This window comes from Trachemys scripta, chromosome 9, assembly GCF_013100865.1.
Source record: "Trachemys scripta elegans isolate TJP31775 chromosome 9, CAS_Tse_1.0, whole genome shotgun sequence".
Taxonomy (NCBI): domain Eukaryota; kingdom Metazoa; phylum Chordata; order Testudines; family Emydidae; genus Trachemys; species Trachemys scripta.
In genome coordinates this window covers 23,030,710-23,093,417 of record NC_048306.1, presented here as the reverse complement: position 1 = coordinate 23,093,417, position 62,708 = coordinate 23,030,710, and the positions used below count along the sequence as shown (strand labels likewise).

General features: G+C 45.2%; 1 protein-coding gene and 1 long non-coding RNA gene across 6 annotated transcripts in view; one reads left to right on the top strand and one right to left on the bottom strand.

Annotated features, from left to right (window-relative positions):
* Positions 1-7,367, top strand: part of LOC117883093 (V-set and immunoglobulin domain-containing protein 4-like) — a 40,780-nt gene extending 33,413 nt beyond the window's left edge. For all 5 annotated transcript variants that reach the window (XM_034782080.1, XM_034782077.1, XM_034782075.1 and 2 more), the window contains 3 exons: positions 2,589-2,702; positions 4,178-4,199; positions 5,949-7,367. In XM_034782080.1, the coding sequence (XP_034637971.1) occupies positions 2,589-2,702; positions 4,178-4,199; positions 5,949-6,162 (350 nt within the window). In that variant the 3' untranslated portion in view covers positions 6,163-7,367. The remainder of the gene's footprint in view (positions 1-2,588; positions 2,703-4,177; positions 4,200-5,948) is intronic.
* A 6,820-nt stretch (positions 7,368-14,187) lies between these two features.
* On the bottom strand, positions 14,188-23,081 carry LOC117883363. The gene is made up of 3 exons (XR_004647243.1): positions 22,907-23,081; positions 21,903-21,982; positions 14,188-15,355 (listed from the first exon to the last, which is right to left on the bottom strand). It is a non-coding gene; the product is annotated as an uncharacterized LOC117883363 (long non-coding RNA).
* Between the last annotated feature and the right edge of the window lie 39,627 nt (positions 23,082-62,708).

Here is a 62,708-nt window from a genome sequence, read left to right as displayed (position 1 = left end):
GACTACAGCCCACTGCATCCGAAGAAGTGGGCTGTAGTCCACGAAAGCTTATGCTCTAATAAATTTGTTAGTCTCTAAGGTGCCACAAGTACTCCTGTTCTTCTTTTTGAGATACAAAAGGAGCACTTAAAGACGATAAAGTCATTGCAGAGAAACTAAATGAATTCTTTGCTTCAGTCTTCACAGTGGAGGATGTTAGGGAGATTCGCAAATCTGAGCTGTCCTTTGTAGGTGACAAATCTGAGGAATTGTCACAGATTGAAGTGTCACTAGAGGAGGTTTTGGAATTAATTGATAAACTTAGCAGTAACAAGTCACTGGGACCAGATGGTATTTACCCAAGAGTTCTGAAAGAACTCAAATGTGAAATTGTGGCACTATTAACTATGGTTTGTAACCTGTCCTTTAAATCAGCTTCTGTACCCATTGACTGGAAGATAGCTAATGTAACACCAATATTTAAAAAGGTCTCTAGAGGTGATCCTGGCAATTACAGACCGGTAAGTCTAATGTCAGTACCGGGCAAATTAATTGAAACAATAGTAAAGAATAAAATTGTCAGACACATAGAAGAACATAAATTGTTAGGGAAAAGTCACTATGGTTTCTGTAAAGGGAAATCATGTTTTACTAATCTATTAGAGTTCTTTAAGGGGTCAAAAAATGTGGACAAGGGGGATCCAGTGGACATCGTGTACTTAGATTTCCAGAAAGCCTTTGACAAGGTCCCTCACCAAAAGCTCTTACATAAATTAAGTTGTCATGGGATAAGAGGGAAGATCCTTTCATGGATTGAGAACTGGTTAAAAGACAGGGAACAAAGGGTAGGAATAAATGGTAAATTTTCAGAATGGAGAGGGGTAACTAGTAGTGTTCCCCAAGGGTCAGTCCTAGGACCAATCCTATTCAACTTATTCATAAATGATCTGGAGAAAGGGGTAAACAGTGAGGTGGAAAAGTTTGCAAATGATACTAAACTGCTCAAGATAGTTAAGATCAAAGCAGACTGTGAAGAACTTTTAAAAGATCTCACAAAACAAAGTGATTGGGCAACAAAATGGCAAATGAAATTTAATGTGCATAAATGTAAAGTAATGCACATTGGAAAAAATAACCCCAACTATACATACAATATGATGGGGGCTAATTTAGCTACAACTAATCAGGAAAGAGATCTTGGAGTCATCATGGATAGTTCTCTGAAGACGTCCAGGCAGTGTGCAGTGGCAGTCAAAAAAGCAAACAGGATGTTAGGAATCATTAAAAAGGGGATAGAGAATAAGACAGAGAATATCTTATTGCCCTTATATAAATCCATGCTACGCCCACATCTTGAATACTGCATACAGATGTGGTCTCCTCATCTCAAAGAAGATATACTGGCATTAGAAAAGGTTCAGAGAAGGGCAACTAAAATGATTAGGGGTTTGGAACGGATCCCATATGAGGAGAGATTAAAGAGGCTAGGACTTTTCAGCTTGGAAAAGAGTAGATTAAGGGGGAATATGATAGAGGTATATAAAATCATGAGTGGTGTGGAGAAAGTGAATAAGGAAAAGTTATTTACTTGTTCCCATAATATAAGAAGTAGGGGCCACCAAATGAAATTAATGGGCAGCAGGTTTAAAACAAATAAAAGGAAGTTCTTCACAGAGCACACAGTCAACCCGTGGAACTCCTTCCCTGAGGAGGTTGTGAAGGCTAGGACTATAACAGGGTTTAAAAGAGAACTAGATAAATTTATGGAGGTTAAATCCATTAATGGCTATTAGCCAGGATGGGTAAGGAATGGTGTCCCTAGCCTCTGTTTGTCAGAGGATAGAGATGGATGGCAGGAGAGAGATCACTTGATCATTACCTGTTAGGTTCACTCCCTCTGGGGCACCTGGCATTGGTCACTGTCGTTAGACAGGATGCTGGGCTGGATGGACCTTTGGTCTGACCCAGTATGGCCATTCTTATGTTCACCTCCTTCCCAGCTTCCAGTCCATGTGGGTTTGTCCAAATCCTGATGTTTGCTTTGAGTTTCAGGATTCAAATATACTGAAAATCTCAACTGTCATGATTTGCCTAGTTTTTCAGTGAAACAATAGATATCACGTGATTTTTGAGACAAAACCCAGCATGTCTCAAAATATCTGTGAACCGTGGTGACACTTTGGATGAGATGAGCTGAAACTAGAGTTTTAATGAGGCCCCAAACCAGATGAGTTTCATATGGTTTGATGTTTGGATGTGAACGTTTTGCACAGCTCTGCTCTGCACAGCTCCTACTTTCTCAGTCAGCAGGGGCTTCCTTTCATCTCTGAGTGGAGATGCTGACCATGAACCACAATATCACAGCAGGAGGCAAGTGCAGGAACTCCAGCTGTGAGACAATAGATTGGACTGAACCACTACCCCTTTGGCCCAGCTGGCTGACTCAGTATGAGGAAGGGACACAAACATAAACCACATAACCCAGGCCTCAGTCAGTACATTCAGCTCCCAAGGGAAAGGTCCATCATCGTGGTTGTGGCTGTTTTTATTAATTACAAAGCAGAACTGCTTCCTTGCTTGAAACCTCAGTTTGTGCTGTTTTGATCCAGCCCTGCGGAAGACCAGCCTGCCCCTCTATCTCCTCATCCTGATCGTTGTGCTCTGTGCGGCTGTGGTTTTTGTTGTCGTCGCTGTCGTCTTGTGCAGGAGAAAGAGCAAGGAGGGTGAGTGATTAGGTGTAACTCACTCCAGATAGTTGGGGTCTTCCCAGCAGGCCAGTAGTCACATTGCACTCCCACAGACTACTCACTGGCCTAGCTTACATACATGGACATTCAGTAAGAATAAATAATATTCTAAGCAGCTTCCCTCATTCCAGCATATAGACTGGAAGGAATGAGCTGGCCCCAAATTAGAATACTGATGCAATACAACGAAAGGAAAATGAGTCACTTCTCATATTTGAACACAAGGGGGCAGGCATGTTCTATCAAGGAAGGGAATGGACAGGGTAATCATAATCACAGTACCTGCCTTCCTAGATTTCCTATGAGCACTGAACTGAGGGTACTCTGTCTATCCATTGCAGGACTGTGAATGCACATCTTGCAAGTGTGTACCCCAGAGATGGTTGCTAGGAAATCAGCATGGTTCCATTCTCTAAAAGCAGCCTCCAGTTGACACCAATCCTCAGCATATCTCCTACTGACTGTAGAACTTGAGTAGGTAATTCCTAGCTGAGACCAGCTCAACATGGATCATACTAAAAAAAGAACAGGAGTACTTGTGGCACCTTAGAGACTACTGGTGAATCAGGGGGTAACCACTTCCTCTTGCCTCACTTGATGGAGCCATTGCCTGCATACAAGAGAGGTCATGTGCAGGAGACAGAGAATCTGGGCCCCAGACAGGGCCGGCGCTTCCACTAGGGCGGCAGGATTTGAGGGGCGGCATTTTGCCGCCCTCGGTGGAAATTCGGTGGCAGGGGGTCCTTTCACTCTGGGTCTTCGGCAGAAATTCGGTGGCAGGGGGTCCTTCCGCTCCGGGACTTCGGCGGAAATTTAGCAGCTGGTCCTTCACTCGCTCCGGGACCCGGCATCGAAGTGCCCTGAAGATGCGGAGCAGAAGGACCCCCGCCGCCGAATGCTCAGAGGAGGAGTACTGTTGCCTAGGGCGGCAAAAACCCTGGCGCCGCTCCTGGCCCCAGATAACCAGTCACCAGAGGCTAAATCCATTTAGTGTCTGCTCCTTAGCTGGGCAGGCACAATACATTCAGTCCCAATCGTAAGAGCTTTCTAGTGTTCATTTCAGAAATGGCAATTTTTTTTCAATAATTGTTGTACAGAAATATCAATCAGGGTGGGGCAGCGAGATGTAATGGACTGAACACAAGGCTGGGAGGTGAGACCTCCTGGTTTCTAATCCCAGCTCAGCTGTGACTTTCAGCTGGTCATTAACCACTCTGTGCCTCCATTTTCCCACCTGTAAAATGGTAACAAAAAACGTACTTAGCAGGGTGCTTGAGTGGATTTATTAATGTCTGTATAGTACTATGAAAACTTTAAACAGTGCTATGTAAGTGCCATTTATCATTATTAAATCTTCTTTCAATGAGCACATTTTTAAAATAAAACTGATTTTCTCTGTGGGGTAATAAAAATGCAAAATTTTCACATTTGTGTTTTTTTCTTTTTTTCAGATAATCCGTATGAAGTAACATAGTGAGTAAGATTCATCACCTGTCATGCTGAGAGAACTTCTGGGGTTGTAATATTGATTTCTGTGGCAGGAAAACTATTTGCCAAGTGAAGAATGAATGTCCTCTTTGGTTATACAGGAGAAGAGGTTTGAATAGCTTAATGGTGTATGTGATTGACAGCATGAAGGTTTAGTTATTCACACAGGGGACAGCGATAGAAATGTTCTTGAATGATATCTTAGAATCACACCAAAATTAGAGTTGGAAAAGACCTATTGGATTCTCTGTTCCTTCACCAAAGAGACCAGTGCATGATTTTCCTCTGTAGTGAATTCACAGTGTTTTGTCCAGAATCTAAAGAACAGGAATTTCTAGCTCTTCCCTTGGGATAATATCCCAGTTGAATGGGTCTCCCTGTTGAGAACCATTTCCTAATGTTCATCCAAACTGTCCTTTGCTGAACCTCATTCCATTACTCCCTGGTATTTCTTCCTGGACCATCCTAATCCTAAATTTGAATCCCTGTGTCCTACTCTTCCATTTACTGACACCCATACACAAGATAAGCTGCCACTTTAAAGGCCCCGACAATAAAAACAATACGTAATGTGGGAACTACTTATCCAGATGCCAATGAAAGTGATCATATGAGTGTATGTTGCAGTGTGATATTCTGCCAATGAAATTTGTCCAGGTGCTATTCTATCAGTGAAGTTTGTACAGCAGTATGTTAAAATAAGGTCTAACTCTGACCAATATTGTGCACTGCATTCTGGGACTGCTCTTCGCTGGTTGCACCTTCACTATAAAGAAGTGGCCAGAGAACTTTATCAGCTGCATTTGGTCCATGTGTTGCAATTTGTCCACTATTTGTTCTATCGTTTATTCTCCAACAGCCAAATTCCCCATGGGTGTAGCCCCATTGAGGTCAGTATGGTAATATCAGCTAACGTTGGAGCCAAATTCTCTGCTGATTGTTCTTGGTTGCCACTTTTTTGTATGTGACTCTCTCATCATTGTTGCATGTCTCTTTAAACCAACTTGCACAGCATCCCATAACGTCCCTGGATTAGTATCAGGAGCAGGGCCGGCTCTGGCTTTTTTGCCGCCCCAGGCAAAAAAGCTGCCGGCCGCCCCCCACCCCCTGCGGGGGCGGGGGGGAGGGCAGCCGGAGCCCCAGGGGGAGGGCGGTGAGCCCCGGCGGGGGCTCCGCTCTCCCCCCGGCGGCCGGGGGGAGGGCGCCGGGGGGGGAGGGCGGCCGGAGCCCTGGGAGGAGGGCGGTGAGCCCTGGCGGGGGCTCCGCTCTCCCCCTGGCGGCCGGAGCCCTGAGAGGAGGGCGGCAAGCCCCGGCCGGGGCTCCGCTCTCCCCCCGGCGGCCAGAGCGCAGGGGGCAGGGCGGCGAGAGGGCGGCCGGGGGGAAGGCGCCGGGGGGGAGGGCGGCGAGCCCGGCCGTGGCCCCGCTCTCCCCGGGGGCCGGAGCGCCGCACCGCCCCCCTCCAGGTGCCGCTCCAAGCACAAGTTTGGTGGGCTGGTGCCTGGAGCTGGCCCTGATCAGGAGTCTTGTTATTCCACAGCTAATATTCCTCTGTCATTCAAAAGCAGAGGCCCAGAGCCTGATCTCAAATACCACACTGCAAATCCAGAGTCACTCCACAGAAGTTAGTGGAATGACTCTAGATTTACCCTGCTCTGATTTAAATGAGATTAGAATCTGAAGATGTCGAGTCTCCCCTGGCTCCTTCCTCCCATTAACGTTGGACTTTTGTTTCAGTCAAAACACGAGGAATGACGCGAGAAGACAGACTTGTTCAGGAGTCAATGGCAGGTGCATGTATGAGGAGGGAAAACCCACGGTCAAAAACAACTACACGACACAGCCTGTGAAAGAGAATGAATATGAGACAATAAGCATAAAGGAAAACATTGAATACAAGATTCTTGTGAATGCAATGGAATCTGAATATGAAGTGGGGGATGTTCAGTAGGGAACCGGCATTTTCATGCAAGCAGGAGTGCAGAAGATAGAGCTGGACAGCTTCAACGGTGACCCTTCACCAAGGGAAACCCTCCTTCCCGTCTGTCTTCTCCTCTGATAAATATTCTAAACTCATTCCTTTATTTGCTCAAGGGGAACTGTGTCACCTTCTGCTTCTTTAGCAAATTGAGCTCTGGCCTTTGTTGCAGAAACCCTCAGCAAAGCAGTTATCTAACTGATTTATGCAGTGATTAATTTGTGAGCATCCTGAAGGATGGGGATCAGGGCTAAAGGGGCTCCACAAAAGTCTTGAAGCTGCAGATCAAGGTAAATAGTGGATTGTAACATACCTAACAAATGATAATAAAAACAATAAAAAGATCTATAATGATAAGTGTACATTCCCTGGCTAGAAAGTTACTGAATGCTTAGGGCCAGGGAACTTTGTTAAAAGGAGGAAAGTTCTCTGGCTTCCTCCACTACATTAAACCACTGATTTTACATCTTATTTGCACTCAGGTCTTCTCCCCAAGATTTGGGGCGGGGTGGTAAAGGGACCATAAGGGTTTGGTTGATGTCCAGGATGTGTCAGATTGGAGCTGATTGTTTGCTAGAAGAAAGAATGGCATCTTTCTTTCCTGCCTCTCTTCTGGAAAATCAGAGCGGACGTTGGGGAAAATACTACAGCTTGACTTTAGGGTGGGGGGAATAGGAACACAATATAATAGGAATGTTACAGGACTTTGTCATCCTGAGTCAGAGTTTAGAGGGGAAAGAAACGGGTGGTCTAGTGATATGAGCCAAGGGTTTGGGAACCAGAATCTCCTGAGTTTTAATATAGGCTCTGACCGGCTCACTGTGTGGCCTTAGATTGAGACACATGCCAATCAGCTTCAGTTATTTATCTGTGTAATGGAGATATTAATACTGACCTATCTCACAGGGATGTTGTGAGGCTTTCATGTTTGTAATGTGCCTTGAACATAGCAAGTGCTTGATAAGTGCTGAGTATTTTAATATTCTCCCATGGTAATTGCAAAGGGGTCTCAAGGAGTCTATTGAATCTTGACTCTGACCACTTTGGTCTTTCATCATACAATGCACGCTCATTCTGTTTCCTGCAATTTATTCCCCTTGCTCTCTTGTCTGATGTAACTCTGCAGAGTGATTTGGGGCACAGCGTGCCCTATTCAAAATAAAGTGTTTTCACAGTCACTGGTACAGTCTCTTCACACAAGTTTTCACAGACATGCAGCTTGCCTGCCATTGTAGTGACAGCACAAGAGGATGTGAGAGTTTGGGTCCTAAAGGTTAGCTCACAGCTACTTACTCTAATGACACAAATAAAGTTTTACTATTTTGTGTTGCTGTCAGACCTGCTGAGCCAGGGTCAGATCTGCTCTTAATTATACCATTGCAACTCCACTGAGAATGCATTGCAGCTGTGCACACAGAAATGGTACTGTGCAAAGACAGGGCAATGCTGGCTGCCCCACACCACTGCTTCCACCTGCTGACCAGGAGCAGCTGGAGCACAAAAGGGAGGATGATTTTTCTCCTGAGCTGTAAAGCAAAACCAGCTGACCACCAATCCAGTAACCATCGTTTAGTAGCCCCAGTGGAGTAGGTTAAAAAAGACAAGAATAGTTCTTTCACACACACACACACACACACACACACACAAATTAAAAGAAATGAATGTTTTGCTTCAGTTGAAATTTGTAGTGGTAATGTATTGTTTTCTTAATGAAAAATGTTGCAAACATTTTCAATTTAAAAAAAAATTAAAAGATTGTTTCATTTTGTGGGGAAAACCTACTTTCTCTCACTTTATTACTTTTTCTACTAATAAAAGAAGGGGAAAATGAATGAAAAGAGGCCACTGGAAAAACTGTGGAAAAAGTAAAATAAAATGGAATTTTTGTTCTAATTTTTAATTTTTTCTCATTCCCCACCCACACTCCTCCTGCTTTCCAATGGAAAAAAGTCAGAAAGTGAGAGAAAATGACTATTTCCCCTCAAAAGAAAAACTTTTTTTTAAAAAGAAAAATTTTAAATATTTTCTTTCTAATTTTTTCATTAGAAAACAACCAAAAAATAACCCAACCTGAATGAAAAAATAATGCAAATATTTTTGTTTCCCCTGAAAAAAACTTTGATGGAGAATTTTCAACTAGGTGAGAAGCCCAAGGCTTATCTCCAGTAACATCCTCCACCTCACCTCCCTTCCCCTTTCCTTTCCAAATCAATTATGTCTCACCCATTCTGAATGGGGTTTCTTCCATAAGACAAATGGAGGGTGTTCTACATGTCAGTGGAGGTCATCGCTCTTATTTTAGTAACCCTTGATTTGAATCCTACCTGGTCCTGATTTACACCAGTCAGGTAGATAGAACCTGGGTGGATCTTGAAATCTCAGAGCGTGAGAGGAGAGAGAGGGAGGAAAAGTGGGGGCAGATAGGACTTGGAAGAGACTTTATCTTATTTCTCCCTGCTGTAACCTTTTCTTGTTCAGGCCACTAGGAGTCCCTGTTTAGCCACACAACTACTCTTGACCTGGAAGCCTGAACAATTGCCTCCTTCATCACCCTTATAAAAATGACGTTAAAGGGGGATGAGTGATGCAGGGAATTGGCAGTGCAAGTAAAGAACTTTTCACTTCAAGGACACCAGTTCAAATCCAGGGGGACATCACAAAATCCATCAACACAACTGACAATCTCAAGAGCAATGGATGAAGTAGGGAGCAGAGGAAAAATACACTGGGAAGTGTTACATCAACTTAACTAAATTATGTGAATGCCACCCAGATAATACGGTGATCAGTGCCTTAGAAATGAATATGGTAAATAAATGAATTGACAGGGTCAGCAGAAAGGCCAAGGAATGATAGAACATCATCTATCATCCCTAAAGAGGGTAAGAGGCTCTGTAGGCGGGAGCTTATAATGACATTACCTGAGCTGTACCCAGTCTTCAGATCAGCAGGGGCCTTCATCAAGCCCAAATGTAGCTGTCTAATTGGGGGCAGTCACACAGTCCTCTGTTTCTCAATCAGAACTCCCAATGGGCATTGCTATCGGCAGACAGAAGTGCGACTACTGCCAAAGGAGGCGGCCTGTTCATGTTGCTTTTATTATTCAAAACCTAAGTATGTTACGTAATCACAACAGACCACTACCAAACACATGTCAAAGTGTCTGAGTGGGATATAGAGTCTTTCTCTCCTAGGGAAGTAGCTCAAATATACATTTATGTGGCTCGAATAAAGACTCCACTTTAATTTGATTGACTTATTTCAACTTCAGTCAATGTACAATGTGCTCCTCATTCAAGTCCCAAGGCCTCTTTGCACTCCAAAGACTCTGTGAGTGAGAAGAGCCCTCTAAAAATGTGCTAGGATCCAATTGCCCTGTGTGTGCAATTACTATGCTTGAACCTTAGATGCTGTAACCAAACTGTGCCAGCAGGTGGTGATTCTGCAAAGCTGCTCCTTGCTTATGTTTGATTTGCTGTATCCCACTATATTACCAACCCCAAGCATTCAACAATCATGAGTCAGTTCCCAAAAATCAAACCATCTTCAAAACATGAGATTTTTAAAAAATAATATATCTTGAGTTCCTTTTATGTGTCATCTGCCTTTTGAAGCTTTAGGGTTCAAGTGTTCAAGGTTTCTCTGTAACCATGAGGACTAGAAACTTACTCTTTTTAAAAAAATGAAAGCTGAGATTCTCATGCAATCACTTGACTCCAGAAACTGGAGCTTTAAGAAAGACACCAATGAGAATCATGAGAGTTGGTAACAGTGTATCCCCAAGAGTCTCACCTATTTACTACATCTGCTTCCAGCTCCTCTGGGTCATCCCTATGATGCCTTAGTGCTTCCTGCAACAAACAGGCCCTACTGGTCTGCCTGCTTTCATGGGTTGGTCAATTAGCTGCGAGGTCACTTGTGGGGGATACAGAGTGGAGACATTAAGCTATGGATGGCACTGGTGCGTTGCTAGACTGCATCACTACTTAGCAAAGCTTCCTCTGTCCCAAAGCAATGTCTTTCCCTCTTGGGCTGCTGTTCTCCCCCATTACACAACTGCTAGGACCTTTTCCCCACTAGTTCCCCAGCCTGACTATAGAAATGCCCATGGAAGCAATTAGCTCTCAGTACAGCTGAACTAGAACACCAAATCCAACCTGCCCACCCCAACTTTTGTCACAAATTTATGGACAATTCAGATCCTTTGTGTCCCAGGCCCATCCCTGCAGCTGGCCAACTCAGAACCCCAATTCTGCACACCCCAGAGCTCACTGGGGATCTTCCACTTCTGATTGGATTGTGGAGCTGATCTACACAACTTGGCTTATCTGTCATTTGTGGGGTACATACCTGGGAAATGGGCAATTTTCTAAAGGTTCATAAAAAGACCTGGATCATCAGTCGGTCTGCCTCACCTACTCAGACAGGGAAGGGGTTAAAAGCTGCAGGAGGGTTGGGCTGCAATCAACTGCATCTGGGTTTGGTGGGGTGTGGCCATAAAAGATGAGGCAAGGCAGGGAGTAAGTTTTGCAGGACAGATTGAGTAAGAGGAGGTTTTCAGAGAAAAGACTAGAGCCTTTTGCTAGCCTCTGATAGGAAAAGAAGAGGAAGCTCAGAGAGGGAAATGAGGTCCTCTGAAGCAAAAATTCAAACAGATTTCTCTCCACTCGTCTTTGAGGTTCTGTCAGGCCCTGAAACCATGGGGGTAGAGTAGACACTGACCCTTGTCATGGAAGTAGTCAGGGCTGTTCATGACAGGCCTATGAGAAAGGAACAGGTTTAGTAAGTTATGAAGGAAAGGTCTTAGGTTATTAGCCTAAAGCCAAGCTACTCTGCTTATTTCTTATGGAGAAGCAAGAACACCCTTCCACCTGCCCATCCTGCCCTGAGAGTTTAGGGGCCTGTTTGTTCTAGTCCTTCCTGATGGGTTTATTGTTTTAAATAAACCTGCTGGATCCTTGAGACTGGAGATGTTTGAGCCACTTTGCCAGCACCTCATATGCCCTAGCAGTACTGCCAGCTTGAAGCATCAAAAAATCACGAGATGGGCTTAAAAAAGGGATTTTTATTTTTATTTTTTACAAATAGTTAATGTTGGGTTCTTTTTATCTGCCTTCTGGTTTCTGAGCATTCAGGGTGCCCTCACTTCATGTTTGCAAGCTTTTCTCCATGACCAGGAGGGCTAAAACTTACTTTTGTTAATGAAAGCAGAATTTCTTGATTCCAGGAGCTGGGGTTCTAAGAAATGGGGTTCAAAAATTCATGAGCGTTGGCAACATGTGTTGTGTAATGTATAAATGGACTGCCTCCCTTATCTGCAGTTACTCCTTTAATCTGCCCCAGTGAGTTTAAAGATCTCTGGCAAAAACCAAATGGGAGGAACATTCCTTCCTGGAAGGGTGTGTGAAGCCCTGTTCTTAGCTCCCTGTCATAGCTGTATGTGCTGCTTCCTGCATTATGCTCTTGACTCAATCGCTTTGTCTCTGTCTCTTTGTTTCTTCCCTACTGCTTGTTTACTCGGGTTTACATGCTGAGCTGCTCACCAGCAATCTGCCTGAGTACATGAAGGTGCTTCAGACTCTGCCCCCTTCCCTCCTGCCTCCCACACTAGCCTGTGGCTTGACATTACTTATGTGCTACTCTTATGTTATGGGGAGGGATAGCTCAGTGGTTTGAGCATTGGCCTGCTAAACCCAGGGTTGTGAGTTCAATCCTTGAGGGGGCCACTTAGGGATCTGGGGCAAAATCAGTACTTGGTCCTGCTATTGAAGGCAGGGGGCTGGACTTGATGACCTTTCAAGGTCCCTTCCAGTTCTAGGAGATGGGATATCTCCATTAATTTATTTAATTTATGTGAAACAAGTGCCTTAGATGCTTTTATAGCTAACAATAGCATCTGCGGTGGTGATAGCAAGTGCAACGTTTCTGGGGCTGTCAGTCCTCATATGACCGGGCATTAATTGATCAACAGGCAGGGACAGGAAGAAATATCTTTTCTCCCACTTTCCCTGGAACAGTACTGTATAATGAGGGGATCTGTGGGGGCTAACACCGCCTTTAAAGTTTCTGGCCACTATTAGAGACAGAGTAACGGACTAAACATCTCACGGTTCTGTTCCAGTAGGGCAGTTTTCATATCCTTTCTGAGGGTTGAAGCAATTGTAAATTGATTCCATTTAAACAGTATTGCTTGCTGTGCTGGGGTGTAGTTCTGTGCCACTCGCTGAGAAATAATGTTTAATAGCTCTCAGGGTCTGTCCATGCTTCCTTGGTAACCACTGGAGAAGCTTTGTATCAACAAGTGACACAGAGGAGCTGTGCACCACTGGAAATAAAGAGAAGCGAATGTTCCTGAGAGGCATCTGGAGGAAATTCACCGCTGCACCCGTGGCTACTTTGCACCAGCTGGTGCATGGAGGCTGCTAAGGGGCCATGCAGCCCACAATTTTGATTCCCCCCAGGAAAGAGCATCAGCTCTGTGCTGCCCCTGCAGAAGCCATGGTGCAAAGGAAGGGGTGGGAGCAGAGTGGAGGAAGAAGCTGAAGAGGGGCTGAGACAGGTTCAGAGCAGGCATGGCTGGAGTGGATCTTTGCTCTGATTGTCCCTGACTGCCACATGTTCTGGCAGCCCCAGGGGTGCCCTTACCTATGCTTTGGTCCCCCAAAGCACAAAGCAGCTTCCTTTCTGGCCCTGCACTGTTGCTTCCCTCTACGCCGTGGGCACGTGATTTCTGGGAGGGAGAAATCAGCCAGAACAGGACATTTTCCCTTGAAAGTCAAAAGGGTTTGCAGGGGTGGCCAGGGGGAGGGTTATATCTCCAGATAACCGGGGAACTTCTCCTTTCTTTGCACTGGTCACTCACCTGATGATCTGACTAATACAATCAACTCCAGAATCTGAGCCAAAGCAGAGAGAAAAACCGCAGCTTCCTCTGTGAAACTGCTCTGTGTACAAGACGCACAATACTTGGCAGTTAAAGTGTCATGAACCAAATTCTGCCCTTGGTTGCATCTGGGCAACACCATTGACTTGATATCAGTGCCACTGCAAGGGTGGGATTCAGGGCAGATACTATTCATGGGTCTGTCAGAGAACTATGAGGCAAAGTGGGGTTGTGATGCGGACATTTAAGCCAGTATTTTCAGAGGGGGTTTGCTAATTTGGGGTGCATTGGTTTTTTTGTGTCTGTCCTGATCCTGATTTTCAGAGGTGGTGAGAAGCCACAGATCTTGATGGGAATTGAAAGAAAAGATGCCCCAGAAACAGCAGGATTTGTCCCACCAAAATGTCAAAGATGGAGAGATTAACCTTGCTTCCTCCCTGGGCCTGGAAGAAACTGAAGGATCTGCTCCTAGACATTTCAGAAGAGGATGGGAGATACAAAGTAGTAAGAATAAAGACTGAGGTAAACTGCTGGAAAAGAAGACGCAAGGGACTTAAAATGGACCCTGAGATGTGTCTTCAGCTGGTGTCAAAAGGTGTAGCTCCATTGATGTGGTTGGAGCCGGGCCCATTTACAAGCTGAGGATCTGACCCAATGGCTTCTGACCAGAGACAGAAAGGGTTTAGGGATAATGTATGCTTCAGTTACACTATGGATTATCAGAGATGGAAAGTCAGACAGAACAATGGACCTTGTACTTTTTAAAAACTGAATGCACAGATAAAAATCATAATAAAGATGAGAGTACTGTCTATGAAACATCTTTAGGGACTCTTTAGGGAAAGAAAACTCAGGAGGGACAGTTTGAGTCAGAATGACTACAGCCATGTTTGCTCATATAGGTGCACACTGCAGTTCTATTATGTAGATGATCAGAAGCATGCTATTCACTTGGAAAGTCAAAACCATTTATTTACAGATAGCATTCTTCATACAAAGCTCAGCATCTCCAAAACATTTTACAATAAGTGGTTGTAATCTAAAGAAAAAAGGAGAGTTAAGGATGAAATACCATATATATATATATATATATATATATATATATATATATATATATATATATAAAAACTTAATTGCACAATTGGCTGCTGATACTGCTCCAGTAACAGTGAGAAGGGTTGTTTTCTGACAAGCCCTTTACCACTAGCAAAGTAACAACGGCCTCAGTTTTTGAGTGTCCAACTTGAGACACCATAAGGGACTTGATTTTCTAAATATGTTGAGCACCCCAACCTCTGAAAATCAGACCTCTTTATGATGTCTCACCCAAAATCACAAGTCACTTTTGAAAATGTAGGCCAATAAATAGGTCTTTTTCATCTGAGCTGGCTTAGTATAGCTTCAATACAATGGCAGAGGTACAGCAAATATAATAGGCAACACTGCTAGGAGATCTTACCGGGAGTAACTGGCTGAAGAGAAGGAGACTTCTCCTAAACATGAGATTTATTTTACTAGGACTTCCAAGCAAAGTGATGAAAGCTCCTTCACATGAGTCATTTAAAATTGGACTAAACAAACCACAGGAGAATTCACTGCAGGGAATAATCTTGTATTGGCTGGTGGAGAAGAGGGAAAATGAAATAACGGCCCTATAAGTCTATTTCCTCTCCATCTTCTATGATTATACAAAAATATTTCAACACATCTGATGAAGAAATTCTCTGTTATTGGCAATGCTGTTGTAAATGAAATCACAACTGCCTTAACCTTTAGCTTAGTTGAATATACTAAACCATTGTCACACAACAACTCAACATCACCTCCTAGTTGCCACCATTACTTCAGTTACTAGCATTGTCTTTGGCTACAGACTGAAGAAATAAGTAATTCTGGGCAAAATTCTCTGCTTGTGTAACTCAATGGAAGTGTGCCAGCAAAAATTTGGCGCTATTTCTGTAGAAACTCACCATTCAAATGTGTGTTCAAACAGATGCTTCTGAATTTGGGGCACTAAGGAAATCTGCTAGCACGGGAAGCAAAGCATAGTATGCAGTTATTAGATAGCTCTTTGTATTTTCAGCGGAGAGAAAATATTAAACAGATGCAATAATCAATCTTCTCTGGTGCTGATGTGTGTTGCTAAGCAAATGCTTCACTTGGGGTATTTGACAAACTGACACTCTGCCACATTGAGTGTCAAACTCAGCTTGTCAAATACACGGAGCGCAGCACTGCGGGACTTGGGCGTACCACCTGGGAAACCTTCAGTGACGTGATGTCCTAGAGGGGAAGAAAAAGAAAGGTTGAGTTTCTGTCAATGACAGGTAAGGAAAATCCCTCCCTTTAATTGGTCAGGAGGGGAGCCAAATAAGCAAGTGTTGACTTCTGCTGAGTTCACATCAGCTATATTGATCTGTGAGCTGAAGCTGGATATGAGGAACTGTGATCAATGCCCAGAGATAGAAGCTAATCTGAGTGCCTTGCTAGCTCACGGGGCTTGAAATATTTACTGCGTTGCCCACACAAGGACCATCCACAAACACAGAAGTGGAGTTTGGATGCATTGTCAGGAAGGCTGATCTCTTTCTGGGTATACAAGGGCCTTTTTAAAAAGTACTAGTCTAGACAAAGGCCCGGAGCATATACCCTAGGGAGCATTTCTGCACCAGATGGGGTCACAGGCAAGATGATCTAATAGCGCGTTTGCATTTTTCATTTCTGTAATTATACGTTTAGATAAGCAGGCCGGGAGTTTCAAATTTAGGCTCCTTAATTAGAACCCCTGCTGTAATTTTGCATTCCAATGATCACGCAGTCACCTGTGACCCCAAATCTGCAAGGTACTTAGGAACGTGCCCAACTTCAAGCATATAAGTCATCCCATTGTAGCCAATGCTTCACATTCTTAAGTATGTTGCTGAATTGACGTCTCTGGCCCAGATCCATAATGGAAGTTAGGAGCCTAAATTCCTTTGTGCATCTGGGCCTATGTGTCTAAAACAGGTGTTAGGGATGAAATGCTGGCCTCACTGAAGTCAATGGCAAAATTCCCATTGACATCAATGGAACCAGGATTTCACCCTGGCTATTTAAGTGCTGAGATCACTGAACACCCAGGTTTGGAATTTTCCACCTGAATTTGAAAAATGGGACCTCCAGGCCTATCTGAGATGAAGGATATGATTCTGGTCCCTTTGAAATCAATGGGGGGGTTGCCACTGACTACACTATTAGCAGGATCAGATCCTAAAACTGGCTCAAAGTCCAGTGTCAAATGTGTTCACTGGCATAAAACAAACAAAGAAAAGAACCTCCCCCCCCCAAAAAAAAAACCTCCACCAAACTAAAACAATGTGGCAGTTCAGCAGCGTTCTTGCCTTCACTCCATTCATGGTCCCAAGCTCGTCACCTTCCTATATTGGACTGCCCTGTTTGGCAATAATGTTGAAAGGGTTCTAATTCTCTATTGCTGTACAGCCAGGGGGGCTCAGAAAGAAATAAGGAATTTCTTCAAGAATGACCTTAGGAACATTCCCTTCCATTGTCAAAATTAACCCTTTTGTTTCCTTTCCTGCCTGCTCTATGATGAAGCTCCCCCTGGCCCCATGAACAAACATAGCTTTCTACCCACATATGCCGGCACAACTCACCCCCCATAACCTAATGTAACTCCCCACTAAAACCCGGTCCCCTTTGTTCCCGCCCCCAGCCCCGCTCCTCTGCACACAAACATGCAGATGCAGTGTCCTTGCCTTAATCCTTTTAGAAACAATCTGATCAATAGTTTGCTTTAAAAAATTCAGAGCACTAAGTCTGTAGGAGAAAAGACATTGCTCAACTTCACTAACAGATGCATGTGTGTGTTTAAAGGAAGAGGGAAGCTCAGAATATGGGTTGCTGCTTGAAATTATGATGCAGGGAAAATCTATCACAACTCCTGGAAAAAACCTATCCCGTGTCACACCATTTCAGTGCTGTTCACATGCTCTGTGGTATAGGCCCCGGCACAGCCTATTTTTAAAAATGAAACAGTTAGCTGCTGTCAGAGTTCTCTTCTTTTCATTTCACATGACCAGTGGCACCAAGTTTCTGAGAACGTAAGCAGGCTATTTTTGAGACCACAGTGAGAAACTCAACTGAAAACCTTTAAAGGAGATGAAAACAGGATTAAACTGTTACACTGGCAGTGAAATGGAGTGGGTGATCGAACCAGGTCTAAATTCTAATTTCTAACTTCTGGGATGTGGTGCGATGATGATAGCTTAGTAGCCCATCTCTTATTATACAAACACACACGCCCCCCAAAGGGGTGTATTTTTTCTACATGGAAAATAAAAAAAAATCTAGTCAATGTTGATCCCCTCCCCCAACCCCACTCCCATGCACGGTAAGCATAAGATCTATGCAACTCTCAAATTCCACTTAAACACTCCAGTTAGGGGTTAAATGGGACTTTACTGATGCATAGTCCTTGTGCTTGTCCTCTGCTTAAGGGAGTATTTCGCCCTAAATACCTGCATGAACAACATTGTTGGCACAGGGTTTTGTCGATATTAGTAAACTGTCACCAGTGTAACTGAACCACTACAAAAACCAATCTAGTCTGTTATGGCCTTAAGCTACATTAGTTTAGGCAGAATTTAAATGAATCGAAGTGGTCCATCCGAGGGGTTTGCCGCGTCGTATTATACTGATTTTAAAATGACAGTCACAGCCGTGCAAGTATTCTAGTTTAGCCAAGGCCACAGATTAACTCCTGCAAAGCTGATGTGCCCTAGTGGTTATAGCAGGGGACTGGGCAGCAGGTGCTTGGCTCTTCTTCCCAGATCTGTCATTGGGCTCTACATGCAAATTATTTATGATTACTAATTAGACATTGTGCAGTCCTTGGCACCATTCTCTCTATACAAGTGGGGAAAGAAGAATGAACTCGTCATTAAACTAACTGGGAAGTGGTCCAAATGCCTCAAGTTTGCGCTAAGAACTCTCTTTCCAGTAAAGTTTGATGCGGAGGTTGCATCAAAAGGGTAAATCGGCAGAGCTCTATTGACTTAAGTGCAGGGATGCTGATTTACGCCAGATGAGGATTTGACACTGAAGTTCAAGAAGGCTCTTTTAAAAAAAAATGAGCACCACTGCTTCTGCTATTCTAGGTTAAGCCGTTGTGGCTTTCAGAGGGGAAAAACAGAGCTGCTCATACTGCTGCTGTCAGCAACAGATAAAGGGGGCGGGGGGGTCACAAAGTGAAGATCGTTCTTTCGGTACATAGGAGAGGCACTCACTCCGCACCCTGTATTGATGGTATGTTGTTTGGGTGGACCTCGCTATTGATAGGGATTCTGGTTTCCAGTTGGAATGGGTATTTCCAAGGGAAAACCTGGTGTTAAAAAGCAGACTTAACCATCAATATATTACTGTAGGCAGAAAAACAGAAACAGAAGCATTCTCCATGCTGTCCCTTGTGAATGGCATAAAAGGCCAATGCTTTAGAAATCCTGCTGTGAGCATATCAGCCATGTGTGATCTCTCTTGGGAGTTTTACAGGACTCTCTTCCTATTTGCTGTGCAATTGGTGATGGAAGGAAAATAACACAGCAGGATGGATTTGACCCCAAACTTACACAAGTACCTGTATTTTGGCTGTGTTTTTCTTTGAATTTTCAGCGGAACCGAGCCTAAACTCTGAAGTTCAGCTCTCAATTTGGATACACACCTTTCTCCGGTTCAATGCACCCAGAACCTGGCTTTGGATGCAGACCCATTTCTAATTGCCATACTCACTCAAACACAAATCTCAAATCAAAATGAAGAGAGCGAGAATCCACATGAACCTGTGTGGAGCTGGGTTTGTAGAACCCCCTACCAGCTGTAACCTCTAGACTCCTCTCACTTACACAGGTGTAAATTAGGGGTAACTCCATTGAAATCAACCGACTTACACTGATTTAAAACCGGAGTGAGGTCAGAATCAGGCTTCCTGAGTGTCCCCCCAAGCTCTAGCTATGCCTAATATCACTGGGCCAAATCCTGAGGCCCTTACTTAATCGAACCGCCTATTGAATCCTATTCTATTCCACTGAAGAACTGCACCCATCACTATGGTTGATGCCAATGGGAGGTTTACCTGAATAAAGAGCAAAGGATTCAATTACAAGTACCAGGCATGCTCCAGAAAAGATCAGAGCTGGAGATAAGAGTTTACACTGAAGCAGCCATGCCAGGTTGTACCCAAGTCCATTTTTGCTATAGCACATCTGTGGATTTGGGTTAGACAGTTAATAAGTTTCAGACAGAGCAATCGCCTAAGTATCATGCCCAGTACATTAAAGTGTCATTGCTGCTTGCTTAGATTATGCAGGACAGCAAATGCTCTGCTCCCTGCTAATGAGGGCTGATCAAGAACTGCCTTCCAAGGATGCTGAATCCAACTAGATGAGAGTTCTTTCAGCAGTAAATAAAGCATTCGATTCCTTGTAAGCGTTGAGCAACAGCAGCACAGGGCTTGCCAAAAGCCACGATGGCTTTTGTTGTGCACTTGCTCTTGGCGTTTTTACAGCAGTGAGGTTCCTGGTTGCACATGGGACCCTGCTGCAGATGAAATCATCTCCCCCAGCGCCAGAATTAATGGGAACTCTCCTGTTTACTTGCTAAGGGCTGTATAGTGGCTTTAACCCACCATACACTATAGGGGACAGAGTGGAGCTGCAGCAGCGAGTTCCTGGAAGAGCACTGGCGCCAGGAGCACAGCTGAGGCAGCCATCTGGAAGCAGACGCAGGGTACACACTGCAGCTCTGTTGGCTGGTACAGAGGGAGCGGGGGTGAGGTTATGGTCTTGTCTCACCCTCACCCTCTCTGAGGAATCCAGCCCTGCCAACAGCATTAAACCAAAGCAGTTCCTGCATTCAGAGAAAAAGTACCCAATCCAAAGCCCATCCAGCTCAATGGAAATATTCCCATTGACTTCAGGGGACTTCGGATCAGGCACAAAGATTGTGCCCAGCTTCGGCACAGAGGTGCATGTGGAGAGAGGCTTCTCGCACCAATTCCCTCTGTACAGGGGCCAGGCACAACTGAGCTCTACGTGTTCCAGAGATGGGCTCAAGTTGGGACATCCAGCTCCAGAACCAGATTGGCAACACCGCAAAATTCAGGGGTGCTGGGTCCAGGACACTGGCTCAGCTTATCGCCAGGACTGGCAAGCAGCCTCGTATGTGCCCTCTGACCTTCCAGGGAGCTGGGCTCAGGCTGCTCTCTTGATTTTGCGACCGGGCTCAAGCCAAATGTCCCTACAGGGAAACGTATAAAACAGTGAAATATTTCCCCAAGCATCTTCTCCCCATGTCTTGTCATCCCAATAACCTACCCGCGGGCAGAGTGATTTTGTCCTTACTTATAGAGTAGAGACATAGGCCCTAGGTCGTTGTCTTAGGCTGGGTCTACACTACCCGCCTGAATTGGCGGGTAGAAATCGACCTCTCGGGGATCGACAATCGATCCCCGAATCGACGCTCTTACTCCACCAGCGGAGGTGGGAGTAAGCGCCGTCGACGGGAAGCCGCAGAGGTCGATTTTGCCGCCGTCCTCACAGCAGGGTAAGTCGGCTGCGATACGTCGAATTCAGCTACGCTATTCACGTAGCTGAATTTGCGTATCTTAAATCGACGCCCCCCCCCGTAGTGTAGATGTAGCCTTATTCTCTGCCAGAAATGCCACTCATCCTTATTCAGCCCAAGCTACTCATCTGAATGTCCCTTCTCTGTCCTTGCCTCACACCTGCCTCTGGCCCTTCTTTTATATGGTTTACTCCCCCTGCAAACCCACCTGGACCCCTTCCTCCACCTTCTTCTCAAACCCCACTTCTCCACAGAGGCTTATAAACCAGAGTCCCATAAACAATAATTCAACCCCCCAAGGTACATGCATTAGTCTCCCCAGCAACTATACAATCGCATGCCCTTCCCTTCCACCTCTCCCTCCCTGCATTGACATCTTCTCCTATTGTTTGCACGGTAGCTTAGATGGTAAAGCTCTTTGCAGCAGGGTTTTGTTCATTTGTCTTTGTACAGCCCTGTGTACATCTGTGGTGCCATGTAATAGATGAGTATAATGCACTGTTCACACGTACGCTGCTGTTTTAAATAAAATAATAGGCCCAAATTCTGATCTCTTCTCAACTTGAGGAGCACTTACTCTACAGGTGGTCTCATTAACTTCAGTGGGACTATTCATGGAGCAGTGTGCTAATCTGTGCGAGTAAGGGTATCATGATCTGGCCCAGAGGTTAATGATTTTTATGAAGTACACAGTATTAAAGTTTCTTCTCTCACCCCACAAAGTTATAAAAATAAAAAAATCTTGTAGAGCATTTATTTGGATAATTGAACTGGGAGCCAATTTACAATGCAGCTTCAGGGATGGGCTTGAACCAATAATCCAGGTACAGACACCCCTGAACTTTGGGATATTCAAAAGCTGGATCCAGAGTTTAATGCTGGGCCCCATCTCACTGTGGCTGACATAAAAGCACATGGTGTCCCTAGTGTTCTTATTTGAAACACAATTCAGAGACCCAGAAAGGATAAAGCTATAACCCAAGGAGAACCTTTTGATAGCTGATCAATACATGGATAATCTGAGTCTAACACATCAGGGGATCGATTAGAGCTGCAGAAATGGCTTAGGAGCCTGAAAATCAGAAGAGTGGCAATTTACACATGATAATTTATGCTTCCAGGCAAAGCAATGTAGAAGTGCTTGATACAATACTAATTATTGCTAGCATTGCATATCTCTGAATCTTCCTGCAAATCCCGCCTTGAAACTCACCTTCCAGCGCCGGCCTCCACCCCACCTCTTCTGTGCTCCCGCTGGACTCTGCTCTCTCAAACTGTTTGCTTCACTAACTTCTAAGAAAGGAGAAAAGAAAAAGGGAGGGAAAATGCTAATATCTAAAATTCGCATACACAGAACTTGAGAAAAGGACCCAGCCAGTGGGGCATGCGCACTAACTGATTGTATGATCGTTCACTGGCGTAAACCTCCTTCCTCCCGGATCACCTCCCCCTGCTCACTGCTAGTTATAGCCCTGGCTTTTCTATGTCTCATTTGGATTGAAATCTCCCCAAGGCCAACAACATGTTTTTGATTTCTTTGTAAAGCACCAGGCATACATTAGAAACTGTACACATAGTCATTAATAATAAATAATCATCATCATAAATTAATTATGGTTCCAAGTGCAGAGCTCCCAGGCAAAATCACCTGCATTTTCTTTCCTGGAAGGATACATGGGGAGAAAAGACAAATGAAGAAGCCAACCCTTCTATCTATATACTTAAAACATACTGTCCAGCTGCATGGTTTTTCTCCTCGCAGGAGAGACCCGGCAAACCCCCTCATTAAAAATATCTGCCCCAGGGAGACTTGAATATTGGATATGATTCTGTATCTTGGGGAGAGGGATTCTGGAAGCTGGGCTAAGAAATGAGCTAGACCAAATTGTAAACATAGGGGAAAGACACCAAGGAAGGTGGGGGTGGAGTGTCCAGGCAGAGGGCTGGCAGAAATTGGGGGTGTGCCCTGGGACCTCACCCCAAAGTCTCCCGAAAGAGACCCCCCAAAACAACTTTAGCCAGGAGAATTGCTAGAAGTGGTTTGTTGCTGCCTGTTCTCCCAAGCTGTACCCACCTCAAAGTAGAGGTAGCAGGCCCTTTGGAGGAGAGAGATAAGTGTCCCATTTGAAACTCCATCCCTTCTCCCCTCTGCCACCCACTTTAACAGCGTACAAGAGAGTAAAGCCAAGAAGAAGTTCCAGCGGGTACAAACCATACCTGTAGCTGCGCTCTCACGGAAGCAAGAAGTTGTGTGGTGCAGGGTCAGGCATGCGGGGCCTGCTGGGGGCACCCAGGGAGCAAAGCAGAAGCAGAGCAGTGGGGCTCAGCCCAGGAAGGCAGCTCGTTTTTGAAGGGGCCTCTCCTTCTTCAAGAGGAAGCTGAAAATGGGGAAGATAAGGCTGAGGTTAGATAACAGGAAATGTCTGGATGTGAGTGACAACATGTCAGAGTTGTGAAATGCAGCAGCAGCAGCTCCTGGCTTTGTCCCTCTCACAGGGTGCAAAGCTCACAAACTGCTGCTAAAGCAAAGCTGGACGGGGTCCGTGCAAACTGTCCAGATGCACTTTCAGACTGAATACCTTGCAGATTAGAATAGGCCCCAAGGCATCAGCAGAACTGGTAACCAGACCACATTTATTGTCTTTGAGCTAATTACACCTTGGGGGAGGCTGTTCACTGCTGGCTTACAAAGGAACTCCAGGGGCTAGCCCAATAGCCTCTTGCTTTTAGAAGGGGAAATTTACTTTAACTGTTTAAATGGCCAGATTGGCTTGGATTGCCTGTAAACCCACTTAGTTAATCATGGTGCTGCCCATGGCTACACTGTGACAAAGCTGGCAATGTGGACTCGTGGTGCAGAAGGTGAGCAGAGCTATGGGGAATGCACTTGGGAAGAGAAAAAGGTGAAAGAGACATAGACTTGCAGTGAGATACAATTCAGCCCAAGAGAGAGGATATCTCACGAGATCAGCTGTTCCTGAGAGATTTTTGACACCTTCAGTCGCTTATGGACCCAATTTTAAAAAAGGTCCCTAGCCAGAACCAAAAGAAATGGGGCTGGTTTGGGACTAAGGAACTGAATCTCATCCCCAAACCGATCAGATGTCTTTGGATTTGAAATTGTAGTTTGGACCCATCTCTCTTGCGAATGAAATAACCAGCCCCCATCAGATCACCATTGATTTCCACAGGAGATTTATGGGAAGGTAACATTTGTTTCTAAAAGTCACTGCATATACCACGGACTGCACTGCTAGTTCTCTCTGTTCATCTGTCTGCTCATCTGCCTATTCACGCACCATATTTCTAAGACCCCTATCTCCAGAGTATCTAAGCCAGTGGTGCTCAAACTTTTGTACTGGTGACCCCTTTCACATAGCAAGCCTCTGAGTGCGACCCTCCCCCTATAAATTAAAAACATGTTTTTATATATTTAACACCATTATAAATGCTGGAGGCAAAGCGGGTTTTGGGATGGAGGCTAACAGCTCGTGACCCCCCATGTAATAGCCTCGTGACCCCTTGAGGGGTCCTGACCCCCAGTTTGAGAACCCCTGATCTAAGCATTCTACACACACCAGCACAGAAAACATCAATGGTTTGTTTACCATTAGGTTGTTCTGCACTGGAGAACTTTCACAAACCATTCTCACCATTGTGAACATCATGCCGGTTCCATGGGTGTTAACAACAAGGGGAGCCCTCGTGGAGCCAACTTGCCAGCTCCAACTGTCATTCTCATCTAATCCATGCAGTGTTGAACACAACTGCCAGAAAGCCCCCCATGCTAAGCTCCACAACACAGCTAGGACTATGGAAGCTGAACTTGTGTTACCAACGCCAGGAATTTTTTTGAAAAGTCTTAGTGCGGACAGCATTGTGTGCAGCATCATTTGAAAGATGTCACTGCATGTTTAGTTAGCTTCTGGCTTGTGTCTCATCAATTACCAGGGATCGGTTCTCCCTTCGTTGCCACTCAGAAGCTGCCTTTCCTTCCCGTTTTACCCATCTAGCCTTCCCTTTTCCAACTTTCCACTGCTGTCTCAGTACCTCTAGCCAAACCACATGGAGGGGTCTGTAGTCTTTGCCTGCTGGGACCTAAACTAAGCCAGCAGCTTTCAGTTGCTTTATCAACACACAAAGGGAGGCAGCCACTCGCTTCACCATATTGTTACTGTGCTGTCCAAGGCCCTGATTCTGCAAACACTTATGCACATGAGTAGCCATGCACACTTTGAACTCAATGGGGTTGTTCGTGCGTGTAAAGTCACTCATGTGCTTGCAGGATCCGGGCTCAGGTCCTCAGCTAAGAACAAGCCTTAACCCTTGTGTCTGACAGGGAGTATTAGAGAATGAGGGATATAGCTAGCATGCTGAGTTCCTCTTTCATCCCCGGCATTTTAAAATATATAATAATAAAGAGGAATGGAAAATATGGGTGGTTTAAAAAAAATGGGAGGGAGTGGAATCGGGGATGTAGTTTGTACAATTTGTTCTGAATCTTTTTTTCTCTCTCTCTTTACCATTTAAACATCAAGAAGCCCTTGAAATCAGCAGAAACTTCCATAAATTCCTTGAACTTCCAGGTCAAATTATTGAATTTTCATAGGTGAGGGAGGACATATTTTATTTGTATCCCTTTCTGGGCATGCAATACAAGGAGCAGTGCAGTATAACAGAGTTTGGTCCATACACTAAATCATGTGCTTATTGTGACCACAACCAGTACAGGGTTGAAAAAACCTACGGACAGCCTGAGGCAGAACTCCAAATCTTAACACCCTCAAACTCTGAACGTGCTAGAAATCCAGCCCCAATCCATAGTCCAGGAGGTCCTCCTCTAAGAAAGCTCAGAATTAGCGTCTCAATTTGGAGCAATTTCATCATGCTTCTCTCTTCAAGTGAATGCAATGGCAGATTTGATATGTGCTCACTAGTTTCCTATGCTGTTTGTGTCACAAGTTGCAATGTTGTAGATAAAACATGATGGGCCTGAATCCGACCTAATTTGCATTGCTTTTTCACCTGTGTAACTCCATTACTTCAGTGCAGTCAGTGCTGATTCTTATTTGTGTGGGGGAGAGCAGAATCAGGCTGTTTAATAAACAAAAAAATCAACCCAGAGCTTGATAAAAGATCTGAAAGCTGTAAACATGCTCAAATATTGTCATCAAGAAACCACAATCCCATGTCCATACATTGCTCCACAAATTAAACTGCTATAAATAAATGTATACAGGGTAGTTGTAGTGGGTAACATTCAGAGCAGCATTTGATCTTGCTCACCCAGCAAACACCCTTGGACTCTACCAAAGATGAAGGCCAATGTTCTATGGCTGTGTTATGCAGACGGGCTGATCAAAATGGTCTCTTCTGGTCTTTAAATCTAATATGAATCTCTGAACATTTTCAAACTTGGGTGCCTAAAGTTGGGCTCTTAAATCCATAAGTAGGTACCTAAGTAAAGCAAGCCGATGGCTAAGAGTGTAAACATCTACAGCTCCCATTCTCTTTGATGGCAGTTGTGAATACTCAGACCCAGATCCTCAAAGGTATCTAGGCTCCTAACGTCCAATGGAAATTAGAAAATTTCAAAATCAGGACACTTACATTTTAGTGTCTACGTATGGGTTTAGCCTTATTATAGGCTTGAAATTTTTGGCCAAAATATCTTTGGTCCTTCAGCCTGCAGTTGTAAGAGAACTTTTTGCCTATGTCATTTTTGAAAATGAGATACTCACTTAGGAGCTTTGGAATATTTGACCCTTTATGCAGAAGCAAACACATTTGAAAACTATTCACCAGTCTTTTATTATGTTTGAAACATGATACAGACAGGACAACTATATTTCATGCTTCCCTTGTGAGACAGCCTACAATACTGACCTTCCCTGCGCTAAAGAACGATAGTAGTTAATACGGATAAAAAGCGTGAAACTACTTGCGTGTGAAACATAAACGGCCAGGCTCTACATTATAATTCAGCCTGTTTTCACCAAGCTGGTGGCACAAAGGGGCTGGCGAGCACCCAGACCTGCCATCTGAGGACTCCTCCCAAAGAGGCGTTGAAGCTGGCACAGAGCAGACAGAGTCATTTCTACACCACACACCGGCTGTGGCCACCGCTGTCGGGGGCATGGCTGCAGTATGATAGTGCTCTGATAATCCTCAGCTACCACACAGCCCCTTAGAGTTAGGGTTTGTCTTCACTGCAATAAAACACCCGCAGCTGGCCAGTCTCCGCTGATTTGGGCTTACAGGGCTTGGGCTGCAGAACTAGGTTCTGGGACCCTCCCACAGTGCAAGGTCCCAAAGTCTGGGCTCCATCCTGTGCCCGAACACCTACACGGCAATTTTATAGCTCCACAGCCTGAACACCGTGAGCCCGAGTCAGCTGTCACAAGCCAGCCACTGTTTTATTGCAGTGTAGACATACCCTTGGTGGCCTAAACTAGCTAGCAATGGGTCTGAGTCTCCAGACAGTGAGAGATCCTAAATCTCTCTCCAGTCCGGACACCCTGCTCTCAAGCACACCCCACTGCCTGTGAGCCACTAGGCCCAGCTTTAGCAAAAGCGGGTGGGGATTTCACAGTGAAGCTGATTTCCCCTTCAGCTCCTCAGGTGTCATCACCCTACCCCAAGGCATGCAATAGCTGTGAAGTTGCACTCCGCATTTCCTAACCAAGTCAGCCTTTCCAGAACATGTTTGCAGCCTCCCCTAGGGGATATTAACGATCTTTAGTCAGGGTAGGTCGGCAACCGAGCTGGAAGGTGCAATTTCCAGCTCAAGGCGACATACTCCAGCTAGCTCTGGTAGAGCTGGCGTGCTAAAAATAGACATGTAGCTGGGGCTGCCTCTGCCATGGGAGAGGCTAGCGGCCCCGAGTACAATCCCATCTGAGTCCCTAGGCACACACTGGGGCAGCTAGCCTCTCCCACCACTCGCACTGCCACAGCTAAATGTCTACTTTGAGTGCTCAAGCTTGTTCAGGTGCAGGCACGTCTCCTCAAGCTGGAAAGTACAGCTTCAGCGCAGACATAACCTCTCTGAGATGCATAGGGTATCAGCCGGCCAACTACCAGAAGCACAAAACTGTGCAGCAAAGGTGGGTGACAAAGCCCCTTTCAATGAAGTAGCCCACACCACGTCTTCACTCATTTTACTTTCAAGATCCTGTCAATACGTGTCGGAGTAAGCTGTGAGAAAGCAGCATGTCTGCGTAGGATGCAGGTAAATCTGGGCCTATCATGAGTGATGCCCCTCCCAACTGGGGCTGGGGCCAGGAATCGGTTTGCTTTCATTTAGGGATGAGCTAACTCATGAAATCCATCTGGCTATAGTTTGCTCTCATTGACCCCGCCCTACCCATGGCACCTCCCTGATGTCAGTGGGACTGGACAAATGTAGGTTAAAGCAGAATTTGGTCCGCTGGGCTAGATCCAGATTCAGTCCAAGGGCAGTGGTGTTGCACTAGGAAGCTCATTGAATATAAAGAGCTGAGAGATGTCTTGGAAGGCAAAACTCCACAAGTACGTAAGTGTTGTGCTGCCAGTTAAGGACCTGATCCAAACCATTAGTGAGAGTGAATGGGCTTTTCCTTGACTTCTGTGGGCTTTGGATCAGGCCCTTACTGCAGTTCCAGCCCAGTCCTGTAACCCAGCTGGAGCACAGATGCTGCCCATTTTTAAGCCCTGTTAATGCAGCATGAAAATCCCAGTGTGGACAGGAATTGTAATTCACCCATCACACTGCACTACCCCAGTGCTCTCTCTCCGGCTTCTCCTCTCACCTGAAGAATCCTACTTGGTCCTTGCTTGACAAACTGCTATAATTATAATGTTCAAATGTTCTTGCTCTTTTCCTTCCCACTTGTGGAATCTCCCCCCGGATCCCGGTTTTTTCCCCTGGATCCTGGAGAGGTTTCTGATTAAAAGCTCACAAAAGCCAGTTGCTACTGGAACTTCTCCCAAAGTGGCTGCTGCTTCTGACTTCACCACAGGGACAGTCTGGTGTGGTTGGAGCAGGGCTGTCCTTAGGATTTATGGGGCCCTGCGCAGTATTATTAAACTGGTGCCCCTATGCCCAGTGGCAGCCCGGGGGACAGGGAGATGGGGAAGCAAATGAAGCACATGACATTAAAGAAATTGCAGAAGAGCATTTTTTTCAAAAGAAAATGGAGCATGTTTTCCACTGCATGCCAGAAGGTGAAGACTGGACATGCAGAAGGTACCTAATTAAAAGCACTAAACTTGGGAATAAAAAATGTCAGTCACAGGTTTTTTGATATGACCTAAAGTTTGTCAGAGATTTATTTGCAAAAACTTTGTGGAAAGGGCAAGTCAGCTGTCTTTCTGAATACAACATTAAATATTATGGAATACATGATGCAGCTCTTCTCTGTTTTACATGTTCTTAATCACTATTTCTAAGCTGATTTTATATTTTAAATGTACTCTTAAGGCTTCATAAAGTAATCATTCCAGATTATTACATATTTAACTCACTGAAACAAAGACATTATTTTAAATTAATCTGTCACAGAGGTTTAGTATGTTCATAACAATGTTCACTGCTTTTAGAAAAAGGGAGCACTAATTTATTGTGTGTGATCTCCATAACAATACACATGATTATGAAATTTCACCAACTTTAAAAAATATGTTTCCAAAGATTTTAGGCATAACAAAGGATTTTATATCTTACTAAGGTACTGATTTTGCTGGAGGGTTCTCTTAAAACTAGTTCATCAGATAGTCAGAAGTAAAGAAAGGGAAACTCTTTGTCCAGCTATCTGGAAGGAAAGGGGTGTTGTTCCTTTAAGGGGTCTCTTCAACGGGGGTGAGGGGGTGGGAGGGCGGGAAGGGGGGGAGGGATGGAGAGAAAGGTCAGGAAGACTTTGGAAGCAAGTTTTTTTTACTACAGTAATTAAAATTAAAATGTGTATTTTAGATAAGGGTGGTCTTTTGAAGGATTTATTTAAAAAACTATATGTCTGAAGATCCAAGCATTTAAGGCTAAAGATCATTGTGCATCTAAAAAATCTATGCAAGGATTTTTAGAGATGTGATTTTATCATCTTCACCAACTAACTAATGAAATATTTTTAAAGCAAATTTTAAACTAAGGTCCTGTAGACTAACATGTTCTGAGTAAATATTACAGTAATGCACAACTGTTTTTGTCAGTAAATTCAGAAACTGACAGTATATACCTGTTTCAGAGTAGCAGCCGTGTTAGTCTGTATCCGCAAAAAGAACAGGAGTACTTGTGGCACCTTAGAGACTAACAAATTTATTAGAGCATAAGCTTTCGTGGACTACAGCCCACTTCTTCGGATGTATATACCTGGGGGTTGGCAAATGCCTGTTAAATGGCTTCATTACCACTTGAATGGCTCTTTAACAGTTTCAATGTTGTGCTAATAGGTCTGGCAGGCTGGAAGGCTTTTTCACTTTTAAGTTACTAGTTCCCCTCCAGAGTAAGAATCCTCAGGCTGCAGCAGCCAGCTGTGGGAGCCTGCAGGAAGGGTCAGAACAGGAATAGGAAGAGGTTGGGGGATGGACACTAAGACCCAGGGGTGCCCTAAATTTTCAGGTGCCCTACACAGCCACGTATGCTATGTATGCCTAAGTACGGCCCTGGGTTGGAGGTCTGTGGAGGACAGCAGGTTCTCAGGTGCAGACACACACAACAGGAGCACATCTCAAAACCATGGCACTTGATATTTTTGTACAGCAGTCTCCATTAGAACATTGGTAGTTCCCACAGTATTACAGGTGGGAACTACCAATACTAGGCCCCATACTAAGGGCAATGTATGCCTGACCCTGGGGTGGGTGCACAAGAGGCAGGGATGGTGCAAGGAGTCCCCTCCCATGTGTCTCTGTGCAGGGGCTGGGCGCAATCAATCTTTGCGCACTTGAACGTGGAGCCACTGGCAGTGCTGGACTCCCAGGAATGCAGAGAGGAGTCAATGGCACAACAGAGCTCTAAGCATTTAGATGATGCAGAAAAACAACAGCGGAGTCTTTATAAGCAGTTAAGTGAACCATGCATGATGGAGAGCCTTTTCTATGAGATGCCACATCACGCTGGTCAATAACCTCAGCAGCAAGACATTGAGTGACAACCCATTCAACCAGTGAGATACTAGATTAGAAGCATTGCATCTTCACCACAAGTCTGATTGGTCAATCGCACCTAAGGGCATGAAGATGTTTCTGGCACCTTCGGCAAAAAGCACTTTCAAAATGAACTCTTTACTGGCTGATATGTATGCAGCTCGCTAACCCATGGTGGCTGGAGTTTGATCTCATGAGCACCTGGTTGCTGTTCACATGTGCTTATACCTCTCAGAAAAGAAAACCATCACTAGGGCCTCATAATGTTGTTTTAAATAGTGTGTTTGGGCTTTTATAGCTTTTCGGGCCTATTTTCAGCAGCCAGTGTTGGAGGCTGGGCTATAGCAAATGGAGGATGTTGCTGCTCATGGGCGATTATGGGTTTGTCAGATTTATTTTAAACTTCTGTCTTTGAAAAAAAAAAAAAACAGCACGAAAGAAACTGTGAAGCTCAAGCTGTTTTTCAGATGGCCTGTGTCAGATAAGAAAACCCCACTAACTGTCACCGCCCTTGCACGAAGTTCCAAGTTCAGTCTAAAAGAGCTCTTGAGTGACCCATAAGCATCCTGTACAATATACAGTCTAATTATTATTAATAATATTCATGTACACCTGGTGTTTATTAAAGGAATAGAAAAATAGCACCAGCCAATGAGCAAGAGGTTTGGATCAGCCTGGGTCTGGTCTTCTTTCATCTGATCTGGTTCATTCAGATCTATTTTAAAATGGGGGAAGAAATGGATCTTCCTTCTCTTTCCCCAAACCTGTCAGCCTTGTTATAGCACAGCGTGGTTCTCTGTTCGTATTCTCTCACTACAGGGCTGTTACTTGCCCTAGAAATTCTGAAAGCAAACTTATGCTGCAACTTTGTACTAAGCCATGTCTGTCTATCTATCTATCTAGTACTGGTATGGCCCTCATCCCTGTAATATTATAGGGTTATATTCTGCCACCCTTACTCATATAAAGAACAGAACTGCTACTCCTTGGTAGTCCCATTCTGTGGCTATGTAAGGAGTAAAGTACGCCTCCATATTTTGCAAAGCTAGCCCTTAGCAATTAATATAATCAGAGGCTATGAGTCTGTGTTTTATTCTCAGTTGTCAATGGAGTTATTTTGGATTTACACCAGTGTAACCCAGGGCAGAATCTGGTCCGGGGAGACTACAAAAACAGCTGTGGGTTGGAACCCATTCTTCAAATGGAGGGAGAGGCATCAGAACATGTTAGAATATATTTTGAATGAGATAAATACTTCTAAAACAATACTGTGCTGATTGCCTACTGATTAGTAAAGCAGAAGTTTATTGTATATCTGATGCTAATCGGTGTCTTTTTTTGAACACACTAAAGATGCCTTTCTATACCTAATAGCCTTTAATCACCACATATGAACCAAGTTTCACCACTGTGAGTCCCTAGAGATGTTATCAAATTAACATCCTGAGTATGAAGGCTCGCTGATTAGTACTGAGTGTAGCAAGCAAAAAGGTTTAGGCCTAGTGCATACTCCCTTCTGTGTGTATGGCCCGGGAAACACAATGGTTACATTCCCACCATTGTCTCAGTAGGTGTGTTCAGTAGTAGAGCTGGTTTTAGAGCTCAGGGAATCGTGCCCCGTATTTTTGGTGTAGCTTTGTTTGACTTGTTACATGAACTTGCACTGTATGTGGTTAAGCCCTTTTTTCCATTTGCTTTCCATGAACATTCAGGCAATTGAGTTTCAATGGCACGAATGTTTGCAGGAAGTGAATGTCTATGTCCTGTGCAGTGGTGGAAACTGGAGGAAAGTTGCACACTCAAGTATTCACAACAGAAGTGTTTGCATGCTTGTCCAGTCAAGGAATAGAATCAATACTAGATGATGTATCTGACCAACCACCACTAGGTAATACCGCTTGAATTTCATATGTTCTTGATCAGTCCACAGAGGCCAAAACTCAAACAGATTTCAAATGACAAACACCTTTGTGAAAATCACAACCCATTAGTGGAGACTCTATGAACAGAAACACTGGCTAAATTAGCCAGGTAGGTTATTTGTGAATTATTCACTCATCTGCCATCGGTTCTGACTACTACTGAGTTATTTTTCTTTTTAAAGTTTCTGTATGGATTTTGTGCTGTTGAGAAAGCACTGAATTGACAGCCCCAGAGACAAAAGCCTTCTGTTTTCCCCAGAACAGTTGACCTAGAAGAACATCATCCAGGGTTGAGAGCACAGATCCGTCTTCATGGCTCATTCAGTCCTGTCTGTGTTTGCCACATTTTGTCACGGGTCAGCCTTCCTTCACTTGCACATTCAAAATACAGAACCTCTAAACCATTTAGGTCCATATTTTGAAAAGCAGCCTGTAATTTTTTGATGCCAAACTGGGACACATCCAGTACTGAAGACCCCTCACTCCATTTGAAGCCAATGGAAGCTGTAAATGCCCAGCACCTCTGAACATCAGGAGATAGGTGTCTAAAGCTGAAGACCCAAAATGGAGCTAAGCAGGATTCCACCTCCCCTCTGGTGGAAATCACTTCCTAAAGAGATTCCAGGGTGAGACTCGTTTGTATTTTTAAATTTAAGCAGAAGATTGTCTTGCTGCTAACGTCCTGTTGAGTTTGAGTTTGCTTTAGCTTGTGGGGCATCCGGATCCTTGTGAGTGGTGTTATTTACATTAATAAATAATACCAACAGCTAGGGAAAGCAAATCCCAGCAGCAAGCTGATGGCTTTGTAAATCACATAGCTAGGATCCCCAAAGCACAGTCATAGGAACATAGGAGTCATGACTGGTGTGGAGAAAGCAAATAAGGAAGTGTTATTTACTCCTCCTAACACAAGAACTAGGGGTCACCAAATGAAATTAATAGGCATCATGTTTAAAACAAACAAAAGGAAGTATTTTTTCACACAACACACAGTCCACCTGTGGAACTCCTTGCCAGAGGATGTAGTGAAGGCCAAGACTATAACAGGGTTCAAAAAAGAACTAGATAAGTTTATGGAGGATAGGTCCATCAATGGCTATTAGCCAGGATGGACAGGGATGGTGTCCCTAGCCTGTTTGCCAGAAGCTGGGAATGGGCGACGGGATGGATCACTTGATGATTACTTGCTCTGTTCGTTCCTTCTGGGGCACCTGGCATTGGCCACTGTCAGAATACTGGGCAAGATGGACTTTTGGTCTGACCCAGTATGGCTGTTCTTATGTTCTTATGAGTGTCATAGTAGATGAGACCCAATTGTCCCATCTCTGGCTATGGCCACTACCAGATGCTTCAGAAGAAGGTGTAAGAACTCAGCAGTAGGCAGATATGGGACAATCTGCCTCCCAGCCTTTCCTTCCCCCTTAGGTCTCACCCTGATCTCTAAGGTCTCATCTGGATCTTTAATTGCCAAGAACTTCTTGTTTATAATGAAGTACTGTCACCTTCGATTCCTGGCATTATCCAAGTTATATCCTTTCATGAATATCTCACGTCCATTTGTGCTGCTCTCCCACAATAGACTTTACTGGGAAAGGATTGGGGGTTTTGTTTACTGTTTTTTTCAGAGGGAGACAGGCGGTCTTTGTAACTTGTGAAAAACACTTTGGAAGATCAGGACTCTGGTATATATTCCTTTAAAGTGCTGTGTATTCACAACTCCAGCTAAAATCAATGGAAACTATGGGTATTCAGCTCAGCACCTCCAAAAGTCAGATGTCATATCCACAACTATGTCAGCCAATTAAAGAGCAGTTTGTTCTCCTTTCATATAGATCCAGGCTTCCCTGTTACTCCAGAGCTTTCAAGTTTGGATCAAGAACTATTTTTGTAACACTAAATGGGGAGCAGTTCTATGGATTTACAAATTAGTGGAAATAGCTGTAGAGATGCTAACTATTAGAGCGCGTACATAATATTGCTGCAACTGAAATGGATTATCCTCCATAGTTTACATACATAACACAAATCTGACACACATTATAGAGGGTGCACATCTAATGATCTTTAAAATTTATATAGGAAAGATCTAGTGTTTCAGTCAAAATAGTGCTAGGGTTGTATTGTCATTAAAGTGTAGGTCTTGGGCTCACATCTCAGTTAAGATGACGCTTTACAGGGAGGTCCAATAGGTAAGGAATTAGCCTTTCACTTGGGTTCAAATCCTGGGTTCAAATCCTAGCATCAATTATAAATGAAAATCACTTAGGTGGAGGCTATGCTAGTTCCCAAGTTTTGCACATCCAGGCAGCATATGACATTTAAAAATGCTCTGCTCAGGAGAAGCCCAAAACTGGAAAATCGGGGTGCTACCAGTCACCATGCAGGTGACTTGGCTGAGCTCATGGAGAGCGTCAGACTAAGAGAGCGAGATCAGGACTGAGGTGTATCGGCAGAATTTTGTCAAAGAAGCTTGCACAGCACTAGCCTGCACTTTGATTGGCTCTGACCAGGCCTGTTAACCCCTCAATTTCATCAGCACAGAATCCTTTCCGTGCATTTTTAGATGGAAAAAAAAGTGCTTTGCAGAATGGTGAGATGCCCAGAATAAAAGCTAGCCACTGATGGCAATGCTCAAGGTTCAATGTCAGCAGAAACAACAGAAGGGCCTGTGATACCAAGAATCCCGTTAGATACAAAATTGTCTGTTTATCAGTCCTGCAGTTCCACAGGCTGGGAAGCAACCACCACAACATAGCCATGATACTGGTGTTTGCTTCTCTTGGCCTGTGCACTGTGGTCTTTTGGGAGGAGGCAGGCATGCTGCTTATCTGGCACCACTCATCTAGCACAAAGAGGGCATTTCAACACTGCGGCCTCTGCTTGCAAAGTCATTGTCACAGGGAAGTGTGTGACCACCAGGCCCCAGCTCCTGCCCTGAGTTGCTCAAGAGTGACAGTTGGGTTTACATCAGCCATCATCCTCTGTGGCAACGAAGTGCTTCCCCAACAGCACAAGACATCCTTCAGCTGCAACAATAGCACAGAGACAGTGTGGATTTTTATGGTTGTCTCTCAGTCCAGAGTGTGTCACATTTCGAAGCCTCCCAAGGAATTGATTCCATTGCTTCAAATGCGGCTTCTGAATTTTTAGTTTTGAAGAGCCAAATGCAGGGTCCCAAGACTGCACACTAACTATTTCCATGGGGAAGAGGGGGCTCCTTCCTGCTGTGATCCTTCCAGGGCTACTCTATAATTGTTCTTCCCCTATCTGTTCCTTCCCCTTGAAGCATCTGGCCCTGACCACTGTCGGAAGACAGGATACTGGGCTAGATGGACCATTGGTCTGACCCAGTACGACCGTTCTTATGTTCTTATGTTCTATACCCACTCTGGCAGCTGTAAGGCAGCATCCCTTGTGGCTGATGTGCCGCACCCCCCCCCCCCCCCATTCATGGAGGAAGAGTGCCAAGTGGCTCCAAAATTAATTATCCTGTGGCTTGGGCCCTGCCCTACCCCTGACACCTGTGCACATTGCTGCATAGGGAGCCTGCAATGAATGGTGCAGTGCAGATGCCCCTGCAGGTCATCTCCAAATCTTGCTTTTTTGCAGCAGAACCACCACTGTGCTTGCTGGGTCAGGGCCTTCCACAGATGTGCAGAAGACTTCAGCCCCGAAAAATTGTGCTGGTGAAATTGACAGCAGCTTTCAAAGGCTGAAGTCCCCTCCTTGCCAACGAGATGGGCAGTGGCAGTGCAAGGTCAGACTGCGCTGACCATTCACCATGCTCCTGCCCTGGAGCAGTTCCCAGAGAGTATTCAGTCCTCAGCAGCTCTACTGAGACTGCCCACAAAGGGAGCAGTCTCTGGGTTATTTGTGACATCTCTGAAAGTAGGAACTGAACTGGGACCCAGCAAACAAACCAACTCATCTCACATCATTGGCCTCTGGATGGCGTGTTCTGAGTTTCCTCCTTTGTATGATGGAGCTTTTAAAATACAACGGGTCAATTTCAGCCCTGGTGACACTCCACTGAAAGGTTGGGAGCAAACTATAATGTTCCTTGCTAATGCTCCTTATGAAATTGCCAGTGCTGAGGTACAGGCAGCAAGCCAGTGCTTAGACATGGGGGTATCATTCTTCTGCCCCAGAACAGTGAAGTATTTAAGCCACAAGGCTGATAAGCTCATTTTGCTGTACTGTTATTATTATTATTTGTATTTTGATCTCAACTAAGAGCCTCAGTAATGGACTAGGGCCCTACTGTGCAAGGTGCTGTACAAACCAAACAAAAAGACAGTCCCTGCTCAAAGAGCTTCCAATCTACATATAAAATAATGTGTATAGTAATGAAAGTTGCTGAGTTGCTAAACCTGAGTTACGCAGCTCAGGGATGGAGCAAAGACTCCTTCAGAAAGGAAGATGGAGTAATACAGGAGGAAGGAGACAGAGTTTCTCCCTTGACAAAGGTAATTGAAACACTGCAAGTTCTGGTAAAAACTGATCAATGCATCCTTTTCACTGTCCTATAATTTGGGAACCAGCAAGCATTTGAAATTCAAGATCAGCGTAGTCACAATATATAAACAAGGTGACACTTCTTCCTACAGCAGACACTACATGAATCCATTGAGCGTAGAATTAAGAACTGGATAATTTTATGAGTAGTTATAATATTTATAGGGTGATAAACTAATACACAACACAGCAACTTTCTGGCTGTGCATAGTATTGCTCATACAGTACTACTGGATAAAGACAGAGATGCTAATGCTACACTGCGGAAACCCAAGCACGGATTTGGGAGCTGAACGCATTGGGGGCCAGGACACATTTGTTAAATACACCTCTACCCTGATATAACACTGTCCTCAGGAGCCAAAAAATCTTACCGCGTTATAGCTGAAACTGTGTTATATTGAACTTGCTTTGATCCACCAGAGCGCACAGCTCCGCCCCCTTGGAGTGCTGCTTTACCACGTTATATCCGAATTCGTGTTATATCGGGTCGCGTTATATCGGGGTAGAGGTGTAGCTTGAACCAGCCTATTGTGTAGTGTAACTTCTGTATTTTATCCCATTTGTTTAGCTTATGGATTTGCAAAATGTCTGTGAAACATAAACTAGATCTCTGGGTTCTGAAATCAGGTGGGTGGGCAGATTGTTTCTGGTGAATGCAAGGAACACCATTGCACATACAAAATATCAACTGGGGAAGCAAAGCCACTGCTCCATGCTAGTGCTGCTGCCTGCACTAGCCCCTCTTTAGCTATGTTTACTCTAATTTTTTCCACCTAAAATTTCTGCAGTCTAGATCAGAGTTTCTCAACCTGTGGATTGGAACCCAAAATTGGATTGCCAGAATGTTTCAAAGGGTCATGTGACAGTTCCTGTGGCTCCTCGCTCCAGGCACTGCAACCTCTGGGGTCCCAGTGCTACTCGGGTCTGGCCCAGCCGTTGTGATGACAGCAGTCCAGGTAGGCCAAATTTGAGTGAGTGGCACTGCAACCCCATGAGCCAGGTCACAACTCCACTCACACAAATTTGGTCCAGTCAGGGGGGCAGGGCCAAACCTGAGCAGAGCTGCAACCCCAGAGGTTGCAAAGTCTAGAGTGGAGACCCAAGCCCAGCCAGCCCCATAGCACAGGATTTGCCATTGTGGAGTGAATGCTGGGCAGGACCCAACCTCCCCCCCTGGGGGGGAGGTAGGACCCACATAAAACTACCCCAGGGCCTCCACACCCCGACTATTTACTGGGTTGCGACAGACCATAAACATTTACAAACTGGTCTTGAGCCCAAAGCGACTGAGAACCTCTGGTCTAGATAACACAGTGGGTAAAACGCCAACAGTCACCAAATGCCCTGGCCTGTTCTGCTTGATGGAGCCAGACTAGTGGAAACACCAAGAGGAGATTTTATGGGCTAACAGCTTGTTTAGACAAGGTCGGATGGGATGGGGAGCTGGCCTGGCATAGGCAGAACGCATGATGCACCTGCTGGCAGAGATGTCTCTGCGGTGTGTGCTTTCTTTGGAAGCCTGAGGAGGAATCTGAATCAGCATGAATTCTTCCTGGAGCACCTGCTGCCATGTCCAGCCCCAGGCAGGGCTCTGAGATGAGACAGTCTTGTCCTTGATGTGTGCATACGGTATTATGGTGCTAGGCAAGACTAAGTACAGAGTTGGGGGGTGGAGGCTGACCAGCTGGAATCACATCATTATCAATTTCTTTCCTCTCTTCTACTTCCCACCTCCTTCCCCACCCAAAGATCCCCATTAAATGATTAAAGCATTTGGTCAAAATTGTCAAACTTGGGGGCCTAACATTATGCTACCCAAGTGGCTGGTTTTCAGAGGTGCTGAGTCCCACTGAGACCAGTGACAGCTGTGCATGCTCAGCCCCTGTGAAAACCAGGCGGCCTATTTAGGATTAGGGTTACCTGGCACCTGGTTTTTGACCGGAACACCCGGTCGAAAAGGGACCCTGGTCACTGGTTCCAGTCGGCACTGGATACAGACCGGTCGGCGGCGCAGCGGGGGCCTGGGGCTAAGGCAGGCTCCCGGAAGTGACTGCCTCTGCGCCGAGGGCCAGCTCCACAGCTCCTATTGGCCAGGAACCATGACCAATGGGAGCTGCGGGGGTAGCGCCTGCGGGTTCAAGGGCAGCGCACGGAGCCTCCCTGGTAGCCCATGCATCTAGAGCTGCAGGGAGCTGGGGGCCACTTCCTGGGAGCTGCAGTAAGCCCTACCAGGATCTCACATCCCAAGCTCTCTCTTGCACCCCAACCCCCTGCCCCAGCCTGGAGTCCTCTCCTGCATCCAAACTCCCTCCCAGAGGCCACACATCCCCAACGCCCCAACCCTCTGCCCCAGCCCATTCCTGCACCCTAAACCCCTCATCCCCAGCCCCACCCCAGAGCCCAGACCCCAGCCGGAGCCCTTACCCCCACACTCACACTCCAACCCCCAGCCCGGAGCCCACTCCTGCACCCCAAACCCCTCATCCCTGGCTCCACCCCAAAGTCCTCAGCCCCAGCCAGTGCCAGCACCCCCTCCTGTACCCCAATCCTCTGCCCCCGCCCAGTGAAAGTGAGTGAGGGTGCAGGAAAGCGAGCAACAGAGGGAGGGGGGATGGAGCCAGCAGGGTGGGGCCTCAGAGAAGGGGTGGGGCCTCGTGGAAGGGGCAGAGCGGTGGGGAAGGGGTGTTCGGTTTTGTACGAGTAGACAGTTGGCAACCCTATTTAGGATCCTCACTTTAGGCACCCAAATTTGATGATATTGGCCTTAAATCTAAAAGGCAAAGACTCACACTCACCACCAGCATAGCGCTTGATTGCTTTACTCCTATATTCTCCATCAAAGAAAAACTGGGGTGGGAGGGTGGGGTAGGGACGTTCACTTATTTAGCTAACTCAGGATCCCTTCCTGTGGGCTCCTTCCCATTCTTTACCCCATTCCCCCTTATGACAATGGAAGAATGATCCACTGCTGACAATAAGTGCCAGCCACATGCCGCTGAACTGGTGCCAAATATAGCCAAAGACAAACTGTGTTGCTGTTTCAGAAGGCACGGAGACAGGTCCTTGGGCCCTTCAGCAGTTGACTCCGTGTTTTCTCGGCATGTGTGTTTCCATCTGCTCAACACAAGATGGTGCCACAGCTTCCAACAGAAAGAAAAATGGGAAATGGGAGGGAAAGTGGATTCGATGAGGCAGCAAAACCACATCACGAACAGGCACACACAGATCAGTTACGTATCCATACGCACGGCAGTGTAGTCCAGTGTAAACTCAGGTAAACCCACTTCGCATTTGGAGATTATGGAGTTCAATTTAGGTTAGTTTACCCGCTTATTTTGTTACCTCTACACCACTACAGACACACACTAATACACAGACATATACATGCCCACATACACTGACATGTATGTGCACCCACAGCCATGCACACACACACACACAGAGAGATGTACATGTATTCTCACACACCTATTCGAATGAACTCACACAGGAAAATGATAAAAGACAAAAAATCTCTATCACTTGCAAGTGGATACTTTTCACAAAGTGATCACTCTACATCTGGCCTCTCAGTCCTTGTCCTCAAAGGAAACCTGCACAACACTTTCAAAAGACGGGCCTGGGAGCTTAAATTCATTACGCTGCTAAACAATAAAAATTATGGTCTGAATTACGGCTTATTACAACAATCTGTAACCCACTAACCCCCTCTTTTTGTCTTATGACTGACAAAGTGTTAATGGGCCGCTCGACCTTGAATGGTCCCTTACAATATGTGTTAACTACTTATGCAAAACAATCTATTGGGTTTTGCTATGATGGTGGGAGTTCCTGTCTCAGACCTGAAGAGGAGCTCTGTATGCCTCGAAAGTTTCTCTCTCTCACCCACAAAAGTTGGTCCAGTAAAAGATCTTTCCTTGTCTCACACATACACAAATGCACACACAAAGGTATATGTGTACTAACGACATACATACACATTATGCAGACACATGGTGTCAGATCCTGACCTCCATCAAGTCTGCTTTATGACATTCTGTGACACAAAGCAGCCTTAAAGCCACCATAACATGCTCCATAGAGATCCTCTGGCAGACGGGCACAGAGCTGGTGTAGCAGGTAGATCTGGTCCAAAACTGGAAAAGGAATGTCGTGAAAAAATGTAGAAGTCGTTTCCATTTTGAGGTTTATTTGTTTTTTTCCAGATTTGTTTTTTTTTAATTTCCAATTTTCGCAAATCCAATTTTGCTTTCTCGCCCCTTTTCTTCCTTTTCTCTTATTTTATCTATATTTGTCATGTTTGAGGGGGTTTATTTTGCCCTTTTGCTACTCCATAACTTTTCAAAATTTTCTGAACTCTGGAAAAGTTTTTTTCTTCCTCTCTTTTTTCCTTGATTTATTGTGGTTGCTGAATGCAATAGCATGAATGATGTCTGGGAATTAGGGTCATTTTTTCTTTTGCCACTTGGTAACTTTTCAAAACTTCCTCAACTTTGGAAAAGTTCCAGAGTGGCAGAGACAAAATTAAACTTGAAATTAGCCACTCTGGAACTTTTCCAAAGTTGAGGAAGTTTTGAAAAGTTACCAAGTGGCAAAAGAAAAAATGACCCCAATTCCCAGACATCACTCATGCTATTGCATTCAGCAACCAAAATAAATCAAGGAAAAAAGAGAGGAGGGGGACCCAAAATTGAAAATTCAATATGTGGAAAACTTAACTTTTGATGAGAAACTGGAAAATTTTGCAAAAGCAGAAAGCTTTGTGTGAAAGCTTTCATCAAAGAAAGGTTTTGGGGAAAGAATTCTGCCAGCTTTAGTAGCCTGTCCTCACCATGCCCCTCCTTGCCTCAGCATGGAGTGTGTGCGTGTGTTAGGTTGGAGGGGGAGAATGGACTGGGGAAAGAGGGTGTGCCAGAGTGAACCTATCTCTGGGTGCTGGAAGGTCTCCTGGGAAGCTATTGTGCAGTTTAGCGCAGATCTGAGGCTGCTAGTGGCTGAACTTCCTTTGTTCCTCACTCTAGCTGCACTGCACACTGCTGTGACACAGCTGAACATCTAGCCCCCTCCACACACACATACACACACACACACCCCCTATCAGCCTAATGCTCACTTTACCCACATCTTGTCAAGCTGCTGAACACTCTGTGTAGCAGCAGCAGGAGGTTTGGCAGAGACGCTTCCTTCTCCTCAAAATCACTTGGTTGTAAACTGCACTAAATGATGTCAAGATGCCAAATGCACTTGGTGCATGTTTGGGGTCAATTGTCTGGGAATTCCACACACCTTCCCCCCACCCTCAGGGTATTTCTTGCTGGAGAGAGACACTATCTGACCAGCTCCATCAGTGACAGCTTCCTCCACATGCTGTTCCCTGCCCTGGAAGGGGCATCAATGAGCAAAGAGGGGAGTCAGGGCCAGAGCAATGGGAATGGACCAGTATTTGTTGGAGGAAGGTGTGAGGCTTTGTCTTTCCCCTCCCTCTTGCTCCATGGAAGCCACTGCATGTGACCTCCATGTATCTGTGGCTCTGCACTACAGGGAGGGACAAGTGGAGGGGCAGGGAGTGGGATGGGAGCTGAGCTGTCTTCTGGGAAGAAGTCATCCCCTTCCAAGTCCACAGAGCATTAGTAGGGAATTGCTGACCTTGCAGCACTAGACCATACAACAAAGTTATGTCATTTCTGCTGCCTCTGACATTAAGGGGAATTTTGTTATTAATTTTAATTGGAGAAAGATGGAGTTCAATCAATTCCGTATGTGCAATGTCTGTGCTTGGGCTTGGAGGCCGATCCTGAGTCTCTGTCCTAAGTCTCACTGTATCTCTGGCACTGGCACAAATCCTGCTGCACACTCCTGCCTGTACCAACATAAAACTTTGGAAGTAACAGCACATAAGCAAAGCCCCCCCACTTCTCCAATCTCACCCCATTCACAGACTCGTTCACTAGTTCAGTGCAGCCTGCTGACTGACCCCCTAGAGCTCTGGAGCAGGGGGTGGATATTGATCTAGTCTGGCGGAGGAATAGTTGCCTGCTCTGCACCTCTGCTGGTTGCCAGAGACTCTATTTCCATGATGGGTGGTTCTGTGTAAACTGCATGGGAACATTCTTTGCAATCCTGGGCTTGCGCTGTCCCCAGGGAAAGAGCTGCTGGGCAGAAAATACAAGGAGGATTTTTCAGGCAAGGGGCTGGGTTTTATTTGTAATGGTGTTTTTAAAGGACAAGCAAAAATAATGCAAATAAAGGTTTGTCTCTGTGTGTGGAATCCAGAACATGGGGGGAGGAGGGGAGTTTGGAGAGAGAGAGACATTCCCAGACAATCCCACTAAAACAACCAACTCTGAGAGAAAATCAGCATTACCAAATCACTTACTCCGGGGACCATCTTCCCATCAGCAAAAATGCGACTTTCAGCATCATTATGTTGGTGGCAATGCTCTACTAGGACCCAGTGTAAACCCTAGCCCAGTATTAAAGAAACCTCACTGGCCTGACTGTGTCGACCTCAAAGCCAAGCAATGAACACTTGCATCAAAACTATTATGGTCAATCACATGCACCAAATGAGCATCCTGTCATCATTCAAGTTACCTCCTATATCATGATCTGTCTGCAGAGGCCACCAGTGATAATCTGCCTCCTTCAGATATGAGAATAGAGAAATTGGCAGTGTCCTGAGCATGGACCTTCCTGTGGTCATTCGGTGCATTATGATCCTGAACAGGATTGTCTGTTTATTTGAGATGTTAACCCTTTGTGGGCAGGGACCCTGTCTTCCCCTGTATTGTGCAGAGCTGAGCACACAGAGAGCTCATCCAGTCGTGCTAACTATACATATTCGTTAGCTTGGTTTATCAGCTTCATGCATGACCGTCTCAGTGCCCTCCTCTGTGCTGCACCTTGTGGCACAGGGTCAGCGTGTAGAGACCCTCCAGGCATCTAGCAGGAAGTAGGCTACAGCGAGACATGGACACAGAGTTTAGGGCTGCTCTGAGTCAAAGACTGAGTCTGCTTTCACCTGTAGGGTAACCAGATGTCCCCATTTTATAGGGACAGTCCTGTTTTTGGGGTCTTTTTCTTATATAGGCTCCTATTACCCCCCAACCCCTGTCCCGATTTTTCACTCTTGCTGTCTGATTCACCTGTCATGCTGTTGATGGAATTGTTAAGGGAAAGCATTTCCCTGAAACAGATGATTCCCTGCTTCCTCGAGAGTACACCATCCCTTACACTTGGAATGCTCGCCCTGACCAGAACCTTAGGGCCACTACCTTCTTCTTCAAATCCCTGCTCATGCCATGGTGCCTAATAGAAACGAGCCCATTCCAATGAATGATGGCTCAGCCTAGCGGCAGATGGGGGGATATGATACTTACTTTATCTGTTTATAACCCGTTTGTAACATAAACATGTATATATGTTTATAAAACTTGCACATACTACATATATTTTCTGTTTCTCCCTTACCCTTCATAATTCACCTGTCTTCGTAGATGGTAAGCACTTTTCAGGGCAAGGGCTATAATTATTATTATTTGTATTTGTATTTCAGTAGTGCCCAGTGCCCCAGCTGTGATCAGGGCTCCATTGTGCTAGGCACCTTACAAACACATCCGGAGAGGCTGTCCCTGGCCGGAAGAGCTCACAGGATACATAAAGAAGACAGAAACAGTCACAGAGAAATTAAGTAACAGGCCCAAGGTCACAACTGTTTGTACAGTCCCTGATACCGACTGGGACCCCTGATCGCTGTGGCAGTGTAATAGTTAATAATTTGAGGATTGGTTTTCGAACACTCACTTTGGAAATACTTCATTTAGGTGTTAGGTGTGAGATTTTCAAAGGTGCCTAAGATGCCCAAATCCCTTTTGGTTTCTTAACTTTTAGACTCCTTTGAAAATACTGGCCTAGATACTGCCAGCCAAATGTATCCTTCATGCAACTCCAGTCACTTCCAGAGATGGATTTGGCTCCCTGTTGTTAACTTGGCAGAGCAAGATTTATCTGTGTTATGGTTTCTGTGTACCCAGAGCTAAACATGCATATTCAATCTGGATGACTTTTATTCAGGAAAGCAACAGAGAAAGAAAGAAAGACCAAATATAAAGTCTCTGCGAGAGGGAACATAATGTGTGAGACTCACTTTAAAACAGCAGCTAGCTGGAACTCACTCACAGCACTGCCCCAGCACACACAGTAGGGAGACTAGTTACCCTTAAAGCGGCACATAAGCCAGAATCATAGCACCTTTCCCACGTTTACAGAGTTGCATACTCCACAACTGTCCTGACCAAACAAATTCTATAGCTTACAGGTCTGACACTGTGGTGTTTCAGATGATGACTGTAGACTACAGTGGTATCTTTATGTGTGTGTGTCTACCGGGGTTATAAATTACTACTTATCCCCCAAGAAAGGGAAAACCTGGGGAAAAAACTGAGATGCATGAACAAAATGCTAGTCATGCTGCATGCACGTATTGGGTGGAACAGGTGTCATTCACTGAGTCAGCCTGTGGCATGCCCAGCAGGAAATGGTCTATCTGCAGTGCTAGAACCAAGAGGATGTGAAATGAAGTGAGGGACTGAGCTGGCCTGAGAGTTTCTAGCTTCCTGTGGGAGGGCCTATGATAGTGAGCAGAGATGGGGGGAGTGTTTAGCCAGACTTGTTCACTATAAAAAAATGAAAGCACTGAGGGGTTAAAGCCCCTGCAGATCATAATGGCAGCAGGAGCTGGCGGCACTGGGAGCAAGAGGCATTGTTAATATGCAAGGAGAAGTTTGAGTGGGGAGGATGCAGTTGGGTCACAAGAGTATCAGCACTTCACACTCCAACTTCTTTCAAAAACCTTTTTTGAGTGCATTAGTGCTTGTGCATGCAAGAGGGTTGGGGTCGTTGGCTAGTTGAACAGAATCAGGCAAGATGGAGGCACATATTATGGAAGCTGCACAGCTCTGCTAATGCACTTCACACTTGTAGCAGCTCCTGATAGTCTACTCCCCACACAACTCTATTGATACAACTTACTCCTGACTTGCAGCGCCCAGCCGCTTTTCCAATCCGCTGCGCCTCCCACCCCTCCACCCCGCTCTCCCCAGGTCTGCTAAGGTAAAAGTCATATTTTCCCAGTGAAAATTTTTGAACAAAACATTTTATTGATGAAATGTCAATGAAAATCTTCAAATTTTTTGACAGAAAAATTTTAAATGAAAGAAACATGTTAGTTTCATTCGGAATCGAAATTTTCATTTCAAGTTCCTTTTTGAAAACTGACAAAAAGTGGAGTCTGGTTTTTAGGTTTCCCTTCCCCTCCTTCCTCACTTGAAAAAGGGGAGGAAAGTGGCAAAGGGAGTGAAAATGAGGGGGAAACCCAACACATTCCCCCCCCCAACTTTTCTCCCTTTTATACTCTTCCACTTGAAAAACAGGGGAAAGTTAAAAAAAAAAAGTGAGAGAAAGTATAATTTTCTCTCACTTTTTAACACTTTTTTTCATACTATTCTAGTGGGGAAAGTAAGTAAGTGCAATTAAATGTTTTCTTCCCCAACTTTTTCTCAGTTTTTACCTTCCCTCCACACTTCCAGTGGGGGGAAAAGGAGGAGTGGGTAACAAACTGTGAGAATGTGGATATTTTACCACAATTTCAAAACAAAATTGAGGTAAAAAATATTCATTTTCAAGTAAATCCCATTTTTGACAAACAAAACAAACACCCCTCTCCCCGAAAAACCCTATTTCCCCCCCAAAAAAACCTTTCTGACCAGCTGTAACGGCTGATGCACCTCACCTGCAGCACTCCTGCTCTTCTAGTTCTCGGTGCTCGAAAAGCTTGGCCATTACATCTTAATCAGAACTTCACATGGGTTTTGCAGGCCCCGGAATGAAATTAGACAGAGCCAGACCTTGGGAACTCTATGAGCACAGCTGGAGAAGGGGAAGGGTTTTGCATTAGGGACTGACAGGTTGAAGTGGGTGCAAGAACAGTTCAAAGCTCTAGATGGTGCTGCTGTTGTAGCTGGCGGAATCCTCAAAGCATTAATAATTGAATGCATTTGCATCCTCGGGTTTCTAGTTGCTTGAACAGCTGTTCTGCTCTCTGCCCACATGGAAGAAGGGATCCTGGGGGGAACCAGCATGGTGAAGCCATCTTGTTGGCAGTGGGAAAATCAAGCACAAATAGTTCTAAACCCTTTCACTTTGCAGTTACAGGCATGGATCAAAGAAAGACCCACAGCAAAGCAAGCAAAGGCATTGCAGTCAAATGGGATTCTTGCCCCAAAGTTCTCCCTGTGTGATGAAGAATTAGGCTGAGGCTTGTGGTTAAAGCGGCCAAGTCAAGGCTCATTCCAAAATGTGATCAGTCTTTTTCTCCTACTCGCTAGCCAAGGCTCCATAATGCTTTAAAGATGTTTCTAATTCCATAATACAAGCAACAGTGCTCTTCCTTTCTAAACCAAAATGAAATGCTGGAAGCACAGCACCCAGGAGCAGCCCAATAACACAAACCCGTGTGCACCACTCAGCAGCACTACAGTCACAATCAGCTGTACACAGTCCAGCTGTTGTGAGCAGCACTACAAATAACAAAGCAGCATGTGCAGTACGGTGTTTATGTTTGTGCAACCCTATAGAAACAAACCCTAGGTGCATATTCCAAAATTCACAGGCACAGTACTAAAGCAGTGTGCACAGCCCAGGTCTCATGAACAACACTACAGTAACAAACCGCCACGTGCAGCATAGCATTCACAAGCAACCTGACAAAAACCTACGAGCACAGCCCAGCATTTACAAGCAACCCTACAATACTTACCGAGTGTTCATCATAGACCAGTGCTGCTGAGCAACCCTCAAGTAACTATGGCCTAATCTTGCTCCCACTAAAGTCAATGGGAGTTTTGCCTTTGCTTTCAGTGGAACAGAATCAAGGTGTGTGGGGAAGGTGTAAGAACAGATGGGGAAGGTGTCTGGAGTGGGTCTGATGCCCTCCCGAGTTGGACTGAAGACTTTGATTTGGCTGTTTATTGATGTAATGGATCAGTGAAGCTCAGAGGTCATGTACCTCTCTGTCAGAGCACTGTTATCGGGACATCACAGGACATTGAGGGATCTTGGCCCCTCCCATGAGCTGTGTTTTCTTCTTTTTTTAAAAAAAAACTTCAGTAACATTAACTTTTGTGCAATGGTTTAAATGCTGTATTTTTTTTTTAATTTTTTTATTTTTTATTATGGCTGAAAGTCAGCTCCTCCATTCAGGTCATTTTGATGTGATCTCTCTGCACTGTGCCCAGCTGGCAGCATTTGCTTCAAAGCTGTGGGATGAGGTGAATAGTTAACACACAGTGCAAAGAGAACAAGCAGGAACAGTTCTCAGGGGTGGTACTAATGGTGACTATGTTAGCTGTGTGCTGAGGCAGGGCAGAGAATTGTTCAGAGTGTGCTGGAGGGGGTTCTTCCTGTGTGAGTGAAAAAGTATTTGGGGGTCAGCAAAGAGCACTGGGAGGGATGTTCTGCATCATCACCGTTATTTATCACCAGTTGTTTAGCACTTACAGGCCCCAACTAAGATCAGGTCCTCCATGCGACAGTGCAAAGGGCTGACATGCAAACAGTTCATATTCAGGTGCTCAGCTTGGTCCTTGGCTCCTGGCATTGGCAGAGGACGGAAGCACTGTGGAAGCAGCAGAATCAGTCCTGGGAAGGTTGGGAAGGACTTGCCCCTGGTTGTTCCTATAAACTAAGGGCTGGTCTACACTGGGGGAGGGATCGATCTAAGATACGCAACTTCAGCTACACGTTCAGCTACGCTATTTGTGTAGCTGAAGTCGAAGTATCTTAGTTCGACTTCCCTGGCCGTCCTCACGGCGGCAAGTCGACCGCCGTGGCTCCGCCGTCGACTCTGCTTACTCCTTCTGCCGAGGTGGAGTATGGGCGTCGATTCGGGGATCAATTTATCGTGTCTAGACGAGACACGATAAATCAATCCCCGATAGATTGATTACTACCCGCCGATCCGGCGGGAAGTGTCGACGTGTCCTAACGGTGGGAAAAAATACATTGAAAAAGGTTTGAGATCATTCAGCTAAAAGAAAATAATGTGTGTAGGAAGCAACATTTTTATTGTGTCTTGGAAGACATGGCATCAAAATCTAGTATATTTCAAACAACTTTCCTTTCCTTAGAGCAGAGGGAATAATGTATAATCAATTATTTATTCAAGAAATTTCACCTCTTTCTCTGTTTGCAAGATGTCTGTGTCCAGATCATGATTTTCTCTATTTTATTTGGCTGTGTAGTCATTTCACAATTAGTTCACTGCCAATGCTCACAATTCAAAGTTGGAGCTGTTGTGCTAGGACACATAGCTCACATGGTATGTTTCTGCCCTGACTGCATGAGCTTAATTCTGCTTCCAATCATGAATTACAATTTTGTTTTCAGCAAATATTCTTCAACATTCAGCAAGAAACCCATGTTTCCATATATACTTCTATCAGAAAATTATTTCCCTAGAATATTCATGGACAGAGAGTAAATGGGACATGTAGAAAATCAAACTGAGTTTATTTTTAAAAAGAGCAACTATTCACGGGATTTTTATATTTTGCCACATTCTCCCAGCAGGCAACAACTTCAGTTAGTGACTTGGGATGCATTTTAAAGCTCTTATTTACTTTTCACCATCAATGCTACATGTTCACTTATTGCATTTCACTCAGTTTAGAGAGTGAAACTCGCTTGGTCAGTTACGCCTTCTGGCTCTGATGCACTAGCCTGTTGTAATGTCCCTCACATAGATGCTCACACAACTATCACAAATTCCCTTTAGGCTCCCATCACTTCAGTGGACTCTTCAGTGACCCCAGAATACATTTTCATAGAAACAAAAAAGAACAATACACACAGAAAAAATCTATCTTCATAAAAGCATTTTTTTAAAACTACATGACCTAACTTGGAGGCCTCTTACCTGATAGTAACCCTTAATGTAAGTAAATTAGTTTTCTTATTCTGTTAGTAAAGAAACAGTTCTGTGACACAGCCAAACAGCCTCAGCCTGTAAGGGAGGACAGAGAACTGGGAGGCCTTGACAGATAACTCACTAACTCACACTCTGTTATCATTACGGCTGAATAGTGATTAATTCCTGTGGTATTTATTGTAATAACATTAGTCCCGATGACCTCACTTATTATTCACGCTGTTGCCATTAAGACTTCAATGTGCTACCCGCAAGATACTGAACTTGCAGCCATCTGTGCCATACCTGCTGTGAGGATATCTAGGTGTCCTTATCCAGCATTGTCGTCGTCCCCCACAGGCGCACAATTCCTACCCTTTGGCAGCAGTTTATTGCTGAAGCTGTTAAAGCAAAATTCTTTGGCAGAGCTTCAGAGGATTTGGGGCTTGTTTGTTTTTTAAATCCTTGTGGACAACTCAAATGTCCTAATGCATTTGTATTAGCCTCAATCCTGCCCCACCTAGTAACTGTTCCTCACTTTATTGGAGACACTTGTCATGTGGTTTTGTCATCCTGCTTAAATATGTTTTATCCTTCCTTCTTGCAACTACTCTCCCGATAGATTCTGGGGTCTGTTGGGTTGAATTTTCCCTTCACTCACAGCACTATATTCATTTGAAATTAGTTATTACAAAAAACTGGAGAGATGTGAAATCAGTTTAAAAACCATCTTTCAATTGCCAAGTGCAAGCAGGACTATCTCCGCCAGAGTTTGAGGCTACAGCAATCAGCCCGTCAGCCTAGGGGTTAGACTAATAACCCATTTTCACTTTAATAACCTCCACTGACATTTAACTTCTGTAGTACAATTGCCCAATGTTAGCTCAGTGCAGCAGGCTCTCGAGAACAAAGCAAAAGACTGGAAGTGAGGAGTGTCTTCACTGAATTGTCAGCTTGAGGTATAAATTGAGTTTTTCTCCTAACCCAGCTCCTGTCCACAAACAATAATCTCTAGCTGGAGTTGAGCTATGTATTAAGCTCTAGCTAGCTGGTCTGTTGGGGAATGGGTTGGCATGTGGGTGCTACTGAAGCCGGAGTTAGCAATGCAGTGTGGATGCAGCAAGTTGCGTATACCTCATTGGCTGCTAATCCAATCACTATGTGTAACTCCCACTGCTGTTTCCCAGTGTGGTCACCCTGGGTTCATCTACACTGCAGTGTAACTCCAGGGTTCAAACTCAGGCTCAAGCCTAACCTCTTTCCATCTACACAGAAATCATGCAAATCCAGGGCTCGGACCCAGGGTCCCAGGGTCCCAGGACCCCACAGGGTGGAGGGTTTGATTCTGAGTCAAGCCGGGAGCCAGGGTTCAAGCCCTATTGCTTTCCAGTGTAGATGCAGCCCCACTGGACTTGTGCTTTTGGAGTCTGCCAAAAGTATGCCACAAATCCCCCAAGTCAACTTTCTTTGTCTTCTGGACAGTCAAGTTTTTCCACATTGCACCACGAACAAAGGGCTAGAACAGCCATATTTTGAGAGGGCACTAGGAAATCTGAGATATGGGTGGTTGAACTTGGGCCCAGATAATTCAGTATAGACACTGAAGCCCCAGGTTGGGACAATTCCTAACCTGGTGTTACAATTGAATGTAGATGCTCAAGCACTAGGTTAACAAACCCAGGGTCTGCAAACTAACCCTGGGCTGACATTGCAGTATAGACATACCATCTCAGTCCACTATAGTCAAACAAGGCTAGTTCAAGCAAACTTGAGTCATTAACTTGAACTAACTGTTTCAGTACAGAGAAGCCTACAGTCATTGTGGAATGTCTACACTCCAATAAAACACCCGTGGCTGGCCCATATCAGCTGACTTAGGCTGCAGAGCTATAAAATTGCAGTGTGGACATCTGGGCTCGGGCTGGATCCTGGGTTCTGGAACCCTCTCTCCTTGCAGGGTAAAATCAACACAAATTTGCAAAACATTTTGGTGTCATCAAATTTGTGTTTTTCACCAAAAAAAAGTTTGGGTGGAACATTTTTGCCCAGCTCTAGTTGTGACACTTCATTCATCAATGTCTGCAAGGTTCTATGTGTTATTAATAACAACTCTTTGCCTTCCTCGGCACCTGCCATCCCGTGCTCTCCATGTGCTTTACAAACATGAATGAATAAATTTCTCTGTGGGCTTGGCATTATTTTATTTATTTATTTATTATGATCTAGTCTATATCTCAGACTAATGGGATGACACTGAGCAAAAGAAAATTTAAAATGAAAATCCAACAGGAAAACCTTCCTAAAAGCAAGATCATTTACCAGGGGAAGGGCGGGAGGAAGCCCCATCACTTGAGTTATGTTAATATGGACAAGACAAGCAGCAAATAATGTCCTTCAGGAAACCATTTTACATTGTACTGAGATGACTTAATAGGCTTTTATCTCTGTTATATACACTTTTTGCTTAGGGCTGAGTGAAGTGGCTCGGCCGAAATCAAACCACTCCCTTCCCCACATCAAACTGGACCAAACCTAGCATCCTTTATGGATGAATGAAACATTTTGGTGAATGTTTTTCTTTTTAATTTTCATTCCCTTAATATGAGCAGGCTTGGATGAAAGTCCTTAATCAGTCCTTGTTCTGCAAAGCTTCTCTGGGCTTCAGTGATAGTTTTGCCTGAATGAAGACTACAGATCAGCACATAATAAATAATTGGGAATAATAGGGGGGGAGGGAGAAGCATCTACGTGGGGGGGCATTGCATGTGTGTGTGTGTGATCTCCAGTTCTGTTTTCCACATTGGCCTCCTCTGTTCTCCACTTGGCTGGTGATGGATGGTTGATATTTTTTTACTGAAGGACCTAAGACAGAGAGACATAGAAAAAGAGGGAGGACTTTAAATGTGCTATTAGAAACCAAACCAGTTGTTGGCTGCACTACACACCACAAAGAAGGTTAAAGTAAGGTTAGTGGTGATGGGTTACCCATAGGCTATTTGTCTCCAATTTGGTTATCCCAGAATAGCAGCTTTGCTTTAGTTTCCAATACAAAAGCCATCTCTGTTGCTCACATGTACCAAGCAGGAAACCAGCAGGAAGGGGGGGTGGGGGGAGATTCCACAGAAATTCTGCCTCTTCCTGTATTGCTAGCAGCACAGAGACTTACTTTGGTTAGCTCTTGTTTGGTTCCTAGGCACCAGTCCAGACTCACCCTCCAGCAAGAGACAAAAAGTGCCGTTCAGGGATTGGAAATTGGGGCGCCATTCTTCCGAGAGACCATTTGGCTGACAGATGTGTTGGCTCCCATGTCTTCATCTTTATTTTTTTTTTCCTTAGGTTAATTTCTATCTTAGGAGGCTGCGTGGCACTAATGGAAAGAAGCAGGAAAAAAACACACCCTGTAAAGGGAATTATTAATAAAATAGTAGAAGGTCAGCTATGCCCAGAAGGATGCATCTGACCCTCTGGGTCTGGATATCTGTCTGCGATGAACATTTCATTAAAATCAAAGGGCAAACATGACACAATGTCCCTTGACCTCAATTTTAGTGTTGAAGGGAGGGTCAGCAGCTCGCAGAAACTTGATGGTGCAAAATTTGCAAACTTGGGGCCCGATTTTGTAACGAGCATTGCATAAGCAGCTCCCACTGTCTGCGCACAGTTCATTGCAGGCATCCAGATCCAGGACCAGCGCTGACATACTATGGTGAGGGCACGTCAGAAGTAAATAGAGAGATCAGTGAAATATGCCGAGTGAGGCATTTTGCTTCTTTGATGGTGGAAATACCTTGAAAAAATGAGATCTTGTGTTATTTTGGCCTCTTAAATGGCATCTGGAGGCAATAAACTAGTCCTAAAGCACAAACACAAATGCTGAGATATTTTATTTCTGGAAAATCACATTCATATTCTCCTACAAAAACCACCCTGAACCTTGGCAGTTCTCTGTGAGCTTTGAAAAAAAACACCCATTGATAGACATTAACTCCCATTCCCATGCAGGAAGGGTCCTCTGAAGTTCCCAATCCCACCAAATTTTCCCCCTTTCTTTCCTCCACCCTCATATGCATTGTCTCAGTGAAGTTCTCCCTCTTGCAGAGACGGGTGATTACCCTTCCTTGCCTTAATTATGGGAATGCCTTAAGGGAATATGAAATAACTCTTGAAGATGCATTTATAAAGGATCTAAGGACTCAAGGTTATGCATTGCTTTGGAAAGTAAAGCCACCACAACCCTGCACTGACCCAGCTGGGCAAGAGGAAGCTCAGTGGCTGTGAACAAGTGCCGTTCCGCCTTACGCAGTAGACTTTTGAGACACTAAGCAACAGCTTCAGTGATGGCCTATTGTTGAATCACCAGTTCAACCCTTGCCCAGGTCAATTATGAGCATGAAAAAAGCATCACCATCAGACAATTGTTCGGTTTTGTATACAGAATGAGCTGGTGCGTTTCAGTCCAGTTCCTACTGGGCAGATATCCAAGCATAAAAATGACTATTAAAATGGCCATGCTCAGTGGCAATTACAGCAGAAAGGCCAGGGTGGACTAGATCATGGACCCTGAAGTTTCCTTGGCCTGAACAAGTTCTTAAGAGCTACATGTAAAGAGCTACACAGAAGAGACCATTTGCAGTGCAAAACAAAAATATATATTGGTTCTACAGAACCCAGGAACTATCCTACTTATTCCTGAGCACCATCTGCTGACACTTTATCCATTAATTACTTACATATATGTAGGCATCTCATTAATAGATCACTCCTGTAAGGCCAGGGTTGAGGCCTATTGGTTGGGGCCATGTTGGGACTCTCATGTTGCCTGTTCTATGGCTAAACTGAGGACATCAGCCTCCCAGGTTGTCGAGCCTGCACTTTTTATCAATGCTAAATTCACTCCACTAAAGCTAGGCTATGTCTGCTACCTTTAGTCCAAACAATCACAATGAAACAATAACTGCAGGATATCACTATGCTTTGGAAATTGTTACTTCAATTTATTGGCCTGTAGTACATACTGAGCAAGAGATAATGGCTCAGGAAACAAAGGGTGTACTTCTTTGAGGTGTACTGGAGGACAGCCTGATAAGATACACCGCGCCTGAGCTTCTGTGATATTGAGTAAGTTCAGGACCAGGTTATGCAAGTGCAGTTGCTCATCACTGCAAACAATGGAAACTATTTCACTGTTTAGAAAAAAGGATACTCTAGGAACGTCATATTGCTTCTGTGAGAATGGCCCTGCTTTGCCTTCTTCTATATGACTGGCTTCCCCAGGCAAGTCAGATCGACTCCAAGCCCTGTTCAGTGCAAGACAGATTATTAAGGTAGTTTAAATAAAATAGCACAGCCTCTTTAAGATTTAGGCCAAGATTTTTCACAGTGTTTAGGCATTGCTGCACTCAGCATTGCAACACCTAACAAATTTAGGAGCCTAAATCTCATTTTCAAATTGGATTTAGACACTTAGGAGCCTAAACCCCATTGACTAGCAGTGGGATTTAGGCCAAGTGCCTAAATTCCTTTTGAAAATGAGATTTAGGATCCTAAATCTGTTCAGTGTTGCAATGCTGAGTGCAGCAATGCCGACCGTTAAAAATCTAGGCTGCTAAACCCGTTTCTGGGCTACAGTCTGTGACTTGGCTCTGATACCTTTCTGTGGAACTGACTTCCTAACGTTGCACCTGGTGGTTGGGTTCTTAGAAGCGCTGAGCACTGGATGCTCCCATTCATTTTGCTGCGAGTTGTGAGTGCTCAGGATTCTCAGGATCAGGCACTAAACTACGGTGGGTTGTTGGTTATTTTTCTTCCAAAAAAAAAAAAAAAGAGTCAATAGCAGAGGGTACAGACCCAAAACTCATACAAGACACAGATGAGATACAGGGAATCTGAAAACAAAACCGTGGAAGGACAAGAAATCAGTATCACCAACCTGCGTACCTCACCACACATGTCTGCAACCAGCAGGACTGAAACTGGCGCAAAGCTCAGCTGTACAGAAAGAATCACACTTGTTACAGGATGGGGATTCAAAGAGACACCATTAGCAAATCTACTGAGATGGAAACTGACTCCCATCCGATAGCAGACGATTATGAATGATCCTGGATAGGAAGTGTTACAAGAGTGCTCTCTGTCTGTACATACGTATATTGTGCACAGCAAATGGTTTTCTCTGTGCAGCTGTTTATATGGAGCACATGAGTGGCAGCACCCCTAAACCTATTCATTTTTCCAATCCCTGCAAAACAGGCAAGATTTTGGAGCTTTTATTTGTACTCTGCTGTAAAGCACAGAAGATCTACATACAAATAAAACTAAAAGGTAAAAAAATATCCCTGGATGTGTAGCATAATGTTAGTGGGTTCTGTGTCACAGGATGTAGTGTCCAAGTCTCAATAAGGATTCTTCTTCCCTCTTGGGTCAGTAATGAATCAATAGCACAAAATGGTGTTGAAAGGGCATCCACTACTAGAGATGGCACGTGTTATTTGAAATACAAACCCTAGGTCCTGAGTGCTCGTGGATATAAATATTTACTATCGCCTTAGGTGAACATGGCACTTCATTGAGAATTACAGACTTCAGCTTCTGTCCCAGAAGGACCTTTAGGTTAAAAGTACTGGAGGAAGAAGGACAATACCTTCTCTAGGCCTTCTCTGTGCAGAGATGCTGGTTTTAGGAAGGTATCCACCATGCCAAGGACTTAGCAATGAATTGAAAATTGTATAGGAAGACCAGAAGACACCTGGGCACCATGCTGTATGCTCTAACCATCTCAGAGACAATTAGTGTGAATGTCTTTACTGCAGGAGTACAGCTATGGAGCTGCAGCTGTGTCACTGTAGCTCTGAAGCATAGATGCCTCCTACGTTGATAGAAGTGGTAGGTAATCTCAGAATCATAGGACTGGAAGGGACCTCAAGAGGTCATCTAGTCCAGTCCCCTGCACTGAGGTAAGACTAAGTATTATCTAGACCAGGGGTCGGCAACCTTTCAGAAGTGGTGTGCGGAGTCTTCATTTATTCACTCTAATTTAAGGTTTCGTGTGCCAGTAATACATTTTAACATTTTTAGAAGGTCTCTTTCTATAAGTCTATAATATACACCTCTACCCCGATATAACACGAATTTGAATATAACGCGGTAAAGCAGTGCTCCGGGGGGGGGGGGGGTTGCATACTCCGGCGGATCAAAGCAAGCTCAATATAACGCGGTTTCACCTATAACGTGGTAAGATTTTTTAGCTCCTGAGGACAGCGTTATATCGGGGTAGAGGTGTATAACTAAACTATTGTTCTATGTAAAGTAAATAAGGTTTTTAAAATGTTTATGAAGCTTCATTTAATTTAATTTTAAAATGCAGAGCCCCCCGGACCGGTGACCAGGACCTGCGCAGTGTGAGTGCCACTGAAAATCAGCTCACGTGCCGTCTTTGGCACGCGTGCCATAGGTTGCCTACCTCTGATCTAGACCATCCCTGACAGGTGTTTGTCTAACCTGCTCTTAAAAATCTCCAATGACGGAGATTCCACAACCTCCCTATACAATTTATTCCAGTGCTTAACCACCCTGACAGTTAGGAAGTTTTTCCTAATGTCCAACCTAAACCTCCCTTGCTGCAATTTAAGTCATTGCTTCTAATCCACCTCTCCGAGAGGTTGTACCTAGGTCAATGGAAGAATTCTTCCTGCACCTACCGTGGGGGTTAGGGTGACCTAACTACATTGCACAGGGCATGACGTTTGTCACAGCCCTGAATGATGTAGCTAGGTTGACCTAAGTTTTAGGTGTAGACCAGGCCTGGATCTGAAATCTCATGAGGCCTGAACCACTCCCAGAGCTTTAATGCTGGGAAAGGGGAATGCTAGGGTGTTAATGTTCTTTTGTGCCCTGTGTCTTGGATGGTTAGATACAACAAACCCTGCATCCTGACAGGGGGTTATATTAGATGACCCTCACAGTCCGTCCTAACCCGATGGTTCTGTGATTCTATGTGGTTAATTTCACAGCCCCACCAGATGCCTTAACAAACAGAAGCCACTCTGCTGGCCAAAGGGAGAGACAGGCGAGGCAAAGCTCAATACCTGCCCTTTCTCTCAGTGGCTCAGCATCAAGCTGCCAGCTTCCTCTAGGCTTTGCATAGCAAAGAAAGAAGACTCAGTGAAGCAGAGGCACAAAAGCTCCGATAGAAATCATCGCTCAGCTGAGCTCGTTGAGGCCCCTTTGCACTCGACTTGCTGTTGGATGGAAAATATTGCAGTTGGCAAGGGAGGGAAATGGGTGGATAATGTCAGAATCATACCCCGCCTCCACCAGACCCAGCAGTCAGACTGCTGTGTTACTCCGCTCGGACCCTGGCTCGGCAAAGCAGGAAGGAGATAGATGATGGAAAGTGGAAAACTCCACTGGTCTGAAACAGCGTCTGGCCTGGAACAGGGAAGTTGCTCTATTTAGGACCCATCATTTAATTTTATTTTTAACAACATTTCTTATATAGACCCTGTTGTTTCTTGATTTTACAAAAGGAGGGAGGAGGGGTTTCCTTGGGAACAAGGAGTCTTTGAGTCACTGGGCACAAGAACAGCCTTGGAAAGGCTCTAATTCCAGGAATGCAGCTTATTATAGGTTCTGATCCAGGAAACAAAGTCACATGGGTGAATTCTGCACTGAGATACACTCTGTACAACTCTGCTGATTGTAGTGACTTTAACCCTGCTACATTAAGGAGGGATTTAGCCAGGGCCGTCCTTAGGATTTATGGGCCCTATGCAGTATTATTAAACTGGTGCCCCTATCTCCAACAGCAGCCTGGGCTTGCAGCCTGGGTGCGGGGGAGAGAGGAGACAGTAAAGGATACCGAGACACTCAGCCCGCCTCACAGCGGTGGAGAGTCACAGTTCCCCGCAGAGACCCCCGTACCCTCTCCCTCACGCAGAATGCGTGGCACCGGCGCATTCGGCTCTATGAAAATGGCCTCTGCCTAAGGAGACTGCAGTGCGCACTGGGTGTGCGGGAGCCGACCCGCTCTTACCTGCTGTCATGGGCGGTGGGTGAAGCTGCCGCTTGGGGAGGCTAGCTCCCCAGCCCACCTCTTCTGCCTGTGGCCCCGCCCATACTCCACTCCTGCTCCGCCCCAGGCCTCGCCCCACTCCGCCCAGGCCCCACCCTCTACCCACTGTCTCCCTCCTCTCTTCCCTCCCCGCCCTGCTCACCCCCTTCCAGCCAAATCCAGGAACCCAAATGAAGCAAATGACATTTGAAAAAAATATTCTTCTGCAATTTCTTTCTAAAGAAAATGGAGCATGTTTTCCACTATATGCCAGATGGGTGAAGACTGGACATGCAGAAGGTACCTAATTAAAAGCACAAAATTTGGGAATAAAAAATGTCAGTCACAGGTTTTTTGATATGCCCTGAAGTTTGTCAGAGATTTATTTGCAAAAACTTTGTAGTAAGGGTGAGTCAGCTGTCTTGCTGAATACAACCTTAAATATTATGGCAAACATGATACAACTCTTCTCTATTTTACATTTTCTTAATCAGTATTTCTAAGCTGATTTTTTATTTTAAATGTACTTTTAAGTCTTCATAAAGTAATCATTCCAGATTACTACATATTTAACTCACTGAAACAAAGACAATATTTTAAATTAATCTGTCACAGAGATTTAGTATGTTCATAACAAAGTTCATTGCTTTTAGAAAAAGGAAACACTAATTTACTTTGTGTGATCTCCATAACAATACACATGTTTATGAAATTTCACCCACTTTAAAAAATATATTTCCAAAGATTTTAGGCATAACAAAGGATTTTATATCTTACTAGGTACTGATTTTTCTGGAGGGTTCCCTTAAAACTAGTTCATCAGATAGTCAGAAGTAAAGAAAGGGAAACTCTTTGTCCATCTATCTGGAAGGAAAGGCATGTTGTTTGTTTAAGGGTAGGGTTACCATCTTTTAGTTTTTAAAAAGGAGGACACTCCATGGGGACTCTTCCCTGCCCCTTCCCCGCCCTCAGCCCGCCCCAACTCTGCCCCCTCCCCTGAACGCTCCGCCCCGTGCGCCTCTCCCTCCCCTGCTTCCCACGAATCAAATGTTCGCGGGAAGCCTGAAACAGGGAGGCAGCAGGTAAGCTGGGGCGGGGTGCGGCGCGGCTCAGTCCGGCCCTCCTGGCTGAGCGGCTCCCTTCGGCGGCCGGCTGGCCGGCCCAGGCCAAGAGGCTCTGGCCCCGGCGTCTCCCACCCGGCTTGGCTCGGGGCCTGGGGCACTGGCTGCCGGCCCGGCACCGCGACCCCGGCTCCTGGCCCGGCCTGGCCCCTGGCCTGGCACCGCGCCCCCAGTTCCCGGCCCGGCACCGCGTGCCCGGCTCCTGGACCCCGGCCCGGCACCGCGCCCCCGACTCCCGGCCCGGCTCCCGGCCCGGCACCGTGGCCCCGGCCCCGCGACCCCGGTCCGGCACCGCACCGGCACTGGCCCCGCACCCCCGGCTCCTGCCAAGCACCGCCGGCCCCGGCCCGGCCCCGCACCGCCGACCCCAGCCCCAGAGGCCCGGGGCGAGCACCGCCGAGCCCTCCCTCCCTCCCTATTTTCCCGGACATGTCCGGCTTTTTGGGGTCTCCCTCCGGGCGGGGATTTGAGCCCCAAAAAGCCGGACATGTCCGGGAAAATCCGGACGTATAGTAACCCTATTTAAGGGGTCTTTTCAATGCTGGGCGGAGAGAGGGGTAAGGGAGAAAGGGATGGACAGGAAGACTTTGGAAGCAATTTACTCTAGTAATTAAAATTAAAATGTGTATTTTAGATAAGGGTTGTCTTTTGAAGAATTTATTTAAAAAACTATGTCTGAAAATCCAAGCATTTAAGGCTAAAGATGATTGTGCATCTAAAAAATCTATTCAAGGATTTTTAGAGATGTGATTTTATCATCTTCATCAATGAAATATTTTCAAAGCAAATTTTAAACTCAGGTCCTGTAGACTGACATGTTCTGAATAAATATTACAGTCATGCACAACTGTTTTTGTCAGTAAATTCAGAAACCTGGGGGTTAGCAAATGCCTGTTAAATGGCTTCATTACCACTTGAATGGCTCTTTAACAGTTTCAGTTGTGCTAATAGGTCTGGCAGGCTGGAGACTTTTTCACTTTTAAATTACTAGATCCCCTCCAGAGTAAGAGTCATCAGGCTGCAGCAGCCAGCTGTGGGAGCCTGCAGGAAGGGTCAGAACAGGAATAGGAATAGCTGGGTGGGTGGACAGTAAGACCCAGTGGTGCCCCAAATTTTCAGGTGCCCTACGCAGCCAGGTACTCTGCCTATGCCTAAGGACGGCCCTGGATTTAGCTCAAGCAATACATCAACAGTGCTGGCATAAACCTGGTGTACGCATGAAGTATGAAAGATGGGAAGATATTTTTTATGGTGGTTGAAGGGTCATAGATGGGAGTAATGGGAGAATGTGCAAAGGAAAATGTAAGCCGTATATCAGGTAAAATACTCTGGTGGTAAGACTATAAATTGTAGTCTCTTAAGGGAAGTGACAAACACTCCATTTATCTATCTAATGAATTTCTATAGACCTCTCACCATAATAACTAAGCAGTTCTAAAGCCAACATTTGGGACTTTTAACCCTAGCTTGGAGAATATACATAGGATTTCTAGTTGTACTGTAAAATCCCATTAACCCTTATTAAACACCAACTAAAGCAAAAAGCTGAAAATAGTTGGGCCTTTTTTTAACATGCACCAAATTCCCTGAAATGTACAATTTCTGTATGGCTGGAAATTGTTTGCCCTGAAGAGGCCCCAGCACATACACACTTGCATCCCCAGCATGCCAGGATAGGAGGGGACACGCAGAGGGAGAGACCTCTGCACTAGCAGCATGGGGCTTTGGAGAGCTCTGTCAGGCCCTAGCAATTCTCATGTTCACTGGCAACTCAGCTCTGTTCTTGTAACCCTCTTGTGAAGTTTTAAGGTATGTCCTCAATGTTTGCCGTTTTGGGAAATCAGCTCCAGTTAATTAGGGTTACCATATTTAGCAAATAAAAAAAGAGGACCCTCCACGGGCCCTGGCCCCGCCCATTTCCCCACCACCAGCCCCGCCCCAACGCTGTCCCTTCTCCGCCCCCTCCTCCCTCCCACTCCCAGCCACGCGAAAAGGGCTGCCCGAGTGCTACCGGCTTCACGGTTTGCCGGGCAGCCCCCAGACCCTGCACCCCCGGCCGGCGCTTCCCCAGCACAGCTGGAGCCCGGGAGGGGAAGCGCCCAGCCAGGGGCGCAGGGTCTGGAGGCTGCCCAGCAAACCGTGAAGCTGGTAGCGCTTGGGCTTTGGGCAGCCCCTATGCCTCCAGACCCTGCGCCCCCAGCTGGACACTTCCCCTCCCGGGCTCCGGCGGCGCAGGGTCCGGAGGCATGGGGGCTGCCCAAAGCCGGTAGCGCTCGGCTCTTAAACAGAGCCGAAGAGTCGGGGAGGAGCAGAGCCGCCGCGG